Source organism: Protopterus annectens, chromosome 3.part1 (assembly GCF_019279795.1).
Source record: "Protopterus annectens isolate FY-2018-M chromosome 3.part1, PAN1.0, whole genome shotgun sequence".
NCBI classification, from domain to species: domain Eukaryota; kingdom Metazoa; phylum Chordata; order Ceratodontiformes; family Protopteridae; genus Protopterus; species Protopterus annectens.
Window position 1 is genome coordinate 1,168,996,576 of NC_056732.1, and position 72,089 is coordinate 1,169,068,664.

Consider the following 72,089-nt stretch of genomic DNA (forward strand, 5'->3'; position numbering starts at 1 on the left):
CAAGACTATGCTAGAAGACAGGAGATTTTACATGAAACATACTGAGAATGGAATTGAACATGCCTATGTGGTTTGTGAGATAAAATTATGTGATATATACAGTGCTGGGCTAATATCAGAGAACCTGTTTGAATTCCTTACAATGTCATGCTTCCTAGATTATTTGGAATACCCAAGCTACATAAAAGTAAGGATGATCCTCCTTACCGACCTGTGGTTGTTATTGGGAGTTCACTCACTGAAGCCACAGCCATTTACCTGGACTACAATTTAAAGCCACCAGCAGAGAAAAATAGATCATACATCTGATATTCCATGGATTTTATTAGAAAACTCTAGAACATTCTGATAAGTAAGGACAGCTTACTGTTTACTATTAACGTCAAATCTTTGTACACTGTACTACCCCATCAGTACTGAATACATGCAGCTACAGAAGCACTAGTGAAGTACAACAAAGCCTTGCACACTGCCTGTTGTATTTATCTTTTGTTTATTTCATTGTTTTTATATTTTTTATTTTCATAATTTGTATGTTTTGAATTTTTTGATCCAGTTTTCATTTCTCAGTGTCACTCTAGAATTTTAAAAGTATTAACTTACATTAGGAATATTTAGATTTACTTATTTATTTCTGAAGCTAATATAAACAACACGGAGTGAAACTAATAACTAATAACATATATATTCCCTATACAGCTACTGTTAGTAATGGATTTTTGCCTATAGTGAGTTTTCTATATTATGTTTATATATTTATATATATTTCTTTACTTGATTCTCTCCTGAGGATGTCTTACAGTTACACATATAAAACAGTGTAAGAAACTTCTCTGAGTTGAAGATTTTCAGTCCATATATCTCTAGTTAATCACTGTATATTAATCAGATCAGACAATAGTAGTAGAAGTAGCGAACTTACCCCGGGATTCACTAATCTTCCATGCAGGAATAAGTTATTCCTGCATGGAAATGACCAATTAAGGGCAGCATGGCAGTGCGCCATGCATAGTAATAAAGGTGCGCTGCCTCTGCTCCTAAACCGACACGGAGCATGGATGAGTGCATGGGGTTTGTCTGAGAGCACAGCTCTCACAATACACAAGCCCCTGCACTCAGGAAGTGCCACTCGGCAATTACAATGAGTGAGAACACTCACAGGAGGCTGCATACCTCCCAATTGTACAAATCATCACAGAATGTCCAGATTTCTTGCCCATGCAGCACCCCATTTGTCCTGGCAAATCACTGGAATGATCTCAGGATTGAAGTCAATAAATAATGGCATACATGTCAGTGTCAGACTTCATATCCATCAGAAAATGTATATTAAAACAAATCCTGTTACTGTCCCAAGTGTATAAGAGCAATAATGAAAATATGTCCGTAGTTGTACCACAGTTTGTCAAGGAATTCACAGCAATAAGTGAAACCTGTCCCTTCCTAGAGAAAATAGCAGTAGACAATTTGTTTTAGCAAACAGATTAAATTTAACCGTAGGTGCGCAGATTTACCCATTGCTTAGCTACGCATACTGTAGCTTAAATAGCACAATAAGATAATTAGCAAAATACATGCAATTGAGCCAATAGTGTAGTGGCCAGAGCATTCTCTTTGCAAACAGGCATTTCCAGTTCATTTCTCACTATAGTAAATTCCATGTGAAAATCATTTTTAACATTTTTTTTTGCTTTATAACCTACTAAATAACATATATTTGTGTACTGGAGTACTGCATTAAGTGCAGATGTGAAGTGGCATTGTAATAATGTGGTAAAATTCACAGATAAACAAAAGTGCCCCAAACAGTGTATGTACACATGAATCAGGGATACAAAATGAAGGTATAATGTGTAATGAATGATAAATCCATAGAGTGTCCAAATCCACCACTTTCTCAAGAGCCATATTTAATTTCTGTCTAAATTAGTGTGGGGTAAGCAGAAATAAGTAGTTTTAAGCAGTAGTAAATGGGTTTAAACCCATTTGTGTGGAGGTAAGCAATGTGCACCCAGGTTAAGCAATTTTGAGGCTAACTCCCTGTAAGCATATTTAACTGGAAGTTAGCATTGCTTACCGTCATGCAAATCCATGTACAACTGCTTAAAAGTGCCTTAATCACTCTGTATCCAATGGCCCTTGTTCTGCCCAGCAACAAAATAATCAACCTTTGCAATTCTCAAACCCAGGACCCTGCACACCATAGCCAAAGTGATTCTCCACTAAGCCATGTTAGATATACAGCCACTGTTCTGCCCAGCAATATAATAAACAGCCCATGCAGGTCTTGAACACATGACCCTGCACACTATAGTCACAGTACTTAACGAGTAAGCCATCACAGCAGTACATAAAATTGAAGTATCCCCAAACAGATCCTCACTATAGCAAAAATCACAATTTGCATGTGAAAGGAATCTATATACAGTTTTATGTTGTATAATTTACTACATAACATAAATATATGAAATGGAGTACTGCCTTAAGTCCAGATGTGAGATGTCATTGTAATAAAGTGGTGAAATCCCCTAATAAACACAAGGACCCCATGCAGTGTACAAACACATGAATCATGGATACTAAACAAATATATAACATGTAATGAATGATAAAGCAATGCCAAACAGCAAATAGTGTGCAAATTTAAAAATAAGCAATGCTAAGTATTGCACACCCCTGCTTACTAGGTGTAAGCAATGTGTAGGCCAGCTAAATCAATCTGCCCACTGCTATATTCCTTTAAGCAATGCCAACCTTAGGAAAGCAGGTTTACCCATAGCTTAGCATTTTTAAAACCATCTAATCATGGCAAAGTGTGGTAAATCAGCCCTATTTAAACCCCACAGGTGGGAATACATCTTATAACTGGTTGCATCTTCCTCCTGTAGGCACTATGGCTGCTGTGGGAAAAGGATTGCACTTCCCGGCACAGTGCTGGGGCATCCAGGAGCCCAAAGTCATGGCAGGACTCCTCATTAAAGAGCATGAACAGAGACTGCTGCAGGGCCAGTACCAAGGTTCCCAATATAAAGTGGAAGCCTGCGACTGTCTCGCCTGAGACCTCACCAATGCCACTGGCATCCCTTGAACTGGTGAGCAGGTCAGCCTGAAATGGAGGAAGAGAGAGTTCTTGAATCAGTGGATCCAAGAAGCTAGGCAATTGGGTGATGTCCCAGCTGTGTGTAAGTTCCCATCCTACAACCTGTGTAATAATTGCCAGCTTATGTATATTATGGATAGGTATGGCTAAATATTCCTCTTATGTTTTTGACAGCGGCAGATGAGTGGGCTGTGAATCAGGAAGCCCATGCCTGTAGACTGCAGAGGCTGCATTGCAAGGCAGGTTAGTAATAAACTTGCATGTACTGTCATAAGAAATAAATCTAAAAGTAGTAGAAAGTTAATTGCCAGTATAAAACCTGTATTGTGTATGGCATGTACTGAATAAACCAGACAATATGGCAGGAAGAGTCTCATATAGGTTTTATGTAAATAAAAGGGTAACAGCCTGCAATAAAGGTATAACTCCTGGACTGCTTGTGTTTAATCTGGTATCGTATGGTAATGTAGTGTTGCAATCTCTTAATAGTACTGTTGTATTAAGCCCTGTTACCCACACTGTGCTACATAAACAAAATGTGTAGGAATGTCTGTATACAACTGTTGTAATCACAAGGTCATATTGTACAACTGAGAGAGACTTAGATAGTAAACAGTGGAAAAATAGACAACATAATCCAAATAGCGCACTCAACTGAGATGTGATGTGTTGTATTTTTAGCACACACAGCCATGGTTCAAATCCTGGGAGTGGTAGTATGCTGTATGCAGAATCATACCCCACAACTGTACAGATATTGTCAGAAAGTCCAGATAATTGGTGTAATTCCCCTGACTGTCACCCTGTCCCCCTGGCAAATCAGTGGGATGATCCCAGAAGTTTAGGCAGCAAATAATGACATACAACTGATTGTCAGATATCATAACTGTCAGAAATATATCTGTAAGAACAAACCTGTCACTCTAGCAACTCACTAAATTGTTATGAGAGTAATAAGCAAAGTATGTCCCATCTCCACCCCCATGTTGTGAAACTATGACCAGAGTATGTGCAGTAACAGAGTTAGATGTATGTGCATTAATAATAATAATGTGGAATATGGTAATATGTGTAGCAAAATTCAAGTAGTGGTAACAAACATTCACCCCACAAGTCTGTCAGATATGAAAACTGTGCCTAGAGATAAAAGATTGAAATCCTGGACTGGTACTGTTTAGTCTGGTATTGTATGGCAGTGTTAGTGTTGCAGTATCACTGAATAATAAGGTATTACTCATCACTGTCATCCACACAGTGCTACATAATAAAACTGTCTAGGAAACCTTGTATAAGAGTGTTGCAATTACAAGATCAGATTGTAAAACCACAGGAGACTTATAGACAGAAATCAGAGAAGAGATACTCAGCAATATCTATATAGCACACTCAAATGTGATGTACACTGTTTTATTTTTAGCAGACACAGCCATGGTTCGAATCTTGGGAGCGGTAGTAAGCTGTATGCAGAATCACACCCCTCAACTATAGAGATTTGTCCAGAACATCCAGATAATTGGCCCATATCTGCTGCCTGTTACCTTGTCCCCCTGCCATATCAGTGTGATGATCTCTGACATTTAGGCAGCATTTAATGTCATATAACTGACTATCTTGCCTGTAAATATTCGGAAAATGTATATGAAAACAAACCTGTCATTGTAGTAACTCACCAAAGGTTTATGAGGGCAATAGTCAAAATATGTCCCAGTTTCACCTACATGTTGTCAAGAGATGCTCAGAGTGTGTGCAATAAGAGATGGAGAGGTATGTGCATAACATCATCCTGGAATCTAGGAATATGTGTAGAAACAGGCATTGCTAACAAAAAATACTTCCACAGGTATACCAGGTAAGAGGTGTATACTGCAGGTAAAACACAGGTCATGTATATAGTTGTCTACAACCAGACCACTGTCTAAACTAAGGCCATAGGTTAGTGTAATAATGCCTATAAGGTACAGATTACAGCATTGCCTAAGAAAGTGATGAGAACTACAGGGATATACAAGTTGTTAACTGACATCTTTCTCTCCCCCCACCATATCTGCAGCAATAATCTAAATACACAACTCAGTGGGTATGTGTACAATTAAATCTACTGTTGGGACATATGTCCTATTTGATAAATATTTAAATTTGTTTCTATGCATGTGCCATGTTGAAATACTCCCACATTGGTGGCATGCTGCCATCAATGTAACTGCATGCTGTTGTAATGGCCACTGTGGTTCCTTATATGCACGTGTTCTGTTTGCTATGCAACTGTTCCATGTTTGGTGTTTTGGGTTAATGGGAATATCTATGCATGCTGTTATATGTAATCCTGAAATGTGTTAACTATTACTAAAACACATATGTTTTAAAATTGAAACACCATAGCATGTTTGGGAAGGCAGGTCCCACCAGACCCACCTCTCCCACTTCATCTGGCCGTGGCACCTGGCACCAGCACATCTGGGACCCACCCCGGGACCTCTTCATCCACTGGACCTACCACCACATTCAGGTGGAATCGCCTCAGGGGATGGGGCTTGCCCCCCTGGGACCGGGCGCGGACAGGATACTGTCACCCATCTACAGGTCCAGGATCTGGTGCGTAGCGAGCTCCGCATGGAGTTGAGAGATCTACTACACCAGCTTGAGGGGCATGTGATGCATCTAGAGGGTCAGCCTGCCCCTCCTACCCAGCCACCAACACAGCCACCTTTGGGGCCGTGAAGGTGCAGTGGTGACTGCCCATGGGTGGGGACCTCAATCCCACTGTTACCATTTGGTAGCCCATGGGCTTCCGACTTCCAAACACCCCTCCCCATCCAAGGTGTTTATCCACCACATGTGTCAAATTCCGCCCCTGTATGCTGTCTTGTCTGTCTTGTCTGTCACCCTACCCAACCTACCTCCCCAGATATACCTCCCCAAAATCCCACTCTCACCTTAAGAAAAATAAAAAAGGGCAATCTATTCCCCAAAAATAAATGTTGCCCCATATATAGCTGCCCATTTCACAGACATATTCACTGCACACATGCAATCTGGTATAATTAGCTTCACAATATATTATTGTTGCCCTCACCCCTCTCTCATGGTTATGATTGTCCAAATCTACCTCCAAAGCAGTGTATATGCACAGATGTTGCTGTAGAAGAAATGAGCAGCTATGGACCTTCCCTACACCTGTCCTGCACATTCATAGCTACTTTCCCTACTGTCTTTCCCTGTTTGTGCCCCTTTTTCACCACTTTCCTATCAACCCTTTTTATTTTCTTTTAAAGAAATTAGCACGGGGTAAGTGGGACCAAGCACTTATAAGCAGCAGTAAGCGGGTTTAAACCTGTCTGTGCAGGGGTAAGCAATGCCTACACAGGATAAGCAATGTAGAGGCTAACTGACTGTAAACATATTTAACTGGAAGTTAGCATTGCCTACCATCGCACAAACCTGTGCAAACCTGCTTACAACTGTTTAAAAGTACCTTAATCACTCTGTATACAATGGCCCTTGTATTTAAACATGTGGATGTATGTGTGTGTGTGTGTGTGTGTGTGTGTGTGTGTGTGTGTGTGTGTGTGTGTGTGTGTGTGTGTGTGTGTGTGTGTGTGTGTGTGTGTGTGTGTGTGTGTGTGTATGTGTGCGTGTGTGTGTAATATATATATATATATATATATATATATATATATATATATATATATATATATATATATATATATATATATATATATATATATATATAAATATATACATATATATGTATACATCTATAGATATATATGTCTATATATATTTTATATATATATATATATATATATATATATATATATATATATATATATATATATTTATGCATATAAAGATATCTATATATTTATAGATGTAAAAGAGAACACAAGAAATACATATATGACCAGAGGCACCGTTAATGGGGGTGAGGGGGCCCAAGTTAAGTACCTCTTGTAATTATTGATATCATCCCCTCCCCCACAGCCAAACAGATCTGCCTTGCAGCACTATACCAACACTTGCAAGTCCCATACAAAGGAGCCTACATAACATAGCCACAAGAAGTTAACAGTAATCCATCCCACCTGTACAATGTCAGGATGGTATCAATAACATAGCATGCAGTGCAGTCTGGCTACCATAGGGAATGTACAATGTGGAAGCAATAAACATTCCAATGATACATATATACACACACACACACACACACACACACACACACACACACACACACACACACACACACACACACACACACACACACACACACACACACACACACACACACACACACACACACACACACACACACATACATATATTACTACGTATAGATATGTATAGGAAGATACATATTTAGAGGGTGCACAGCATATCGAACAGCCAGTATTCCTACAGTTGACACCTTTTAAAATAGACAGTGTATAATTCACTCATACAAAAGACAATTATTGCATGAAACATATGTCCACAGAGATGTCAAAGGATATGACACCACACAGAGGTTTGCATACATAATAAATGTTTATTTGTGTACTATCACAGTTGTATATTCCATGTCATATAACTGTTTGGTGTTTGAAATACATACTAACTGAGTAATGTAACTCTCAAGCAGATAGTTGTATACAATAATCCGAAAGCATAACATATGCTGCTGTCCAGGCCAAGTCCTTCAAGTAGTACAACAGTAGAAAAAGACTGGGCCAGAGGATAACAATCAATCAACAGTAAATAATACAGATGTAGTTCAGCAGCCTCCAGTTATACTCTCTACTCAAGTGGAGGGGGTTGTTGTATGTAGAATGTGTGTGTGTATGTGTGTGTGTTTGTGTGTGCGTCCATGTATACACATATGCAAGTGTGGGGTTGTTCATACCTCTCAACTTCCCTTTGAATCATACAATACATGGACAGACACATGAGACACTAGGAATACTTTTCTGACATGTAATCTCAGGACAGCTGATAGTATACTAAGGTCTGTAGCATGGAACATGCATTGGGAGGGAAACTAGACATCAGGGATACTGTTATAATTGCAATCAGCAGAAAGGTGAAAGAATACCCACTAATGCAGCACTACACATGCATTGGGGAATTACTAGACAACACCAGAGCGTTTCCAAATATTACTGTAGTCCACATAAAAAGTTAATAGAGCATCAGATCTTGCATCTACTGAACAATAGTTATGTATGACACTCCAGTGCGTGACATTATTAAGTGGCTGTAGTAGCCCCTAACATAAGGGAGCCATGCTCAAGATGTCTGGACAAACCCAGGGTGAACACTGGAGGACATCAGGGTGTCTGAAAAACCAACTCCAATCACATCAAAGAGGTAATGGAGTAACAGGTCATGTTTTGTGATCACTTTTCTAGGCAATTACAAGAATGATGTTAATGAGTGGTATTATTTACTGTAAGTATCCAAGACTGATGCAGGATGGGGAACTTAAGAGAAACAACTATGGACAGTTTGTAAACTCAGGGACAGGTAAGTATTATAGTGGAATGTCAGGGTGTGTGTGTGTGTGTGTGTGTGTGTGTGTGTGTGTGTGTGTGTGTGTGTGTGTGTGTACTGTTAAGCAATGATGTACAGGTCTTAAAGTGCATTTGTTGTTTTCCCCTTACAGGTGGCGAGGTGGGACAGGGTCCTTCCTGCAGGCAATCTGATGTTTGTGTCCATACAGACACTGAAAATGATGACAGGTGTGTTGAAGCACAGGCAGGGTTGTCAGAGTCTGAAGCTGCACCATCATTTGACATCCCACTGTTATCCACCTCATCCCCGCACACAGTCACATTGCATATACATACCCCATCACCAGTGGCTATAGCAGAAGGACAGTTGGTGGTTGGTGGCATGGAACAGGACAGTGTGGTATCTATGGCACGTATGTCTGGACACAGCAGCCATAGCCAGATGTCTGGCAGGGTACCACATAGGCAGATGTACAGGGGTGTTTGTTGGAGGGCTGCTGTTCATCATGCCCCTGGCAGAAGTGCCACATCTGGTACCACCAGACATATGTTTTAGGCTGTGATGGAGGCACAGGCATGTATGGAATGGTACACCAGACAGGCTCTGAGGTTGCAGACGGCTACAAATTCAGCTGTTACTGACAACATCTGTGATATTGCAGGTGCCCTCCGTTATTTTACAGAGGTCATGTGAGGTGAGATGGTGGGACTTCTCGACTGTGGATTGTCTGTGCTCGAGCATGTGGTGGGAGAGGTGCTGCGGCCACATGGACATAGGCCAGTAACATAAACAGCTGGAGGTCAACATGGATGTGCAAGGACACCAAGCCACTCGCATAGTGGCAATACCAGCCCCAGCACTGCAGGGGGGGGGGTGCTGTCCACACCACAAAACAGCAGACCATGTGCAAGTGGCCCTGGTCAGCCTCAGGAGGGACCATATTCTTGCCTGTACCTGGATGTGCCCGTGGAACCCCTGGCAGGCACAGTTTGCATGTCTGTGGCCAGAGGCAGTGAACTGCACACCCTGCCAGGTGTGGCCTGCAGCTGTCCAACAAACACCTGTATAGGGCAGCCACATGGCAGAACTGTGTGCATGCATACTCACACACAATACAAACACAGTTAGGGCAACCCCATACCTACACACAGCACACCACAATGGCCATATCAATACAAAAAACCCTCACTCACACGCATGGTGTCAAGCATATGGCTCAGCCCAGGTCTCTGCCAAACCAACAACACACTCATGGCATATGATGATACCTGTGCCACATCCCTGTCATCCATAACATCGATGCAGAGACAGGCTAATATGGTTCTGGTGTACATGGTGACTGTACTATGGTGTACCAATGTACTGCTGTGTAACATGTTGTCAGCAGTAAAGTTTAATGCTTACATGTCAGGAAGTGCAGCTGTTCAACCATGATGCATTATAGCTGTTGTTAACACTGAGTGATTGTGGACTCCATAATGCAATCAATTTGTGTTGTAGGTGTCCATGTATCAGCAGGAGGATGGTCTGCTGTTTTATCCTACAAGGGGTATGGCACTGTGGTGACAGCTTAGCTGTGCCATATCCTGGGTACAGATGAACACATGTCACAGGTCTGTATAATAATTACTGCATGTGCCACATGGCTGTTAGGTCTGTGGGTGGTGTATACAGGTGAGTGCATGGTGGCTGCTGTTGGACAATGGTAAGTGTACTGGGTGGTACGCACCACATGTTTGTGTATAACACACACAGAGGCTTTGGTGTTGATACAATACACAGAGAATACTGTGCACATTGATGGATGTACCTGTGCAAGGAACACATTGTAGCCTATGTAATTCCACCAAGCCAGAATAGGCACAACAATACACTGGGGAATAAGCAGTAGACTAGTTTAATGTCATTGACAATGGTACTGGCAGGGTATATGTCCCCTTCCCCAATGTAGTGCAATCCTCAACTCAGTAAACATAGGTGTGCTGGTGTGGGTGGCACACCCCTACCTTTTGGAGGGTGAGAGGTGCTGTAGAACCACAGATAGTGTGATAGACAACTACATAACCTGTTAACATGAACTGTATAGTATTACAGCCAGCTAAATGGGGGGATACACTCAACAGTAACTGCAATGATGGTGGCTGTGTCCACAATAGCCACATCCAGCTATATTTACATACCCCAGTATGGCTGCACACCTATAGAGTGGGGAAGAGGGCATTTACACATCTAACACTAGTTGTGAAGGCATGTATGCCCACAGGATGATACCTGTGAAATGTTAGCATATGCCAGGCAGTTCTGAGACAGATGACCTCCTGGGACATGTATATTCTGCAAACTGAAGTAGATTCCTTCATATACACACACTCTTACTTGGTAACACTGGGACTAGACCTATACTTAGGTATGCAGTGCTACTGATATGTGTGGCTTTAATTGCACACACCACACAGCTTGTAGGATGAGGTGTGTTCCAGGATGCATGTTACATGAAGAACATCCCCAGTCATGTACAGTATGATAATGGGGGATATACTGGTTGTTTACAGACAATACATAGTGTGACATACCATCATATACACATTGACGAACACATAACAGTCAAACACACACATGAGAGATCTGGGTTTATCAGTGTTAACTACCTCATCAGTGTGTCCATTGTGTCACAGATATGTAGCACACAGCACATGCACAACTGGGCTGGATAGTGTTATCAGTTACCTGTATGGTTGATGGTGACAATGGTCCCCATACAGTGGAACATGGGACATGTACTGGGGGTATCATGGTGTAAAAAAAGTATAACCAGCACCCACACCCCACTTTGGATATGCATGCACTGAAACCCCTGATAACACTTTGACATACCCACCATCACACATTGACCAGGACTGCAATACAATCCCTTTTCCATCCCAAGAGTTGTACTATAGGGCTATAAATCTAATGCACATGCCACAGGCATAGTAGGGTGATGCATTGTCAAGGCTCTCCTATGGTCAGCAATATCACTATCCCTAATACTGTGTGACAAGGTGTATTGTATTAGGAAAATGTGGCCTCAGAATGCTGTATCCTACATATATATATATATATATATATATATATATATATATATATATATATATGTATATATACATATACACACTTGCACACATAGACACACTTGCCAGAACTCAGAGGGTAACCCATGCCTATCAACCCATTTGTACAACAGTGTTGTGCTGGTACTGCAAGGCCCAGGTAGCACATAGGGTGAAGAGTGTAACAAGGTACATGTAATGTCCGGTACAGCAGCAGCCAGATCTAACTATGGCAATGGGGGGGGGGGTGCAGTGGATGTGAAGGGCCTCAGGGTATTCCCAACTACAGGTCAACAAACACACAGACACTGATATTCTCAATAATGCACATGTACGCATTTGTCAGTACTGGGGTGCATTGGTGCAGGTATTCATAGGTGTGAACCGGGCTATTGCCCATGGAGAGATGGGAAGTGTAGGGGATGTGTGTATAGTGGTATCAGGCCACCTGCCATTTGCCAGCAGGCCATCTATCAACAGATACCACTGGGGTGATCCTCAGGGTGAGAGTGACATGCATCAGCCAATCATCTGGGTGCTTCTTGCAGACGGCCAGTGAAGTTCTCCAGTTGACATGTATGCAACTTGTATTACATAACATGGTCAGTATCCATCATGGAGACATTTACCCAAGCATGTTCTGTTGACTGTGGTGGTGTAGTTGAGGTATCCATGGCATGTGGTGCATACAGAATGTGGATTCCAATCTATGGCATTCATAAAACAGCTGGGCAGACATGTCAGTGTCAGTCAAGCATAGAATGCCTGTAAGTATCCAAGATGGATACCTGATATCTGCACATCTGTACAAAGGACAGACAGACATTGCCTAGCCAAATAGCTATGCTTTAGAATGAAAGTGTTGACAGATAACGTCTGAGGCTAATAGGTATGCCATTACTACATGATAGCAGCCCTTACTGACGTGTGCTATACACACAGTAGCCCATAGTCATTTTTCACATGTCAGATCATTATCCAGTAGGAAATATTTAATGAGACGCAGCTCACACACCAGGAACACAACAGTGAGGACTCAGAGTCTGACTTTGCATGCAGGGGTGTTTGTTTCCAGTACTACAATCTGCAATCTACTCTTTCTTGGGAAAGCACTGTCAACAATAGTAATGTAATGTAATGATACACTACATGCTAGTGTGACTGCATATAACTTGGGATACTACCCATGTATGTAACACATTTAAATGGAAAAGTGTGTTGTACAAGCCATATATACTCAAGTGTCCCAGACAGTAGACTCACACCCCTTGCTACTATAATGACAGCACATAGATGCATGCTATGTACATGGCATTAAATACAATTATTAAAGATGTCATTACCTTTCTATGTTATCATACTGTAATGTGAGCACTGGTTACCAGGCCTGAGTCATGCTTAACAAGTTTCAACATTGCTGCAATATTACAGCTAAGCACATTTGAGCACTGGTAAGCGAAGCCTACACGGTGTAAGCACCTGTACATTTAACTGTACGTTAGCAGTGCTTAACTTCACGCAAACCTGTGCAAACGTGCTTAAAGCTGCTCAAACCTGCATTAATCACACTGTATCCAACAGCTCTTGTTCTGCCCAGCAACGAAAGAAACAGCCCTTGGAGGTTTTGAACCCAGGACTCTGTACACTAAAGTCACAGCAGTGAACCATTAAGCCATGAAAGCTGTGAAAACACTTGTTTTTTACAATATATCTGTCCGTGCACATACTGATTAGTATTAAACAATTTTTGTGACTTCTACAATTGTGTAGTACTTCTTAGTGATATTACTGTTGAATCACTTATGTTGCTATATCTAAATATACACATATCAGATAAGTACGGTGTGATACATCTGGGAAGGTATACACAACAGTAATGTTTACACATAACAAGGATATGGATATATATATATATATATATATATATATATATATATATATATATATATATATATATGTATATATATATATATATATATATATATATATATATATATATATATATATATATATATATATATACATACACATATGTAGATATACGTGTTCATGTACATACACATATATTCATATATATGTATTTATATACATCTGTATATTGCATTATTATATATATATGACCATATATAGATCTCTCTTTATATATATATATATATATATATATATATATATATATATATATATATATATGTATATATGTATATATATATATATATATGTGTGTATATATATATATATATATATATATATATATATATATATATATATATATATATATATATATATATATATATATGGGTCCACTATGTAATCTCAAAATACTGAAATCATAAATTTCAGTATTTCGAAATTGCATAGCCAAAAATACTACTAAAATACAAAATCCCGAAATACCATAACCACAAAATTTAAAATCCTGAACATGCACTACACATACAGCACACCTATACACATACACACAACTTCCCCCCACAATAAAATATATAATCCTACACTACAGATAAGCAGGGAGGCAAGCCACCCTGCTCCACCATCTGGGGGGCTGCACCCCCACACCCCCTACTTAAATATTCTAATTCTGAGATTGCACAAACAGACACACAAAGGAAACTCACACCCACACATTTTACAGTCCCTCACACACACACACACACACACACACACACACACACACACACACACACACACACACACACACACACACACATATCACAGTCACAACACACACTTACACACATTAAAACCCCTAACACACTTACACATACATACCTACCTAAACTTCCACCCATCCATTCAAACACCGCACCACCAGAAGCACTAATTCAACGTCTCTGAGCTTTGGGATTTTGAATTTCGTAATTCTGCAGGTTTCTGAATTTAGTGTTTTTGGCTATGTAATTTTGAAATACTGACATTCGGGATTTCAGTATTTCGGGATTACATAGTGGACCCATATATATACATACATATATATATATATACATATATATATATATATATATATATATATATATATGTAGATGTCCATAACTATATGTGTTTATATATGTGTGTGTATATATATATATATATATATATATATATATATATATATATATATATATATATATATATATATATATATATATATATATATATATATATATATATATATATATATATATATATATATATATGTATATATATATATATATATATATATGTATATATATATATATATAGGCTCATAGGTGTGTATTAGGCTATTGTCCATGGAGAGATGGGAAGTGTAGGGGATGTGTGTATAGTGGTATCAGGCCACCTGCCATGTGCCAGCAGGCTATCTATCAACAGATACCACTGGGGTGATCCTCAGGGTGAGAGTGACATGCATCAGCCAATCATCTGGGTGCCTCTTGCAGACGACCAGTGAAGTGCTCCAGTTGACATGTATGCAACTTGTATTACATAACATGGTCAGTATCCATCATGGAGACATTTACCCAAGCATGTTCTGTTGACTGTGGTGGTGTAGTTGAGGTATCCATGGCATGTGGTGCATACAGAATGTGGATTCCAATCTATGGCATTCATAAAACAGCTGGGCAGACATGTCAGTGTCAGTCAAGCATATAATGCCTGTAAGTATCCAAGATGGATACCTGATATCTGCACATCTGTACAAAGGACAGACAGACATTGCCTAGCCAAATAGCTATGCTTTAGAATGAAAGTGTTGACAGATAACATATGAGGCTAATAGGTATGCCATTACTACATGATAGCAGCCCTTACTGACATGTGCTATAAGCACAGTAGCCCATAGACATTTTACACATGTCAGATCATTATCCAGTAGGAAATATTTAATGAGACGCAGCTCACACACCAGGAACACAACAGTGAGGACTCAGAGTCTGACTTTGCATGCAGGGGTGTTTGTTTCCAGTACTACAATCTGCAATCTACTCTTTCTTGGGAAAGCACTGTCAACAGTAGTAATGTAATGTAATGATACACTACATGCTAGTGTGACTGCATATAACTTGGGATACTACCCATGTATGTAACACATTTAAATGGAAAAGTGTGTTGTACAAGCCATATATACTCAAGTGTCCCAGACAGTAACTCACACCCCTTGCTACTATAATGACAGCACATAGATGCATGCTATGTACATGGCATTAAATACAATTATTAAAGATGTCATTACCTTTCTATGTTATCATACTGTAATGTGAGCACTGGTTACCAGGCCTGAGTCATGCTTAACAAGTTTCAACATTGCTGCAATATTACAGCTAAGCACATTTGAGCACTGGTAAGCGAAGCCTACACGGTGTAAGCGCCTGTACATTTAACTGTACATTAGCAGCGCTTAGCTTCACGCAAACCTGTGCAAACGTGCTTAAAGCTGCTCAAACCTGGATTAATCACTCTGTATCCAACAGCTCTTGTTCTGCCCAGCAACAAAATAAACAGCCCTTGGAGGTTTTGAACCCAGGACCCTGTACACTAAAGTCACAGCAGTGAACCATTAAGCCATGAAAGCTGTGAAAACACTTGTTTTTTACAATATATCTGTCAGTGCACATACTGATTAGTATTAAACAATTTTTGTGACTTCTACAATTGTGTAGTACTTCTTAGTGATATTACTGTTGAATCACTTATGTTGTTATATCTAAATATACACATATCAGATAAGTACGGTGTGATACATCTGGGAAGGTATACACAACAGTAATGTTTACACATAACAAGGATATGGATATATATATATATATATATATATATATATATATATATACATACACATATGTAGATATACGTGTTCATGTACATACACATATATTCATATATATGTATTTATATACATCTGTATATTGCATTATTATATATATATATGACCATATATAGATCTCTTATATATATATATATATATATATATATATATATATATAAATATATATATATATATATATATATATATATATATATATATATATATATATATATATATATATATATATATATCTATGGGTCCACTATGTAATCTCAAAATACTGAAATCATAAATTTCAGTATTTCAAAATTGCATAGCCAAAAATACTACTAAAATACAAAATCCCGAAACCCCATAACCACAAAATTTAAAATCCTGAACATACACTACACATACAGCACACCTATACACATACACACAACTTACCCCCACAATAAAATATATAATCCTACACTACAGATAAGCAGGGAGGCAAGCCACCCTGCTCCACCATCTGGGGGGCTGCACCCCCACACCCCCTACTTAAATATTCTAATTCTGAGATTGCACAAACAGACACACAAAGGAAACTCACACCCACACATTTTACAGACCCTCACACACACACACACACACACATATCACAGTCACAACACACACTTACACACATTAAAACCCCTAACACACTTACACATACATACCTACCTAAACTTCCACCCATCCATTCAAACACCGCACCACCAGAAGCACTAATTCAACATCTCTGAGCTTTGGGATTTTGAATTTCAGATTGCAGGTTTCTGAATTTAGTTTTTTTATTATAAATTTTGAAATACTGACATTCGGGATTTCAGTATTTCGATTACATAGTGGACCCATATATATATATATATATATATATATATATATATATATATATATATATATATATATATATGTATATATATATATATATATATATATATATATATATATATATATATATATATATATATATATATATATATGTAGATGTCCATAACTATATGTGTTTATATATGTGTGTGTATGTATATATATATATATATATATATATATATATATATATATATATATATATATATATATATATATATATATATATATATATATATATATATATATATATATATATATATATATATATATATATATATATATATATATATATATATATATATATATAGGCTCATAGGTGTGTATTAGGCTAATGGCCCTGGAGCCTTTACAAACCTAGCCCATACGATTACCCTGGCATCATGCCAACTGAGCTTAGTTCCCAGTGCCTCTGTCGAGTAGAGCCACTGGAGAGATCTCCATGGTGAATTTTCTATTTCCCATCCACTCATGAAGATTTCTCTTGAAGAGAGCCAGTGAGGTGCTCTGTTTGACATGTACGGGAAGTCTGTTCCATAGCATGACCAGTTTCTGAGTTATGAACCTGTCGTCCAGCACATTCTGTTGATTGTGTTAATGAGGTTGAGGTCTCTTGAGCGTGTAGTACACAAGGATTGGGTTTATTTAGATGTAACATTTATAACAGAGCTGGGTTGGACATGGATTTTTAAGTCAAGTAGATATTGCCTCTATGTAGGTGATATGAGTCAGAGAATAGTTGGAGTTTTTTGGGTCTGTCCATACAGGATGAGTTTTTAAGGCCTAGGATCCTCTTTGTGAGGTACCTTTGCAGCCTCTCCAGTTGTTGCAGGTATCTAGTGAGGTACATACCAAATGGGGCATTGTACTCAATTATTGGCCTAATGAGGGAAGAGTAGAGGGAGACAATGACTTCTTTCTTCCTGGATGCAAAACCCTTAGTAATCAGATGTGCCACATAGAAGGGCTTTCTGACCACAGTGGCAATGTGGTGGTCAAAAGAAAGATTGCTGTCAACCTGTGTTGCCAGATCTCTTATAACGCCTTCTGTGTTCAGTGGACAACCATCAATGTGACAATTCATGGAAAATGGGTTTTTCCCAATGGGGATGACAACACATTTTTTCACAGTGAGCTTATGGACATGGTTCTGACACCAGTCGTTGGTCTCAGTGAGGCCTTTCTGTAGGATGTCACCATCACTTGGGGAGTTAATAATAGCTCCCAACTTGCAATCGTCTGCTAACTTTATCAGTCAGAGTCCTTTCATGTTGGCCTGGACTTCAGAAAAGTAGATACCAAACAGGAGTGGACACAGGACCGAACCCTGTGGGACTCTACTTGTGACTGGTCAGCAGTCTGACTTGGAGTCAGCTACTTTCACACTGTAGGTTCTATCTGTGAGCCAGTTTGCAACCCACCTAGTGATGTAGGGGTTGATGCCTAGCTTAGTGAGTTTTTCTATGATTTATATATATCTGTATTATGTGTAGACACACATATATATATATATATATATATATATATATATATATATATATATATATATATATATATGTATATATATATATATATATATATATATATATATATATATATATATATATATATATATGTGTGTGTGTGTGTGTGTGTGTGTGTGTGTGTGTGTGTGTGTGTGTGTGTGTGTGTGTGTGTGTGTGTGTGTGTGTGTGTGTGTGTATATATATATATATATATATATATATGTACATATATATCCATATATGTATGTAGATATGTAAATGTGTGTGTACATATATATATATATATATACATATATATATATATATATATATATATATATATATATATATACATATATATATATATATATACATATATGTTTAACATATGTCCAGAACATGGAGTAGAGTCATACCTCAGAACCAATAGCCTCAACCTCTTAGTGCAAGGGGATGTCATGTAAGTATTGCAGGTATTCATGTAGACTGTTGCTACTGTAACAGGGTTGTCTTAACAGAAATGTTGTGTGTGTGGGTGGTCACATCTGCTATTGACATGTACGCCATCAGTAACTGACAGACATCCTAAGGTCATCATAGTACAGTACCACAGATATCACAGTAATGGTCCTGTGGAATACAGCGGAGATATGATCATTAAATGTGGACAGTCTGACACACTCTGGTCAGTCCAGAGGTATACACAGAACCCCTTAGTGCAAGACATGTGGACCAAGCCTGACAATGTGGATGTTGACAGTCATGCAAATGGGCATATCACATAAATACTGGAATACATATTCCTACCCATTTTATGCATTCACACACTCCTGTGTCTGTCCAGACACATTATAACTGGTGGTGTAGAGGTCACGTGCCACATACTACCCACTAGTTAGTGACATACATCTGTACAGCATCCAACTGCTTTGTCAGAAATACATGACAGTTATGGTGGCCCAGCAGCAGTACATCTGACAAATATCTGGACATAACATCATACTGTGTAAGTACACTGAGCTGCTAGGCATGTCAGAAAGCAATGTGCAAACTACAGGCAGACTGCCACAACACTGGCCTATATTTCTTATGGGGAATACACATGTACCTGCAAATATAGCAGGCTCTACAGGCATGTCACAGCACAGAGTAACAGACACCTGTGTGAAAGTGCATACCTACAACCAATGCGAACACAGCCACAGCCACATATGGTAAACGTGCTTAATATTACAGTATGTGGACTGTCTGATCAACATCATCCTCATATGTGCCACTCACACACTAACCCTACATATACTGGGCTGATACACAGTGTATTCCAATGCCTGACTGTGGTATGAGACATGTGTGTATTTGACTCTACAAACATGTAAGCCAATAGGGTACCATACACTGGAGCAGCATGCAATGTCAGATAGAACAGGACCAAGAATAATGACATTTACCACAATCTGTACACAGGCCAAGGTACATATTCGCAAAACACACACTGTCAACAATCACCATAAGTACACAGACCTCACTACTGTACACACTACATCAGAATGTCCAGGTTATTTCCTCAAATATACCCCTACTATACATAGCATGTCTAGCAGTCTGATATCTCACTGGCTTGTTATCAAGTATGATGTCAATAAATAATGGTGTACTGAACATATGCACCTCTTACTGCATGACATATGTACAAAGGTTGATGGAGTTGGGGTTGGAGGCACAAACACAGGGCCAGTATTGACATTTTGCTGTGATAACCTCATACATTTACTGGTGTAACAGGGCTTGTTATGACATATGTCCTATGAGGGATATGAAGTCAGTAACTCTCACGGCTGTCGCCATGTACTGACTGCAATCCTCAGACTATGCTTCTGCAGTTCTAAAGATATGTAATCTGTGAGTAACACAACACACATAAGACGTCAAATACTGGCCAGTCTGCAGATAGCCCTACACATGGGAGTTTCCTCAACCACATAACACTGTTATGACAGATATTAAATAATGTAGATCAGCTATATTCACACAAACCCTATTAAACCAACATTACTTCAAATGCAGAAGAGCGAGACTTACATTCTGTAGTCATGTCTGGGACATCCCCCTCCTGTGTGTTGGCCTGTCTCCACAATGTATGTTGTTAGAGGTATATCCCACTACCGTCTGTGATGCTGTTTGCCAAGCACCGACATGAAGTCCTGCTCACAGTGAATGAAAAGGGCCAAAACCCACATGATATTCCTAGTTATAATAGTGTGTTTCCATGCAGTTGGCTATGGGAATGTTACCACAGCTGTTCCACATGCAATCAGCTAGTGTGGGACTTCATTTCGTGCACAGGCCATCAGTTGATCATGAGCATCACTTACAAAAAACAAGCTGCTGCTGCTGCCTAAGCAATGCAGGTGCACTTCTCCACATCCACCAGAGAAGGAGTGAGAGAGACAGACAAAGACAAAGTAAGACAGGGAGGGGGTAGGAGAGTAAAAGCTAAGCATGTTTGTGTCACACACTTACCAGTACAGGGTTTCAAACCCCTGCCTGACTATGCATCCCTTTCTATGCAGTTATTACATGCACCACAGTGCTCACATGTTGGAGAGCTGTCCAAATGTATATTTGATGGTGAGTGACATCAGCAACAGTGATAAAATAGAAGTTATGTACTTACCATAACGTTCCATGTGAGTTGTTTATCTTGCCTTAGGTCTCACTGATGGGTTGGAGCTGATCCTCGGCTCTGACACGGCTGATAGCAAGCTCAAGGTTTGCCAGTAGCTCGAGACCAGCCCCTTATCCCACCATGCACTGCTAGAATTACCTCAGATCTTGTTTGCTGCGAATAATAGCCTATACATATATATACATATATACAACCTATACATACTCTCTTATATATATCTATGAAGAAGAGTACCCAAAGGGAAAGAGAAATATTAAATACCCAGGATGGCACTAGCCTCTAAGTCAACAGTCAGCCAGGAGGGGGAAGGAGGAAGGGACGTGAGAATAAAGGTGAGATAAACAACTCACATGGAACGTTATGGTAAGTACATAACTTCTATATGTGAAGTTGTTAATCTCGACGATTATTCTCACTGATGGGTAGAGTCCCTAGCACCTTCAACCCTGGGTGGCTCATGGGAGTATGTTCTTCAGTACTGTAGAACCAAAGGAAGACCTGTCCCTAGAAGCCTTATCTACTTTGTAATGTGAGATAAAGGTTTGAGGGTTAGACCAAGTGGCTGCAGCGCAAATATCATCAAGGGGCAATTTAGCTTGAAAAGTAGAAGAGGTAGAGACAGCTCTGGTAGAATGAGCTTTTGGTTTGTGCATTAAAGGCATGTTCATATTTTCATAAACAAAGGATATACAATCAGATAACCATTTAGATAAGGTTGTTTTAGCCACTGGATTGCCTTTTCTTGCTTCTGAGAAGGCTACAAAAAGTTGATCTGATTTCCTAATATCCTTAGTTCTGTCAAGATAAAATCTGAGCTGTCTGTGAACATCAAGTTTGTGCAGCATCTATTCTAAGTTGTTAGAGTGGTTGGGGAAGAACACTGGTAGTTCAATGACCTGATTGATGTTTGACTCAGAACAGACTTTAGGTAAAAATGAGGGGTTCATTCTGAGAGATACTCTATCAGCATGGAAGATCATGTAGGGTGGTATGATGGATAATGCTTGAAGTTCTGACACTCTGTGGGAAGACGTAATGGCCACAAGAAAAATTGTTTTCCACGATAAGAATTTTAAAGCACAAGAAAAAGCTGGTTCAAAGGGAGGACGAATAAGTTGAGACAGCATAAGGTTTAAATTCCAGGGAGAAAAGGGAATTTTGGTCGGAGGTCTCATATGAAGAACGCCTTTAAGGAAGGTTTTGGATAATTTATGGTTCATAATATTTGAGCCATCAAGACCAAGGTGAAAATTTGAAATAGCAGCTAACTGAACTCGAACTGTGGCAGCTGCTGCCCCTTCCTTAAAAATTTTTGTCAAAAATTCCAAGATCGAAGATAACGGAGCTTGAAAAGGGTCAATGTTCTGCATGTTGGCCCAAATTGAGAACCTTTTCCATTTGCTGCCATATAATTTCCTGGTAAATGGCTTGTGAGAGGACAAGAGAATCTGTCTTGTATCTTCTGAAATTGAATGAAGCCTGGCAATTGGGGGAAGAGGATTAGCCAAGCAGTCAGTTTCAGGGACTGTAGAAAAGGATGAAGGTCCCCTGATGGGTGTGTCAGAAGGTCCAGAACTGGGTCCAGGATCCATGGATCCTCCAAAAGATGATGGTGAAGAAATGGAAACCAAATCTGCCGAGGCCAGTAGGGGGCTATGAGTATAACCTTCCTTCCCAGTGATTTTGCTTTCGGTAGAAATCTGGGTATTAATGGGAAGGGTGGAAATGCATAAAGGAGACCCGGGGGCCAAGCGTGTAAATGTGCATCTCTCGGGGGATGACCGGGAGGTGATATCAGGGCAAAGTAGCTTCTGCATTTTGAATTGATGTGGCTGGCAAAAAGGTTGCAGCAAGGCTGGCCCCATTTGCGGAAAATCAACTCCGCAACCTGTTGATTGAGAGACCACTTGTGAGGGAGTAATATTGCCCTGCTTAGCTTGTCCGCTATGACATTGGATTTCCCCGGGATGTTCATTGCTAACAGAAAATGCTGGGACGACACAGCCCATTGCCAAACCCTGAGGGCTTCTTGACAAAGGGGTTAAGACTTGGTTCCACCCTGCTTGTTCAAGTACCAGACTATTAACATGTTGTCGGTCTGAATTACAATAGTCCCTAGAGGGAGAGAGTCCTGAAAGTACTGCAATGCCAGAAGTACCACTCTCAGCTCTAGAACATTGATGTGCAGATGTGATTCTTGATCTGTCCATGTGCCTTGGGCAGTCTTTCCCTGAAAATGCCCCCCACACCCTATCAGGGAAGCGTCCGTGGTCACAGTGGCTACTGGGGGGGGGGGGCAAAGGGTCTCCCTACTGTAACATGAAGAGACGTCAACCACCACCAAAGGTGTCTCCTGCAAGAATCCATGATAAGAATCATGTGGTGCATTGGTAGTTTCTGGTAAGACCACTGAATGAAAAGAAGCCATTGAAGGATTTGCATATGCATCCTTGCGAGTGGCATAGCCAGGATTGCTGCCGCCATCAAACCCAGTACTTTCAATACCTCCACTGCTGTAGCTTTGTTCTTTGACACCAGTGAGCTGACGTTTTGGCAAAGAAGGGAGACTCTTTCGATAGGGAGACGTAGAGTGGTGGTTGAGGTATCTAACTCTGCTCCTATAAAAATGGTATGCTGAGATGGTGATAAGGCAGTCTTTTCGAAGTTGATCATAATGCCTAATTGATGGCAGAGTGTCAGAGTGTATTGTGTTGCCTGAGTCAATTGATGCCTGGTGGTAGCGGTGAGGAGCCAATCGTCTAAGTATGGAAACACCTGGAATCCTAGATGCCTCAGGTGAGCCGTGACCACTGCCATGCATTTGCTGAACACTCTGGGGGCTGAAGTGAGACCAAAGGGCAGGGCGCGAAACTGGTAATGATTGGCTCCCAGCCGGAAGCGCAGATGATCTCTGGAGCTTCTGTCCATCTTTATGTGATAGTGCGCGTCCTTGAGATCTATGGAGCACATCCAATCACCTTTCCCTAAAAAGGGAAGAATGGACTGAAGCGTGGCCATTCAGAACTTCTCTTTCTTTACGAACTTGTTGAGTCTTTTGAGGTCCAAGATAGGTCTCCAGTCCCCTGTTTTCATTGGTACCAAAAAGAATCTTGAGTAAGTTCTGAATCCGACTTGGTCTGCTGGGACTGGTTGGATGACTCTTTTTTTCTAGCAATCTGTCAACCTCTATGATTACTTGTTCCCTGAGATTGGGTGGAACATCAGGGATTTTTTTGATAGGAATGGGAGGGATAAAGAATGGTATGAAATATCCTCTGGAAATGATGCTTTGTACCCAAGTATCTGATGTTATGTTTATCCAGGCTTCTGGGTACAAAGACAAGCAACCCACCCCTGACTGCCTCCAGAGCCGAACAGTCGGGTTCCCTTTCAGGAGCGCTGGTAGGACTGACCGGAGAACTGACTTCTGTCACCCTGTTGCTGCAGACCCCCTCTGCCATGGGGGCAGCATCTTCTGTTATAACCCCCTCCTCTGCCTCATGAAAGAATGCTTGAGTTTTTTGGAACCACATCTTTCCCACCCTAGGACCCTTGGGGTAGGGCCGAGTAGCAGTGGAAAAGCGGACCCCAACAGCAGATAAAGTCTTGCCTTCCTGTTCACACCTGGTTAAAATTTCCTTTACTTTGGGCCCAAACAGTGATGAGCCATCACATGGGGTATTAATAAAAGAAGACTTAAAGGGTTCTGCAAAGGAACAGAGATGCATCCAGGCTTGTCTGCGAAGAGCAATGCCTGAACTAGCAGCTCTACTTGAACTATCAGCTGCATAAGATATGAGACGCATGGATGAGTTCACTACTGAGTTAAGGGTAGCGAGCTGGGCTTTGACTTTGTCGGCCACTTTTGCAGCTACTGTACCCTGGAGAGTATCTCCTAGCTCTTTCAGGAGCTATCTCTGTAGTCTTGTAAAATGGGTCAAGTAGTTCAGTGATCGCAGTGAAAAAGTCACTGAACTGAACATGTGCTTCCCATATCTATCCATAACCCTAGAATCTCTGTTAGGGGGATGGATAAAAGATGATGTCTCAGATACTTCCTTTTAGGTGGCTGCAGCCACCCCCATGGCATCCACAGGCACTCCTTTTCTCAAAAAAGGTTTATAGACTGGGGCAGATATGAATTTATTGGGTCTACGAGGGACAGGTTCCATGGCCTCTGGTGACTCACACGCCTTATGAGAGATCAGATCCATGAGCTTGTCATAAGGCAGAGACACCCAAGAAGTGGAAGGTTGAGACCCAAAGCCTTCAAGAGCACAGGCTCATCCTCAGTAGGGGTCTTGGACTGCCAGTCGCCCCTCTGACTAAGGATCTTTAGTATCTCTGCAAAAGAGATATCCTCAGAGAGGGACCGAGGGGACCCTTCTGACTCATCTAAGTCCGTGTCAGATGTCAAAGACTCCTGTGGAGAGTCTAAGTGCCTCTTCTTGCACAGTCTCTTTCTGGGCACCTCCTCAGTGGGGGGGTCTGGGAAGGTCTCAGAAGAGCAGGGGACACCCTATGGGGGTACTTGAGGCTCAGGGTCTCTATGCTTAGAGGGGTTGGTAGATGCAGAAGTAGACACAGGAGCTTGAGGGGAGAGGGAAAGCTGAACCGCTGCTGGTGTCTTTGGAGACAAAACTCTCCTCATAGCATCGAAGGAACCATGGCTCCGATGAGGAGGAGTGAACGGACCCAAGAGTACCGTCCGATCCTCCCACACCAAAACCCTGGGCTCCGAGCCTGAGGTAGGAGCTAAGCTCATCCGAGCCGAAGCCCCGAGAGAGAGAATCAGCACTGACAAGTCGGTGCGACTATCCTCCCCGGACCCGACTGGAGAGCATCAGCTCCTAGAGCCCTCGGTCGGCACTGAGGACATCCGAGTAGATGGAGCCGATAACCCCGGAGCAGATATCGGCTCCAAGGGTCTGACCATCATCGGTTCGACTTCTCTCGGCTCCGAGAGTCCAGTACGGCCCGGAGGAGAAGTAGACAAGTTCGGTTCCATGGTCTTAAGCACTGACAAGCTGGTTGGGGCTGACAACAATTTGGCAAGTCCTGGTACTTGTAAAAGCTTCTGCACTAGCTGATCCATGTCCAAATCCGAAAGGCTAACTGAAGACTTAGCTGAATGCACCGAAGGTGCTGACTGGAGCAGAGGTGGAGAAGGAACTTCGGAGACCAGCTCCAATGCTGAGAGCTGGTTCCAAATCAAAGGTACACTCGGCTCCGATGACTGTGGAACCAATGACCCTCCTTCTGAAATTTTAGGCTTTTTGGATACCTTATCTGAAGACTTGGATTTTGAAGATTTGGAAGACGTACTACACCTTCATGGCTATTCAAAACCTCTGAAAAAGATTGCTGTAGCAATCCTCTGTCTATAAGTTTCCTCCTTCTCTCCAAGAGTACTCTTGAAAAGAAGGAGTGACAAATGCTACAGGTGTCTTGGAGGTTCTTGGCCCCCAAGCAGTAGACACATTGAATATGTCCATCAGTGATGGAAATTTTCTGCCCAAAATCTGGGCATTTTTTTAAACCCGATTTGGGATGGGATTTCTCCCTATCCTCTGACATACTGAGAGAAAAACAGTAAATAGATTCACAAACAACTAAGCCCGACCCGGGCACTATCTACAACAGTAATATATATATATATATATATATATAAAAATATATAAATAAAAATATATAAATAAAAATATAATACAAATACGGGACTAAGAGTCCCACAGAAAAAAAAACTAACTACTAAAGGGATTAATAGTAGGAAAAGGGGCTAAAGGCCCACACAAACTAAAAAGCCAACAAGTCCCTAATTTAAAACAATTTGAACTATCTAAACTGTCTAAACTATCTAAAAATAATGGAACTAACACACACTACATAAATATATGAAAAAGGAAAACTTTTTAAAAACTTGCTGTTAATTCTGTTTCTAAAATGGTCCAAGCTATCTGGATCACTGAGATCTCTCTTGCAGCGGCAAACTAGATCTGGGGTAATTCTAGCATTGCATGGTGGGATAAGGGGCTGGTCTTGAGCTACTGGCAAACCTTGAGCTTGCTATCGGCCGTGTCGGAGCTGAGGATCGGCTCCACCCCATCAATGAGACTAATCGGCGAGATTAACAACTTCACATGGAAGGATAAGGTAGGTGTAGTAGCGTTTATATCACGTTATCGAAACATGAAAATAGCAAACGCTATTTCATCAAACCTAAAATATCTAAACCACATAATATCGAACATTCAGAACAGCAAATATTTTCCTTGGGAAAAAATTTGCTATTCCGAAACACACACACACAACACAAGCACACCTAAAAAACATCAATACACACACATACACTTATAATCCTACAACCAACCCTACACTAAACTATACAGACACTACTATCTATCCACTTACCTTAACCCAAAGCCTAATCCTAAGGTCCGTCAATATCGCACACTCACCTAACCCGTGCCCTAACCCTAACTCACTTAACCCGCACCCTAACCCTAACCCACGTAACACGCCCCTAACCCTAACTCACCAAACCCGCACCCTAATCCTAGCAACCACACAATTGCACACTTACCTGAACCTAACCCGTAAATTTCCACCACAGCACTGAAAATAGCAAAGCCACAGAACCAGACAACCAAGTTCTTTCCCTAGGAAAGAATTCAGTGTTCTGCAGCTTTGCTATATTTAGCATTTGCTCAAAACAGGTCGATGTTAGAACATTCGAAGTTTTAAAACCTCAATGTTCTGATATAGACCCGTGTAGTACATGTGCCTGTCCACAAGAACAGGTGTCAAGGATGACACAGCCGCACTCTCTCAGGGACTCACACACATTATCACAGTTGGCAGCATCAGGATTAGAATTCCTAACTAACTAGTCTGCTACACTACAGTATTATACAGGTATCACATGTACCACAGAGGTTATCAGGCTGATATATGGGCAAATGGTATGTCAAGGTGTCTGACATCAGAAGGCATGCTTCAGTAGGCCAATGTGAGGTGTAGTGAGTGTGAATGGCATCCAGATCATTATACTCCACACACACACACACACACAGACACAGGTTTGCCAGTACTGACATGCATGGGTGCATTGCTCCACAGGTGTGTAGTTGTTCACTGTGCCAGAAGACTGTACAAGGCTAGGTAAAGAGTATACATTGGCATCAAGCCACATGACAATGGTCTTCAGTTTGGCTCAGAGGTGTAGTCTCTGGATTGGCCCACACAGGTGGGTATTGTATTCGCCATCCTCTCATCTGGGTTACTATTGTGGGGGACCAGTGCTGTGCAATGCTTGCCATATATATGTTCTATATTCTGTAACATGGATGTTGTCTGGGATGTGCACATGTCCCACATGCATGTTCTGTGACGTGGATGTATACCTAGGGTGTCTGGGGCATGTTGTGTGGACAGATTGTTATCATCTGATGTGCCATTCATGACCTCATGTGGTGAGAACTGGCAATGGAAACCAGGTTGACCCTGCACCTACATTGACAGCATGATACAGGTATTCACTCGTGTCTGTTGCATCTGTCCATACAGGTCATGTGTATAAGGCATGGTATTTTCTTTGTGGGTTACATTTGTTGACTCTACAGTTGTTGCAAGCATCCAGTAGGGAATATAGCAGAGGACCACTGTATGCAATGATTTGCCTATTGTAGGGATGGGACAGGGTACCATGTCCTCTGCAGTCCATTGCAATCACACCATGGTTTCTATCTGTGGGCAATATGCAGGGAATTGACAACATAGTGGTTGTTGCCTAGCCAAGTGTGTTTGTGTATGAGACATGGGTGGACAGTTTTCTCTGGGTAATACAAGGGTTGCCTATATTGTTCCCCAATCCATGATGTCACATGTAGGGGTATGGATTGTGTACACCAGCCTCTCTATTGTTTGACAGCTGTTGTCCTTGTAAGATGAAGATTGTGACATATAATAGGCCCACCATATAAGAAATTTGCAAAACCAGTCCACAGTGAGTCTTGTTATTACATACTCACAGCTACATCCACACAGGATACTAATGACAAACACACACACACACAGAATCTCACAGTTGCCATGTCTGGGATTAGAACTCCTACCCAACTAGTACATCACACAATTGCATTACACAGTTATCACATGCGCCAGGGAGCTTACTGGGCTACTCTTTCCCCAAAGGTGTATTTCAAAGTGAATGACATCAGTAGGCCAATGGAAGTCGTAGTGACTGTGAATGGCCTCAAAAGCATCAATCCCTACACAGACAAACACACACAGACTTTTATAGTTGCTATGTTGGGGATTAGAACTTCTACCTAACTAATACATTACACTACAATATCATGCAGTTCTAGCGGGTGCCACAGAGCATACTGGGCTTCTCTTTCCCCAAAGGTGTATTTCAAAGTGAATGACATTAGCAGGCCTGCCAAAGTAGGCCAATGGAAGTTGTAGTGATTGTGAATGGCCTAAAAGGTATTGATCCTTACACAGACAAACAAACACACACACACACAGTTTCATAGGTGCTATGTCTGGGATTAGACCTCCTGCCTAACTAGTACTTAAAACTATAGTATTACACAGTTATAGCATGTACCAGGGAGCTTACTGGACTACTCCTCAAAGGTGCATTTCAAAGTGAATGACATCAGCAGGCTTGCCAAGGTAGGGCAATGGAAAGTGTAGTTCATAGGTTCATAGCTTCATAGGTTGGTACTAGGCTATTATCCCTAGGGCCTATACAAGCCTAGCCCTAGCCATGACAATTCCCTGGTAATTTCTTCCATCAATATTTACTTACCTGGACCCCTGTCTAACAGGGCTACTGACGTGATAACCAGGGTGCCTTTCCTATCTCTCATCTAATCGTCAAGGTTCCTTTTGAAGAGGGCCAAAGAGGCACTCTGTTTGACATGTAGGAGCAGTCTATTCCAGAGTCTGGGGAGTCTCTGGGTCAGGAACCCATCCCTCCAGCATGTTTTGTTCATTGTGATGACATGGTCTGGATCTCTGGAGCATGTAGCTCTGAGGGATTTGGATTTCTTTAAGTGTAGCATGTCCAACAGCTCTGGGTTTGACATGGCATTGTATGTTAAGCAGAGATCACCTCTGAGTAGACGATATGCCACAGAGTATAGCTGGATGATTTTCAGACAGTCAGCATAGGGCATCTGCTTTAGGCCTGTGATACTTTTAGTAAGGTATTTCTGCAGCTTTTCTAGTTGTTGCAGATGTCTTGGGAGGTACATACCAAACAGGGCATAGTATTGTATACTGTGTCTACTGAGAGATGACTGCAGTGTGACAATGGCCTCCTTTTTCTGGATAAAAAGCCCTTAGTGATGAGGTGTGCCACATAGGTGGATTTCCTGACTGTTGCGGTGATGTGGTTATCGAAGGTGTGACCACTGTCCACCTGTGTCCCTAAGTCTCTTATCACACTTTTGGTGTTTAGTGTACTGCCACCTATGTGGTACTTCACAAGTACTTATTCCTTCCCAAAGGGGATAACTATACATTTCTTGGCATTGAGCTTGAGCCCATGGCTCTGGCACCAAGAATCTCTTTCTGTAAGGCCCTTTTGTAGAATATCCACATCATTTGAGTATTGTCTCCTAGTTTGCAGTCATCTGTGACATTTGTTAGCCAGAGTCTCTTAGTGTTGGCCTGTACTTCAAAGCAGTAGATGCCAAACAAGAGCTGTCCCAGGGCTGAACCCTGAGGTACTCCAAATGTTACTTTGTCTGGGGCTGGATTTGGAGTCACCTACTTTTACAGTGTGGGTTCTGTTGGCAACCCATTGAGTGACATAGGGATTAATGGCCAGCTTAGTACGTTTATCTATGATTCCAGACTGAGGGATGGTGTCAAAGGCCTTGGTGATGTCTGTATAGGCTGTGTAAACCACCTTACCCTCATCCACAGCTCTGGAGACTGATTGAAAGATGTTAATCTGCCCTTCACAAACCCAACCTGGGTGAGGTACAGGTTGCCAATGTCTTTTTTAAAAGTTCCATAATAATACATTCCATGGCCTTGCAGATCAGGCTCGTCAGGCTGCTGGGTTGGTAGTTCCCAGGATCCAAAGTGGATCCCCCTTGTGGACTGGGATAACTGTAGCTGTGTGCCACTCAGTGGGCACAAAGCCTGGGGTGTGGCTATGATTAAACATGGCACATAGGTGAGGTGCCAGTTCATTTGGTAGTTCATGTAGTACACAATCTGGGATGTTGTCTGGTCCCATGGATGCTGTTTGTTAGCTCTGAGAGTGTGGTTCTTACCTGTTTAGTCATTATTACCGGAATCTGGCAATCTTTTCGTGTTGAGATGGGCAATTTAAGGGGTGGGAGGGGGGTGCAGTTGGCACTGAATCGATCTGCAAGGATATTGACAATATCCGTGGGATCAGTATATTTAATGCCATTCTGTTGTAGCTCAGAGCAGATCAAAGCATTGCTATTTAGATTCCTGACATAGTTATGGAACGGCTTACAGTTATCTTTGAAATCTTTGGCTATATTATGTTTGTAACTAGCGTTGGAGGATTTTATGATGAATCTAAGTTTCTTACTGAGGCTGGTAAGGGAATTTTTTGCATCCTGGGAATTTCCTCTTTTCTGCAACAGTTTCTTCCTTTTGTTTTAAAGTTTGTTTATGGCAGGGGACCACCACATTGGCTTCCTTTTCTTGAAGGGGAGAATCTTGGTTCTATTTGGGATGGCAGGATTGATGCACGAGTGGATGTGCTCAAACAGTGCCTTAGTGTAGAATTCAGCAGTCGACCTTTCAGTTCCCGTCTGCATGGGAGTCATGACGTTTGTCACATCTGGCATGAAGTTGGCTTTGGAGATGTTTTTTATGGCGGTTTCCTTACTGGGGTGTGGGGGAGGGATGTGGATGTTAAGGGTGATTAGCTTATGGGCAGACCTGACCACCAATGGAGTGACCATAGGTGGGGTGCATCGATTTCCCAGGTTGGTAAATGAACAGGTTTAGGATATTAGAGCCCCTTGTGGGACTATGACCTGATCCAGGGCATTGGGAATTATGACTTTCAAGAATGGTTGGGCACATGTGTTGGTACATGAGTAGTTTTCCTAGTTAATGACAGGGTAGTTGAAACCACCGAGCATTAGGGTGTTTGGTTGTATCTTAATATTTTCCAGTATGTGTAGAAAGGTGTAGTGGGAATCTTGGGTCATGGTGGGGGATATGTAGCAAGCTATACAATTTGGATTGCAGTCTTAGTGTTAGTTGCATCTGGAGAATTTTAGATGCATTCTGTTGGGCAAGTAGCCTGGTGGTGTGAATATCCTTGGTGAATATGGATACTCTTCCACCTTTAGTGTGTTGGTCCTAGTTTGGTGGCGGACAGGTGTGGTAAGAGTTGTACCTGGTATTGCAGGGGTGCTCTCTGAAGCCTTGGATCAGATCTCTGTTACTGCACAGATAACGATGTTTTCCATTTTCAGGAGTGCCTAGTGACTGTGAATCACCACAAAAGCATTGATCCCTACACACAAACAACCGAACACACACACACATAACACAGAGCTTCACAGTTGCCATGTCTGGGATTAGATCTCCTACCTAACTAATAAATCACACTAGAGAATTACGCAGTTAGAGGATGCACCATGGAGCTTGTTGGGCTACTTCTTCCCCAAAGGGGTATTTCAAAGTGAATGACATCAGCAGCCCTGCCAAAGCTGGGCAATTGCAATTGTAGTGACTGTGAATGGCCTCAAAAGCATTGATCCCTACACAGACAGACATACATGTCTGGGATTAGAATTCCTACATAACTAGTACATCACACTACAGCATTACGCAGTTATAACATGTGCCATGGAGCTTACAGGGCTTCTCCTTCCCCAAAGGTGTATTTCAAGGTGAATGACAGCAGGCTTGCCAAAGTAGGGCAATGGGGAGTGTAGTGACTGTGAATGGCCACAAAAGCATTCGCCTTTACACACACACGCACACACGCACACACATGCACACACACACACACACACACACACACACACACACACACACACACACACACACACACACACACACACAAAACCAACCACACACACAGTCTTCCAGTATCCATGTCTGGGATTAGAATGCCTACCTAACTAGTACATCACATCTTTGGCCCTCTTCAAAAGGAACCTTAATGATTAGATGAGTGATAGGAAAGTCACCCTGGTTATCACGTTATAGCATTACGCAGTTATAGCATGTGCCATGGAGGTTATAGTACTACTCATTCACCAAAGGTGTATTTCAAGGTGAATTACATGAGCAGGCTTGCCAAAGTAGGGTAAGGAGAGTGCAGTGTGTGTGCATGGGCCATAAACCATTCATCTGGAAGCAGACACACAACACTCAGGCACACACAGGATTAAATTTAACAGGTATGCGTATACAACTGATAGATGAATAATGACTTGTACAGTCATGTTACACAGTTATCACAAGCACCACAGACATTATAGTGCTGAGAGGTACCAGAGGCAAATGTCTACTGTAATTGACATTTGCACATCATGTGGTTTTAGCCAATTGGATGTGTGCTGCGTGGGACAGGCCTCATGATGGGAGGCTCTTTGTCACTGTCTATCACTCTCTTCCACACATCTATGTATGTGTAAGTTTGGCCTTTTATAGTGTGTTGCCCTTGGATATATGTGTGTATTCCTATCCAATGTGTGTGCAAAGCATGACTGGTGTGCAATGTGGATTGTGTGCACAAACATCTGTGACTGTCAGATATGTATAGTCTACTGTTGTTGCCAGACATGGGCTTCATTTCTTTAAGTGTGGGAGCATGCCCAGTATGACCTTTCATTATTTTGTTGTCAGACATGGGCTTCGTTTCTTTCAGTGTGGGAGCATGCCCAGTATGGCCTTCTGTATTGAATGTGTGAATCCATTCCAGGTAGGTTGTACTCCAGTGCAGGCTTTTGTGTTCTACACCTACAGCTAGCAACCTGTTTCTGTAGGATATCTGTAGATTGGTTGACAATATGGGGTCAAAATGGGCAAAGGATAGTGTGTTACTGTAGGTAATTGTGTCTGTGCTGCTTCTGCTGCATGGTGTTGGTGTTAGCAGAGATATTCAGGAATATATACTGTTTTACACTGTGATGTTTTATGTCATCAAGTGCATTCAGATATACATATTTGCTTGCAGTAATGTCCTGGAGAACACAGGGTGAATGAAGCTGTGTCCAGTATTGTGGTCTGCAGCCTACATATTATTGCACAATCATGTCATTCTGGAGGGGAAGCTGCAGACACTTGCTGATGGGTCTGTGTAAATGGTTCAGCACCTTGGTACAGTGGTGGCTGAGGATCCCATGCTTGTACATCAATCAACGTGATAGTATGGCCATATCCTGCTGTGGCCATTCCTCACATCTGTACAGATTCACACAGGTTACCCAGAGGCAGGGCTCATATTTCTGGTCATTACCCCTTCACATTGTGGTTTACAAGCAGGTTTGTAGCCACCCATTCCTGTGTTTGCAGGCAGGGATAGTATGTGCACATGGCTGAGTTTCAGATTTCACACACTCCATTGTGTCCATGCTCCTACCCCCCCCCCCCGTTATTCTATCCTCTTCCAAACATGATCTGATAAGTTCCCTATAGTTATCACTTCATCCCAGCAGTATTTTTGGGTTGGTCCACAGTTCATGCAGTAGGACATGGTGGACATGTTACTGGGATTTGTCGACATGGCCTTGCATTTGGGTTCTGTGGACTGTGTTATGTTGTTCCAAACCATAAAACAAATCACGAACTATGAAGAATGAATCCAGAAGCACAATAGCAAAAATGGACAACTAAAAAGGTATAAAAGTATACCACTGTTTATTATGACAAAAAACAAATAAAATGGTAAGCGCTTTCGGCTGCGTTACTCCAGCCTTCATCAGCGCTTACCATTTTATTTGTTTTTGTCGTAATAAACAGTGGTATACTTTTATACCTTTTTAGTTGTATGTTTTTGCTATTGTGCTTCTGGATTCATTCTTCATGTGTTATGTTGTTATTTGGGAGTCCATGAGATAACATACATTGGCAGTACAGGCGAGACACAGGCCTTTGACAGAGGGCTGTAAGGCATTTGGTAGTGATGCAGGCCATCTGTAGCTGGCCGTTGCATTGTGTCACACATACAGTCCTAGGCTGCAAGCCACTATATTCCCCTAGAGTGATAGGGTAGGCGTGTCAGGTGTTAATGTCAATAGTTTCTGTCATTATTGATCCAGTGGTGAGGATGCTGGCAGGGTGCTGCTTACAGCTAGGTACACACCTGCATGGGACACCTCTTCCACATGTTGCAGTCTGTGGCAATTTCCATACAGAGGTGGGGGTCATATTGTACTCATTCCCAACAGCAGGGATCAGACCTGCGAGGTACTTGTGGCTGGTTGTTGGGTGAGCTGGGTGCATGTGTGCTATGGAAGCTACTTGCAGTTGACTCACAGATATACATGGTACATTCCACTTATGCTGGCTTGTGCAGGGACATCAGCAGTTTATCAATACTTCATACCTGTGACCTTTGTGGTCTGCCAGTGTTTGGCCAGATGACATTGGTATTCCATACTACAAACCCAACTAATGTGCTGCTAACCTGTATGTAGAATTCCAAAGGTGTGTCCATTTGACAGTAACATTTTATTCACTGTCTGTCAAGGGTACTTCCACCTGTGTACTGTTTGTATGTCTGGGCCCCCATTCATGCCATGTCCATCTTTCAGATGGTGACAGATATTACATCCAAACAATTACTATGGCTTACTGCTGCAATGTGTCTTGCTGGGATGCATTGTGTTTGTCAATGCAGTTGTGAGAACTTGGCCCTGTCATTGGCAGTACTAGCCAATGGCCACCAGGGCAAAACCCACCATGCCTACATGCTGACCACTTTCACACAATATACAACACACACTAACCTAACACAGACAGCCCTGCATACTGTGCACCTAAAATTTGATACTCACATCCAGCAAAATATCAAGAAAACCCATATAAAACGTGGCTTGCTATACAGAAACATCCACTTCCTCACACCTTCCACCAGACTAACTCTAGCCAATACCTATCTAGTCCCCTCACTACTGTACGGAGCTCCTCTTCTAACAGACTTATCTGCCTCCCTTTCCTCCAAACTGGAAATCTGTTACAATAACATTTCCAAATTTGCAGCCAAAGCCAAATTCTCCTCCCACCATTGTATTTCCCTACATTTGTTAAACTGGCTTGAACTCTCCAACCACCTTGACCATCTCCAAATCACCACAGCCCACAGACTAATATTTCATCCTTCTAAGTGCCCTGCACTAACCAACATCCTTCAACCGTATACCCCTCACAGAACTCTCAGATCTACTCACCAAAACTTTATCTCTGTCCACAAACCCAACCTCCCTGCAGGTCAGCTTCTGCTATCATTCTCCTTAGCTAAAAAAATGGAATTCTCTTCCTTCTTCTCTAAGAACTTGCAAAAACTTTGAAACCTTTAAAACTTAGCTGCACTCCTATTTTTACTCTAACAGGAAATGCAACTGCACCCTCCCCCCTTACCTAATAAACACTTCTACTATTTTAACACCTGACTACCTCTGTTACCTACTAAACACTTCTACCATTTTAACACCTGACTGCCTCTGTCCTCAAGCTAGCCCATTTCCAATGTATATATTGTAAATAACTAAATTGTACTATGTATCCACAACTGTATGCCTGTTTCTCTTGTATGAAGTGAAATTGTACAGGCTTTTACGTAAAACAAACATTTTTGTATCTAAACTATGTAATGTGGAGCTTATCTTCCCAGGCTTCCACTGAAAATGGGCTCCCTGAGCCCAGTGGACCTCCCCGGTCATCAAACTGGAAATAAATAAATAAATAAATGTGCTACAATCTATCCTGCAATTTTGGCCAGTTCAGGTAGTCTGTGCTCCACTGTTATTATACCTACACATACATGTTATTACATTTCTACATAGGATTGTGGGGGGGGGGAGCACACCTGACAACTGAACACATTTACTATGGCTGTACTGGTATTTCAGGTATTCCATTTCATTCTGTATTCTGATTTATCATGCAGACTAGAGGCATATCAGTGTACTACGCTTCTTAGGTTTTATTGACCTACATTTCAGTTTCAGACTTCTTACCCTTCAGAACTAACATCCCACTGCCTGACCTGCTATAGTCTGTCTGTGTAGGTTTGGAGGGGGGCTGTTCTCCATAACCATCAATCAGAAGCCTTAGCATAGCCTTTCTTTGTGTTTGTCTATGCCTGTCCTGCTGGCTGAGACTGTTGTTGGGTATGTGAGCCTCACTGACTGTCATGTGTGTCCTATGGACACACATTTGGCCCACCACATTTCCTGCATTGGGTTTTGTCACCTTGTCTAGTACTGGCTACTATGGTGACACCAGTATTTGTTACAGATTTCATGCTGCCAATATAGGTGTCTACTATCTGCTGGTATCCCATTCAGCCACCCGATTCCCTTGCATGCTCACATCCATACCATAGATACAAGTAACAAAAAATACTACTCCATTCAGCAGTTGATAGGGAGAGTGACTTACCTTGTGGCTGTGCCAATATTGAGGATGGTGCTAGAGGGATGACTATGTTGGATGTCCATAGTACACTCCCTATACATGGTTAAGCACAGGTAGTGTCATGTTTGGCATCTCTTTTACTGCATGTGTGAGTCAGAGAGAGGTGTCATTCCCTGGGTTCCTACTGTGTCAGAGTATGTGTTATGCGTTGCCTCTTTGCCAAGGCCTGGGCACACCTCCTTCTGCCTACTGGGGCAGGCTCAGGTTGTTTCTCCTTCAAGTCTCTCTGCACCTGTGCAGGCCTTGGCAATGGTGGGGGGCTGTGTGGCCCTGCCCCATGCTGTTCCTGCTGCAGCTGTTTCAGCAGGATCATATTGTGTAGCATGGCACATGCAATGGCAATTTGGGTACATGTAGCTGGTCAGTACTGCAAAGCTCCACCGGATATGTCCAGGCTCAGGTTGTTCCTCCTCCAAGTCACTCTGTGCCTGTGCAGGCCTTGGCAATGGTGGGAGGCTGTGTGGCTCTGCCCCATGCTATTCCTGCTGCAGCTGTTTCCACAGGATCATATTGTGCAGCATGGCACATACCATGACAATTTGGGTACATGTAGCTGGTGAGTACTGTAAGGCTCCACCGGATATGTCCAGGCACCGGAACTGTGACTTGAGCATCCCAAACACACACTCTATTATGATTCTGGTCTGTGCGAGTGCCTCATTATGGAGTTCTTGTTTGGGTGTGTGTGCATTTCTGAAGGGTGTTATCAACCATGGCTCCAGTGCGTAACCAGCATCCCCCACTATGTGGCCATATGAGAGGTCCCCATTGGTAAATCTCTGGTAAAGCTGCATCATATGCCAGATGTGGGAGTCATGATAGCTTCCAGGGCAGCCAGCACAAACACATTCATTAAAATGCCCTGGGCATTGCACATGACCTGGCAGTTGATGGAGGGGAAGCCCTTGCAGTTTATGTAGATCCTACCCCACTCACCGGGTGGTGCTTTGATGTGTATGTACGTGCAGCCTATAGCACCCATTACCTCACGGTATTCTGCTATTTGGTGGAAAAGATGCATATTGCTGGTTAACGCCTCATGGGTGTTGAGGAAATATATGTGCTTACTGGCATGTACCGACATGGCATCCAGAAACTGGTGGAGTGCCCTGGATGCTGATGCCTGTGAGGTCCCCATGATATCCCCAGTTGGCCTTTGGAAGGTACCTGTGGCTAGTATTCTTAGGCATACACATACCTTGGTATCCACTGGGATGGGTTCCCCTCTGTTGGTTCTGTGTGTGAGGCGTGGCAGGCACAGTTCAACAATTTGCTGTAGGAGGTCCCTGTCCACCCTATAGCGCTCCACTATCTCCAGCTCATGTAGCCCCTGGTAGGTTACTCTGGGTCTGTACACTCTTTTCCTTCTCCTCACTGTGGGTTGTTGTCAGTATTCTCATCCTCACCACCCTCAGCCTCTTTTACATGTTGATTTATGAGAGCAAATGCAACCCCTATCATTTTATTGCTTTTGTTAGGTAAATTTCCTCATTCGTGTACACTGGTGGTGTAGAGTTTGTGGGAAAAACCAGAGGGAAAGGTATTTGCATAGTTTATAGTAGTGTGCTGGGCTGGGCTGTGCTGCTGTGTAATTGGCTGATTCTGATACATTTCACCTGCCAGCTATGCTAGTTCTCATTGATTACCTTCCTACTGTTGTTTTCCCTTCCCATTGCCTTCCTGTTTAAACCCCAAGGCACGCCTCACAAACACAGTGTTCAGATGTGCATGAAGCTGCTATTTCATCATTTATTTATTTATTTGTTTTAGTTTAAACCCTTTGCGTTGTGCGCACACCCGTTTTGGCAATGTAAAGTGTGCTTGGCAGCTTCAGACACACCCCCTTCCTTAGCTCTGCTAAGCTAAGGGCAAATCCGAGCCTCAGGGCTCCAGTAACCTTACAGTATTCCTGACACACCCCTCTATGATGTCGGCTAGCTCTTAGTCTTGCACCATAGTCTTCCTGTACCTACACTGCTGGGTGCAGGCTAGCCATGAGGGGAAATCTATGATTCAGTATCATTCCCCTCATTTGCATAGAATTGCCTGCTAATGCCTAGTTACAAGTCCCACATTGAGCCTTCCCCCTTAGCAACCACTATTCACTGGACTTATCTTCTGCCTACCATTGACTATAATGGCAAAATTGTGATTTTGCAGGGAAAGCTTTTTTTCAGGGTTTTTTTTTTATTTTCCGGCTGATCCCATTTGCACACCGCTGCCCTATGCTTAAACGGCCAAAATAGGCCCAAAAAAATAAACATTTTTTTTTATTCTTTGCAACTGTTTTCTGTGCCAATGGCTATATATTTAGCCATTGGCATGCTTTGCACATTATATACACCCTTTATTTGGAGCTGTCATTGCTCTGTTTTGTAGTTTACAGAAGTGTACTCGGTTACTAACCAAGTACATTTCTGCAGGTTACACTAGTTCTGCACAGATGGCTGCCAGTTTCCTGGATCACAAATTCACCTCATTTGCATGGTTTTCAGCTGCAAATGGAGTAATTTGCATACAGGAGTTGTGTCCATGCAGGAATAGTGCAGGAGCACTCGTGCACATCCCGGGAGCTTGTTCCTGGATCTCTCGGCAACCATATTGCCTCATATCAGCTCCTGTACTATTCCTGCACACCATGCAGGGCTTGCTGAATCCTGAGGATAGTGAATTTAAAACTCGCTGCACATATAATATATACTTTTATATATTGATACACACTGGAAACTACACCTCTATATCCCTAGCTTTGGCACATCATGTGTTTTTATATTTTAAACAAATAGGATTTAAATGGGAACATAAGTTACACATTTTTCTGTTTCCTCTGCACAGACTGTCAAGTACACTGTTAAGTATGAAGCTTACATTGTCTAACTACCTAATGCATATAAAACTTAAATAAGACTTAAGTCTTAAACATGGAGTTTTGTGTCAGTTTATTTTCACATTTCCATATTTTTATAATTAATTTGCAAGTCTGCTTAATCTAGGTATTGTTAATACAATTGAGTTAGGCAGACTTTGTGGTAGTTTGAATGAACAGTTGTGTAACATCTTACCATAACCATAGATGTCCTTCTCTTCCATGCTGCAGTATTCATAACATGAGGGAGAATCCTGCCCAGGTGACCAGAACATCAGGCCAGTATACCAATGACTTAAGCTACTGCAAGGTACGTGCAAGGATGCATATAGATAAGAGGGAATAGGAGAATTCAAAGAAGTATCCAAGGAAGATCATGAACCAAGGAGGAAGGAGGGTGGCATACAATACTGCAACATGGAAGAGAAGGACAGCTATGTTTATGATAAGATTTTACACAACAGTTCTATGTCCTTCTATTCCCATGTTGCAGTATTCATAACATAAGGGAGAATACCAAAGCTTGTGAGTGAGAAAGGGGGGTAGGAGCACAAGAAGTCTACACAAAGCCATGCAGAATTACTCTAGCAAATCCTGCTTTGGATCTGGAAATAGAATCCAGCTTGTAGTGTTTTGTAAATGCATGGACAGAGGACTAAGTAGCTGCATCTAGGATAGAAGTAGGGTCCAGGCCTTTAAAGAAGGCTCAAGAGGAAGCCACTACTCTAGCCAAGTGGGCTTTAACAGAGGAAGAATGAGTTTTCCTCTGAGAGAGATAGCAAAAAGAAATTGCCTTTGAAGTCCAAGTAGAAATATCCTGTTTAGACAGGCTTTCCCAGAACCCCGAGGTGAAAGGAAACAAACAATCGCTCAACCTTTCTAATGGATTTGGTCTTATCCAGATAAAATCTGAGTTGTCAGTGTACATCCAAAGTGTGCAGTACCCTTTCAATGGAGTTTTGAAGAGAAGGGAAAATGTGGGGAGAGGAATAGATTGATTGAGGGACAAGTCATTGACCACTTTAGGCATGAAGGAAGGGTTGGTACAAAGGGACACTGTATCATTGTGAAAAATTAGAAAAGGTTGTGAAGCCATTAAAGCTTGGAGTTCTGAAATTCAACTAGCAGAAGTAATAGCTACCAGTAAAAGAGTTTTCCAAGTGCAGAATTTTAGGGAAGAAGAGGCAACAAGCTCAAAGGAGCCTGGGTCAGTCTTTTCAAAACAAAATTTAGGCCCTGGGGGGAGGAGGAGGAATAGATTTCCTGGGAGGTCTAATGTGAAGGACACCTTTTAAGAAGAGTTTAATCACTAATCTGGAAGTTAATGTGGAAGACAAAGCCAGACATGCAGAAATGTCTGACAAACAGGCTTTAACTGAATAATAAGCCAGTCCAGTCTTGAGGAGCTCACACAAGTAAGAAAGGACTAGGGGAATATCTACTGAAAATGCATCTAGTCTCTTATTAAGATAACAGATGGAGAACCTCTTCTATTTGGACAAGCAGGATCTCCTTGTGTTTGGTTTCCTGGCCTCCTGCAGGACACACATCATCTGAAAAAAAGGTGTCTGAAAGGAATCAGAAGCCTATCACCCAAAAGGTCAGTTCAGTGTTGCTAAATGTGGGTGAATAAGATATCCCTTGTCTTGTGTGAGTAGATCTGCCCAGTGAGGTAACTTCAGATAATTGCCCTTGGATAATTGCAGAAGAAGATTGCACCAATGCTGCCTTGGCCAAAAGGGGGTCACCAGCAACATTTTTGGTTTGTCTTTCTGTATCTTCAGTAGGAGTTTCTGAATTAGTGAGAAGGGGGAAAGCATAGAGAAACAGCCCTTTCCATGAGAAAGATAGGGCATCCACCTTCCAAACCAGAGGGTGTGGGACTCTGGCACAGAACTTTGGAAGTTGTCTCTTCATAGGGGAGGCAAAGAAATCTATTTGAGGTGTACCCCGCTGCTGAAGAATGATCAGAAACACATCCCTGTGGATCATCCGTTTGTGGGCTTGTGTCATGGATCTGCTCAGAGTGTCTTCCTGAACATTTTGACCTGCTGAAATATAAACAGTTGTCTAGGTTACCTTTGTTGGAGGATCAATCTCTCAGGCTTGGATTGCTAATCTGCAGTGTAGATAAGACTTTGTTCCCCTTTGCTTGTTCACATACCAGAGAATAGTGTTGTTGTCTGTGAACAGCTTCAAAGGGCCTCATATAAGAGATGACCTGAAGGCTTGAAGGGCCAGGATCAGAGTTCTCATCTCTTTGATGTTGATGTGTTGCTTCCTTAAGGTGGGAGACCACAGGCCTTGGACTTTTAGGTTCCCCAGAGTCTTTCCCCACCCCATATCTGAAGCATCTGTGAACATTTCTTGAATTGGAGGAAGTGGCTGCAGGAGAAGTCCTGGATTCTGAGAAATTTGTTGAATCCACCAAAGCAATTCCTTCTTTAGGTAAGGCAGAAGTGGAATGGCAAATTCTAAGGATGAGCATGCTGGGAGCAGAGTGTTTTCAAGTACCATTGGAATTTTTGTATGTGGAGTCTGGATAGGTGTAGCATTAGTATAACCTAAGCAATGAACCCTAGCATCCTGAGGAATTCCCTGGCAGTCAGAAAGGACAGCAGAAGCAAATGCAGGAAGTAAGTCTGCAATGGTTTCACCTTTTGTGGTGTAGGAAAGCAATCATGAGGTCTATCCTTATCTTGCAGCCTAGTAAAACCTGGTCCTGAGAACTTGCTGTAGTTGAGGGTGAAATCCAGAGTGAGGAGCAAGGAGATGGTGATTTGAAGGCTGTGTTGCAAGGTGACCAGATGTTGTTCTTGAATGAGCAGGTCATACAGGTAAGGGTTGATGAGAATTCCCCAAAGTCTGCAAAAGGCAATGATAGGAGCCAAGCACTTTGTGAATACCCTTAGAGCCATAGAGAGTCCAAAGGGTAAAGCACAGAACTGAAACTGAGAGGAAGCAACAGAAAAACTAAGAATTTCCTGAATAGAAGGTGGATGGGAATGTGAAGATATGCATCTTTTATGTCTAAGGAAGACAGGTAAGCCTAGGGTAGCAAGAGTGGAAACTGAGTTTGCAGGGTAAACATTTTGAAGTTGGGTACTTGAAGGAGTAAATTGAGTTGGGACATGTCTAAATTTGGTTTCCAAGGGTCATCTTTCTTGGGAACTAAGAACATCCTGGAATAGAGCCCTTTTCCTCTTTCCAAAGTGGGGACCTCCTGTATGTTTTCTTGTGCTTGCAAGTCTTGATGAAAAAGGTGGATCTGGTCATTGGGGTTTGTGGAATCCCCATGAAGGGAGGAGTGGTTTTCCAAGTCATGTAGTAACCTCCTTGTACAATAAATGGGAATCATTTTTTTATGGTAATGCTTGTCCATTTTGAAAGGAAATGAGAAAGGCACTGGGAAAGAGGGATTTCTGACAACATTGTCAGGTAGTCAAAGACTACCTAACTTGTCTGGAAAGGGGGCCTTTTGAGCAGAGGATGGCTGAGACCTAGGAGGTGCCTGCCTGCGTGTACCCTTCTTGTGTTGCTGGAAAGATGCATGGGTCTTCCTTCTTACAAAATTAGGCCTAGAAGGATAGTTCATATGGAATGTAGGAACTGGGCAGACAAAAATATGTTTTAGTTCCTGAAGTTCTTTTCCTTTCTCTTGAAGGGATTTGAACAGAGTTGCAGCATTAGAAACAAATAGAGTGGTATTGTCCAGGGGTGCATCTATAAGTTTTGTCATAAAATCCTCAGGCAAAGGCTGCAATCTCAGCCAGGAATATCTCCTGAGGATAGAACCAGATGCTGCTGATCTTGCTGATACCTCTGCTGCATCATAACTGCATTTTATGGGATGTCTGGTAACCCAGGATGAAACTCCCAAGAGGGAAGAAAGCTCTGAGTTTTTGCTGCAGAGTCTGGGAGATCTGTCAGCAATATAGAGGCCATAAAGGCCAGAACATGCTTAGATATGTGTGTCAGATAATTAATGGCCCTAAAAGCTAGAGTGGAGAAGGTGTAGACCTTCTTTCCAATTCTCTCCATCATTTTATTGTCCTTATCTGAGGGTAGGAGGTTGGCAGAGGGCATTCATTTGGTTGTTTTATCAGCAGACAGAGAGATCACAGCTAGGTCTACAAGAGGACATTTGTACAGGTAACAACTGTCCTCAGGAACCTTATAGAGCCTATCTGCCCTTTTGGGAGAAGGAGGTTGAAAATCAGGGTTTTTAGGTGCCGCAAGAAAGGCATCTTGAAAAGCTGGCAAAACAGGTGGGATGGTGAAGGAGCAGAGGAATCTATTTGTAAGAGGTCATAATACCTCTTTTCCACTTTTTACACCTGTGAGCTTTCCCACTTAAAAAGTCCCTCATTCTGGGGATAGATTCTCTAAAAGTGATGTCCTCTTCTGGAGAATCCCCACAGTTGGAATCCACTTCAGGGAAGGCATATTCCAGAGAAAAGTTTATTTGAGTGGAGTAATCCAGGGATTCATCTGAAGAAGATTCATCTTCTTCAGATGTCTCTTGTTCAGCAGATATACTCCTAGGAGGAGGGGAAATAGGAGTTGCTAGAATAGGTGGTTGCAAGGTGGAAGGCCTAAGTGTCTGGAAAGCATTCATAATCCCTTGAGAAAAGGCTTGCCAATCTGGGGAAGGCTGCTGAGTAGGAGACATATGTTTTTGTTTGTGTTTTCTCTTGAGACGAATACCTAACCTAGTCTGGGATGGAAGGGCTGACATAGTTCTGAGTTCCGGATCGGACATTGGAAAAACCTTAATGGAAGGGGCATGAAAGGTACTGCAAGGAACATTAGAAGAAGGAGCATGCCATGGTTCCCCCTTACCATCCAAAATGGATGTCTGTGATACCTCTGCAGATGTGCTGTAGGAAACATCCTTAGTGGCTTCTAGCTCAGTACCCACTGAAAAAGGACCCAACATCATACATACCTCATGGCTTTCACCTGCCTTGAGAGGGATGTCTGGGATCAGAGGTGCAGCCAGAGATTCAGGCTTTATCTTTTTCACCTTTTTCTTTGGGGGCTAACCCAACAGACTTGCAATACCTTTCATACTTAGTGCTAGTCACTTTAGTCCCTGGTTTTCAAGACTTATATTAAGGGAAGACAGATAACTGCAAAGTGTTTTATGGACAAATGCCTGACATATGGCACAGGCCTTGTAATCACGATCAGACCCCAGACAAAAAGACACTGGTTGTGATTGCCTTTATGTGGAATCTGTCTTCCACAGTGGCACTTGCCCTTCTTGGATGACATTAACCTCTAAAAAGCATGCAGTAGCAAAAGTGTAATAATGTTTTTCCCCAACAGGGTCTTAGCTGAATGTTAGAGAAGCTTTTTGTGATCAGACGGACAGCTGGAAGCTGTCATTTGGATTGGCGGCAGAGAAGTTGTGAGGATGGTACGTGCAGACATCAGTTTTATGGCCGATGTCATCTGTACTACATGCAATGTCACATGCACCTTGCAGTAGCTAAGGTCTTTGGTATACTGGCCAGATGTTTAGGTCACCGAGGTGGTGAACTCCCTCATATTATGAATACTGCAACATGGGAGTAGAAGAACATCTGTTTCTTACCTCTGACTGACAATTACATTAAGACGGATGGTAAAACTTGGCATTTCTAGTGTGCACAGACCTGAAGAAGTAGCAAAAATGGTTTTAGTTAAAAGATTTAAGTAAATTAGTATGGTGAAAACCTAATTTTATGTTTTTATAAGGATGCAATAGAGAGACAGAGATTTTAAGGAATGATGAATTGCATGGTATTTTAAGTTTGCTGGGATCTTCTTTATTACATTATTTTAAGGTATGGAGTGGGGATTGTTTTTTTCTACAGCTGGACTGATTTGTATTTACAGTGGAAAGTTTACCACTCCACTTCAACTGCTATTTATGTAAGTGTTCTTAAATGTATTAACTATTATGTCTTATGGATAGCTTGTCTGTGCTTACTAATAAAGAAACAGTGAATTCAGCATATCCTGGATTAGATATTATTTCTTGATTTACTAAGTTTCAGAATTTTTTTTTCAAGTAGACAGCTTTGTTTTTTTAATTAATTTTTTTTTTTTTATAATAGTTAATACCAGTGCTAGGTCAATATTGTTTCAAATCTGAAGACTATTTTTGTATAGTTATTCCACTGAGGACACTGGGGGAAAGTTTCTTACAGTGTTTGGTGTTTTGAGATTTACATTTCATGACTATTACTTGAACCTGAGATGTACTTATGGATATCGACCATCACAGAAATAGCTGAGAGATTCTATAGTGATCATAATGTAGTTTATATTGGAAATGTGCCAGAAATTTTATGGCATGAAGGACTATTACTTATTACTGCTTTCTTCATTTGAGCATATTTAAGTGATGAGCAAGTGAGGGTCTCTGCTTCATTGAGAAAATAATACCTCTGTTGGTTCTCCTTCCTTTGTGCAAACACTCTAAACAGAGAAACACAGCTGTCAGCACTTTGGACAGTATTGAATGTAAGAAAAACAACTGCTGCCTAGCTGTCTCTGTGGCAGCAGGTGTAACAGCAGCAAGTTTTTTTTTTTTTATCACAAACGATACAGGGTTCAAATCCAGTTAAATATATATATTTTAAATATGTATTCAGGGTGGCTTTAATTAATTAAATGTGATAATTTTTGAAATTTGAGAGAGAATGACTACAGTGAATTACTGTATAAAAATGAACACCACTGAAGTTTATTATACCAAGACTACACATATGGATTGGCAGTTTTATATATTGCTCAGTCTAAATAAATAACTATAACAGAAAATATTTAATATTAGTGTCATTACTGTGCTTAAACTGTTGTGTTTACTAAGCACAGTGAGTTTAAGTAGTATTGCATGGAGGTAACCACACTTTTCCATAGGACATGAAGAGCCATTTGCAGTCACTCGGCATTAGTGCACAATGGGACAAAAAGTGAAGAGCTTCATTAGGGATTTATTATTTATGTGTGTGGTGTGTGATTCTATTTTTGACCAGATTAAGGGTGTGAAAATGGGGTAGATAGTAAAGTGGTGAAATGAGGGGCAAGCAGCGGAAGAACAAAATGGATGTAATATAGAAATTTGCAGGAGGGAATTAGGAAATGACCATAGCTATCCACTTCTTCAACAGTGTACAATGAACATGTAAAGAATATTTGTTGAATATGGATTGTGTGACAAAAATGCAAAAATGTTGTATAGCCAATTGGACCGAATCAAGTATGTCAAGAAGACACATGAGGAAATTGGAGAGCTATGTGTGGGATGATAGTTTTTGTGGGACATGTGCCCGATTTTTTTTGATTTTATTTCAGGAAGATAGGGATATTGGATAAGGGACATAGTTATGTCAGGGTCAGATAAGTCAGGTAGGTGATGAAGCAGGTGCAGACACACAGGACAAACATAACAGAGACAGAGATGGTGAGGGACACAAAAGATTGGAGAACACCATGACTGAGGATAGGGAGGGGACACTGGAGTCCCATACGCATCAAACATGGGGACAGTAAGAATCTAGTCCTCAACAGCAGAACTGTTATCACTATTCCCTCCCTCAGCTAACTGTTGGAGTGTTTTTTCAGGCATTAGAGTGAGCATTTTCTCCATCCAGCTCAGGTGTACACTAATGTTTTTTTCTACAACCTCATGCACCATTCCTGGCATCTTCTTGCGGGTGACAAAATCACCACCTCCACCAATACTCCTGGAAGGTAGAACTGTACCATCTGCAGGTGTAAAGCTATCTAATGTTGAGGACCAGGTAGTGCAGGGGACACAAAGGTAGTACTACCAGGTTGCATCCCAGATGTACTGAGCATCAGTGTGGCAGCCATTGGAGGGATGACAGGCTGAGCTACATTGATTGGCCTACCTCCCTGTGCTGGAAATCATTATGCCAGTTGTCAGAAAATTATGACTTCAGAACATTGTGGCAAACACATAAAACTACAAAAAGAGAGATAAGGGGTGGGGTAAGAGACAAAAAAGAAAAAGATAATTATAGCTATCATATGTCATATACAATAAATTGCTATATTATAAATATAAGTTTACTTTTATGTTAACTATACTTTTTAAAAAATAAAAGCTAGGACTGAGAATTGTTCCAAGTAATCCTTGTAATGTGCATATATTGCAGATAAGCTTTGTCAAATAATACAGATTATGTTAACAGCATGGCATTTATGCTAATTTTGTTGAAATTAATAAATTTTTTTTTATTATTTTAGTATGGGTTTTTTACTTGTGGGATATGAACCAACAACATCTGAATATACTATTACAATTGACTCCCAAAATTCCTTTGAGCTATAGAATGAAGCATGCATGCTTGATTTTACAGTTCGATATGCATGCTTAATTTGCTACCAATGTATAAAAGAGCAATGCTTTTAATAAAATAGTAATTATTTTGTGCTGCATACATATCTCTTGCTTCTCTTAGCCTTTCAAATGTTCAGCATGGGCTATCCTGTTCACTGCAATGTCATGGGCTGCTGTAAAATACAGAGGCTAGAAAAAGAGAAGAGCATTATGCATGCCAGTCTTGCCTATCTTCAGCACTGAGTATAATTTAAAGTATCTTTACCTGTATACTTACAGAACTGTGGGACGTCAGGAGTCCTAAACTCATTTAGCCACATGTTGACTTGTGCCTGCTTGTGGCTTTTAGGTCATTGAAGTGGTACCTGCAATGCTCTCTAGTGCGTGGAATGCCAGTCGCACTGGAGACAGCCTTGGCAAGACTATTCCAAGCCTATCATTTATACTGAGACCCAGAATAGTCCCCTAGCAATGGCGTGTGGCTTTGGTACTTTACAAGAAGCCCAATGAATATTCTGAACTCCTCTACACCCCATCTTTGAGCCCTAAATTGGGCACTTTCTTTTCTTGCTCCTGTCATGTCTGCACAGGTCATACAGCAGCATTTAAAGTGTTTTCCCTGAAGTTCATGATATCACATTTAATGGTCAGTGCACAAACCAGCACAACCATGCCAACCACATCTGCACAATGTTAAGTGGAGAGCAACAATGCCAAATAAGAGATGAAGGCAGTTTACGAATTAAGAAGGGTAATGTGACTGTTGGTATTAGTTTATGAGTTGGATGCCAAAGTACCTGTTAGATAAGTTAATTTTTAGAGATGTATTGGAGTGTATACATTTTATGTGCTGACATATTTTTTGGTGGCTTTACACACTAATAAAAGTAATTTGTACAATGTGGGATTCAAACCTATGTAAAATGGACAACATATAATCTTCCACATAGATGTTTTTACCTCCTTGACACAGGGAAAGCACTTGTTCAATGTAGATCCGAGTGTATTTGCTGTGTACTGTGTCTTTAAGATACATGCCAAAGACTGTATGTGCATGTATAAATTCCAGACATGTGCAATCCCTAGTGCCATTTTGAAACAGCAGCCAGAGTATGAGCATGCATGATCACAGTTGTTAGTTTATATATGTTACTTTAGTTAAAGTCAGTAAACTTCTGTAGTGATGTGTTTGTATAAAACAAAGCTAAACAGAACCCACGGAGACTCTTCTATAGTGTCCAGAGTAGGACAATGACATGGTGTCAGAATTGGGATTGCAGAGAATAATATCTGAAGCCATGAGGTGCAGGGATGACGGTGAAGGTAAAAACTAAGAGAAACGAGCATGAAAAGAGCCAGAAAAGAATCAAAGGTAATGAGAAGTAGCACAAACTGTTTATTTGGTAAAAAAAGACAAAACAGGGCATTACAAGGGCACAAACTACATTATTAAGCAAGTGGAAGGCACAAGGTTTATTAAGTAATGTAAATGTTTAAAACAAAGGTATTTGATGAAACCATTAACAGTAAAGCAAAACAAGTGTGTTCAAAGCAAAGCAAGCATGTTTAAAGCAAAGTGAGTGCGTTTAAGGCAAAACAGGCATGTTTAGAGTAAAATGGGCACAATAAAAGTACAATGGGCATGAAAAGGGCTTAAACAAGCAAAATGAATTCAATAAGGGCAAAAAGGGCACATTAAACAAAAATAAGGCAAAGCGATTGCTTGTGTTTTGGCAAAGTGCTGTGTTTTGGCATAACTATGATTTTGTATTCTATCAAGGGCATAACTAAAGTTATTCGAAGTATCTCAAAGTATGTAAAAGTACTTACAGTGTGTGCTTATTACTGGGCATATATTTCAGAGTTTATTGTGTGCAAAATACAACTATTTTGTGAAATGCAATCCAAGTATAGCCATTTCAAAAAGTTTCTTGTGCTGAGTGCGTCTATTCCCAAAGTGCTGCCCTTGCAGAGTGTTTCTTGCACTGTAAAGATTTACCTAGCAAGGTACTACCATTTTGGGGAAGTTTCAGTGTGTTGTGTACAGTTTATTTGCAAAGTGCAATTACTTCAAAATGTTATTGACTTTGGGGCAAGAGAAGCTCAGTTTATTCGCATTGTGCAGTTGATGTCACTTAAAATGATGATAAATTACTTTAGCAATGCAGTAAATTACAAGAGTATTACAGTGCCCAAGAGACTTATTTTGCAAAGTCCAATTATTCTACGGTATTATGAGTCTGTCCATTACCATAATTTTGAGAAGCCCAAAAGGTATAATTTCAGAAGCACAAAGGCATTGGACAAAGTTTCAAATATTGACATAAATTTCTGGCATATGTGCATGTGTGCATGTTCGTGCTTATTTGCAAAACCCTTTACTGTTAAGTGTTAATATTGCAGACAGATTTTGAAAGCCCCTACCTCTTGTATTTGATCAGAATATTGCAGGGAACTGGATAATATTTGAGCAAGAGTATGATATTTTTATACAAACAGCTTATGCAGATAGAGATGCATGCATCAGGGCATTAATTTTGCCAAACCTAGTTGGGTCAGAGTCCATAGAAAGAGAGTGTTCATTTGTGTATGCACCAACAGTAAAAGAAGGAGAAGGTGAAAACCATCATATTCTTGTACAGACTGAGTTAAAGGAAGACTCTGAGTATTTGAAGTGCAAATTCAGAGAAATGTGTAATCCCAGACAAATATTACATTAGAGAGGCATCTGTTTTACGCAAGGGGTCAGAAACCAGTGGAAACTTTTGCAGTTTATATAACTGACCTGACAAACAAAGCTAAAACATGTCAGTTTGGTGACTTAAAAGATAAGCTGATAATGGATAGGCTTGAGCATAGTGTAAATAATGCTGCTTTGAGAAAGATTTTGCTTTATGACAGTGATTTAACATTGAGTAAGGCCATAGAAATTTGTTAAATCCATGAAGCTTCAGAAAAAACACACAAGTATGCTCGCGAGTGACAAGAGCATGGTTTCAGTGGGCTCTAGAGCAAATGTAGATAGCATGCAACAAGTGACAAACAGAAGCAGGCCCAAGCACATGGCAGCTACAGGGTTTCCTGGTAGGACAGGTAGCTTCCCAGTAAGTTCTAAGAAGGAAGCAAGCTCAGTGAGTAAAGCATGAATCAGCAAAACCCAAATCTAGGTTTATTGTTAACTGGCGCAATTGTGGTGCAAATCATGAGTCTAAAAGAGAGAAGTGCTTAGCATTTGATAAGCAATGTCACAAGTGTAAAAAATTGAACCATTTCCAAAAGTTTTGCAAATCAAGTAAACCTCACACAGTTGTAAAGAAAGGTCACAGAAAGAAGAAAGTTGATCAAGTAGAGCTGAAGCAGTCAGCTTTCTATGTGGATGCTGCATCAGTACTTGGTGTAAGAGTTGATGCAGTCAATTTATTAGCAAGAAGTGAAGTGTTTTCTAATGTCCAGATTAATGGAAAATCCACAGAGCTTAAAGTAGACACTCGTTCAAAGTGTAATGTTATGTCAGTAGACACACTTTCTAAAGTGAGAACTAATGAACAACTCAATGTGGCTACTAGTGCAGAACTTGTTGCTTATGGAGGTGAAGAAATTCAAACCGAAGGTTCAGTGATGCTTTCATGTTATTTGGCCAAGAACTGTTACAACTTGTTATTCTATATAGTCTGAAGACCAGTGCAATCTTTATTGGGTCTCAAAGATAGTTTAAGAATTAATCTGTTTACTTTTGCTAAAGAAGTTCATCACATAAGTACATTTCTGAGTTTTAAATTTTCTGAAGCCATTTTCTGAGAATATGCTGATTTTTTTGATGAAAAGTTGGGCAAACTTCCAGTTGTGTATTCCATGAAGTTAGACCCAGAGGTCACCCCAGTATTCAGACCAGCGAGAAGAGTTCCAATAGCTATGCAAGATAAAGTTAAGGCTCAGCTAGATAAAATGGTGCAGCAAGGTGTGACTTCTCCAGTCACAGAGCCAACTGAATCAGTGTTGTCTATGGTAGCAGCTCACAAAAAAGGCTCAGACAAAATCAGAATATGTATTGACCTAAGAGATTTGAACAAAGCATTGAAGAGACTGCATCATCCAATGCGCACAGTCAAAGAGCCGCAGCTCTAATACCGAATTTTACTGTTTTTTCTGTCTTGGATGCAAATAGTTCATTTTGGCAAGTGATGCTTGATCGCAAACCCTCATTTCTAACCACTTTTGGTACTGTTTGGCAGATACAGATTCCTAAGAATGCCATTTGGAATAAATTCTGTAAGTGAAGTCTTTCAGAGTACAAGGGAGCAAATTTTGTTGGATTATCCTTGTGCCATAACAGTAGATGATTTATTGGTTGGAGGCAATAGTGAAGCAGAGCATGACAGAAACCAAAAGAAACCTAAACTTGAAGTTCAAGCCTCTGAAGTGCAAATTCAGACTTCCAGAAGTTACATATGTAGGTCATTTATTTACCAGTACTGGCTTGAGAAATGTCAGCACCAGACAATGTACAAGCTCTACAGTGTTTCCTAGGTATGGTCAACTATTTAGGCAAGTTTATACCTATCTTTAGTGAGTTGGCAGTACCTTTAAGAGAGCTAATGCACAAAAATGTTGCATGATCATGGTTGGAACAGCACCAGAAGGCATTTAAAGACTTTAAACAGAAAATTGCCACCCCACCTACATTAAGATATTATGATGTGAACAAACCAGACACTCTTTCCTGTGATGCTTCAAAATATTGTCTTTGCGCAGTTATACTTCAAGAGGGAAGACCAGTAGCCTATGCATCTAGAACACTTACCCAAACTGAGATGCAGTATGCTCAAACTGAGAAGGATCTTTTGGCAGTAGTATTTGCATGTTCTAAGTTTCATGATTATATTTATGATCGAGCTATTCAGAATGAAACTGACCACCAACCTCTACTTACTATTCTAAAGAAGCCTATGCATTCCACTCCAGCGAGATTACAAAGAATGATGCTCAAATTCCAAAAGTACAACTTCAAAATAGTCTATACAAAAGGCAAATTTCTCTATCTGGCTGATATCTTATCCAGATCTCCCAGAAATATGAAGGAGCAGCTTGCCGCAGAGAATTATGACTTTGACGTGATGGAAGTGCATAATTTTTCTTCCACTAGACTTGATGAGTTAAGAGATCATACAAAGACTGATCTAATTTTGCAAAAGCTCAATCACTACATTGATGTTGGATGGCAGTCAAAGCATTCTAGTATACCATCTGAAAAGCAAACCTATTTTCCTTACAGAGATGAATTGCTGATGGAAGATGGCATTATTTTCAAAGGTCCTAAAATTGTTGTTCCTACTTCCTTACAAGACTATATCCAGATTTTGCATCGTGGTCACCAGGTTCCACATTCATTAAGAGAAGAGCAAGAGAATTAGTATTTTGTCCTTCATTACCAAAATACATTGATAAATTACTTTCTTCTTGTTCATATGCAATAGTACTAGACTGCATTTGCAAAGAGAAACACTTCATTTAAGTCCAGTTCCTGAACTACCTTGGTCAACAGTAGCCACTGATATCTTTGACTGAAGCAATCAACACTACTTGGTTTTGGTTGACTCTTAGAAAAATAAAAGAGCACAGCGTTGCGAGTCCACAATCCTTATTTAATGCTAAAAAAATAGTAAAACAAACAGGTTAAGCGCTTTCATCAATTAGTATGACTTCTTCAGAACAACTGCCATTGTGAATTTTACATTTAAATACAAGTTGCTGGTCTGCCATTGGTTCTAAACCAACCAATTCCATTTATGGGAAATGAACATACTAAAGTATACAAGCAGGAGTTATGTTAAAAAAACAAATAATTTCATCAGAAATGACAATATCCACACAACATAAATAGAAAAGAATACAAGAATACTGTCACAAAAGCACTTAGTTATAGCAAACATTGTTGACACTACTAAACTTGATTTGCCTTTTCTTTGAGAATTGGCATTATAGTAATATGCTCATTAAGCCCAGGTGGATAATCAGCAGCTAATCTTAACTGCCACAATAACTCTTTCTTGTATAATGCATTTTGCCAATCACCACCCCTTGTTTCAACTGTTACAAATTCAAGTATACCAAACTTAAAACATAAATAACCATTACATACAATGCTATGCTTATATAAAGCATTAGTATCTTTTTTATTTTTGATATCATAGAGGTGTTCATATATTCTAGTTTTCAACATTCTCTCTGTTTTACCTACATAAAAGGAGGAACAGGTGTTGCAGATGGCTATATAAACTAACTTGTTAGAACAACAACTACCACTTTTTAAGAAAACATGACTTTTATTTTTATTATCAAGGGAAACAGAAGAATCTTGCAATATATATGAACAATAGGAACACCTCCCACATGGTATTTTTGTATTCTTTTCTATTTATGTTGTGTGGATATTGGGGTGGGGGTAAAAAGGTTTATACTTCTGCTACATTGTCTATTAGGGCTTTGAACTGACAATTTCATATGCTGAAGTATCAGCAATACCTTTTGTCTGTATTTCAACAAAAGATGTCAGCTGTGTCTATTGGTGTGGATAATCAGGAGTTACAGGATTTATTGCATGCTATTGAACAAGTGGGTAAACATACCTTGCATTGTGGTTTTGATTCTTTGGAAGCTTCTTGTAGGGCTGCAATAACTGGCACTGTTATTAGAAGACATGCTTGGTTAAGAGATCAAAGCTTGTCGGATCAGATTAAAGCCAAACTTTTGGATGCCCCTTTGCAGCATGATGTTCTGTTTGGGTCCAAAGCTGAAGAGGTATTGAAGAAAATGGAAGGCAAAGCCAAATCTATGCAGACAGTTAAGGATTTTCTACAAGTGCAACCTTCTAGATTTAGCAGACACTGGCCAACTAAACCTTGGTCCTTTCCGGGCTCGGACAGGTCTCAGAGAGGCAGATTCAGGCGTTCCAGAGGTAGGGGACAGTCACAGTCCCATTTTTGGAATAGGCAGTGGAGTGCCCCCTCTCCCAAGGGAGGTAAAGATAAGTCTCAACCCTACCAAAAACAGTCTTTATGACTCCCCCTTTCTGGTTCCAGGGGCTCCTCTCCTGGAAGCTCCTTTGGGGGGAAGGATTTCTCTTTTTTATCAAAATTGGAGCCACATAACCCGGGACAAATGGGTTCTGGACATAGTCTCAAGAGGTTACCGATTTTATTTCCACACTATGCCAAAACCGAACGGTTGGCCAGACCTGCCAAATCATCAGTGGGCAGAGGCACAATGGCAGGTTCAGTCCCTCCTGGCTATGAGGGCCATAGAATTGGTACCAAATTTAGAAATAGGGCAAGGTTTTTATTCCAGACTTTTCCTAGTTTCCAGGAAGGAACATTCGTGGAGAACAATCCTGGACCTCTCTGTACTAAACACCTTCCTAGATATACCAAAATTCAAGATGCTCACTCTGCAGCAGCTGCTGCCTATGTTGGGCAAGAATGCCTGGATGGTAACTCTGGACTTAAAAGACGCTTACCTGCATATTCCTATAAGGCAAGAGTGCAGAAGGTATCTGCGTTTCAAAGTGGGCTTGAAACATTACCAGTTCTCTGTGCTGCCCTTTGGCTTATCTACTGCTCCCAGGGTCTTTACGAAGTGCCTGGCACCAGTAATGGCGTTTTGTAGACAGACGGGGATTCAAATTTACCCTTATCTGGACGACTGTCTTCTTCAAGCGGACGACAAAGACACTCTACTTCAGCATCTAGCTTTTGTGCAGCATCTTCTTCTGTGCCTCAGTTTCACAGTGAATCTAAAGAAATCAAATCTGGTACCCACACAACAGATTACTTTCCTGGGTGCTCTTCTGAGTACTTCAACCCAGAAAGCTTCCTTGACACCAGACAAAAAAGTGTAACTGGCTTCTTTTTTCCGACACCTGGCTTCAATGAAATAGCTGACTGCAAGAAAAAGTTTGCAGGCTTTGGGTTACATGGCCTCCTGCATTCTGCTCATACCATATGCAAGGCTGCATATGAGGAAACTGCAGTGGTACCTCAAGAGTGTCTGGTCTCAGCATTACCGCAGTTTGGAAACAGTGATCACGATTTTGTCTTGTCTCCAGCGAGAGTTTCTTTGGTGGGCTGAAGCCTGTCTACAGAACAAGGGGAAGCCTTTTTGTCCTCTGCCGACTGACCAAGTTCTGACAACGGATGCTTCAGATTATGCCTGGGGAGCCCACATGCACGGGAGATGTCTTCAGGGTGTTTGGACGAAGGAACAAACGCACCTGCACATAAATTTGAAGGAGATGCTAGCTGTACAGAATGCCCTGATAGCCTTCAGGGACCTTCTTCTGCCAGGACAATTGTTGATACAGACAGACAACACTATAGTGATGTGGTATATCAATGAGCAGGGGGGCTGTCACTCTTACCCCCTGTGCAGATTAGCCATGAATCTCTGGTACACTGCTCTGACATGCAGTGTCGACTTACATGCGCAATTCCTGCCAGGGAAAGACAACTGTCTGGCAGACACCTTGAGCAGATGCATTTCAGATCCACACGAATGGATGTTGGATGTTCGGATATTCAGGATGATTATAAAGGCTTGGGGATGTCCAGACATAGATCTCTTTGCATCCTCTCAGAATCTTCAACTTCCAACATTCTGCACAAGGACCTAGCACAAACTAGCATGGAAAGTGGATGCCCTCTCATTCAGTTGGAAACACCTCTCAGTATATGCTTTTCCTTCCTTTCCTCTTCTACCTCGTGTACTTCTGAAGATAAAACAGGACAGACCGCACATGATTCTACTGGCTCCCAACTGGCCTCAGCAATTCTGGTATTCCACTCTGATGACCTTGGTTCAGGAGCATCCCTGGATTCTGCCTCAAATCCCTCATCTACTGTATCAACGGGATGGCTGGATACTGCACAGTCATGTCAAGACTCAGCATCTAGCTGCCTGGTGGATCCAGGGTCTGTAAACACCTCTGCCCTTTCCAAACAGGTATTGGATGTAATCTTTGAAGCTAGACGGCCCAGCACTAGAAAATCTTATGTGGGAAAATGGAAAAGATCTTACTCCTGGAGTCAAGTCCAGGGTGGTGATTCTTCTGTTCTGAACATTCCTCTGATTTTACAGTATCTGACAGAGTTATTACATGTGGGCCTATCTTTTTCGTCTATTAAGCTTCATGCTTCTGCTATTTCTGCACATTACGATACAGATCCTCCAATTTTTTCTCATCCATTACTTAAACAATTTCTTAGAGGGACTAAGAATATTCGGCCCCCTATAAGGGCTCCTGTTCCCACTTGGGATCTTAACTATGTTTTGGAGAAATTAACTTTGTCTCCTTTTGAACCTGCAGCTTCCACGGATTTAAAATTTTTGTCTTGGAAAACTGCTTTTCTTTTAGCTATTACCTCTGCTAGAAGAATTTCAGAATTGCAAGCACTCATGGCTGTGGAACCCTTCCTTATTTTTCATCAGGACAGGGTATCTCTATGGACTAATCCCACATTTATGCCCAAGGTGGTTTCAGCAGTGGCCTTGAATCAGTCTATTCATTGGCCTACCTTTTATCCTAATCCTCAAAGTGAGGAAGAAAGTCTTTTGCACTCTCTAGATGTGCACGGACAGCTTCGTCTATACCTGGACAGGACCAAGATATTCCGGAAATCTGATCAGTTGTTTGTCGCTTATGCTCCTACTGTTCAGGGGAAAGCAATCACTAAGCAAACTTTTTCCAAGTGGATTGCCCATTGCATCAAGTTCTGTTACTCTTATCATGGCAATCCGGTTCCTGTTAATGTTAGGACTCATTCTACCCAGGCTACTGCTACTTCAGCAGCTTTTCTTTGTGGGGTTCCTACCAAGGATATTTTGGAAGCTGCTACTTGGAGTTCTGTACATACTTTTCTAAGCATTACAACCTCCCTCTCTAGTCTAAATCCAGGGCAGGTTTTGCTTCTGCAGTTTTGCAAGGTTTTGTGACCGCTCCCTCTGTTTCTCCTCCAGCCACCCTTTCTTAGCTTTGGGACTCAACCCTACAGTGATGACTGCAACAGTGAACCACGAAGGACATAGTACAGTTGTGTACTCTTACCATAAATGTAGATGTTCGAGTGTGTTCACTGTTGCAGTCTGGGTTACCCTCCCTCCTATCCCCTCTTTTGTTTTTTCCTTGAGTATTGTCTGTTATGAGTTATTTTGGCTGCTGAGGTTTTGGGCATGGTTTCCTTTTTAGCCTTTTCTTTCTGGGCACTTGACTTCTGGGGCAAGAAAAACTGGGGAAATGGCATCAGCTAAGGTCTTTATACCTTCCGGCGCATTGACGTCAGGATAAATGCGACCTCAGCTGGCGCCCGATCAGGACTTTGGGATTCTGGCCGATCGGGGGCTGCTGCTGGCAGGAAGAACCCTACAGTGATCACTGCAACAGTGAACACACTTGAACATCTACATTTATGGTAAGAGTACACAACTGTACTTTTCATTCATTTATCCTAGCCCTGAGGAACCTGATTCTTTATGATCTGAGGAAGGCTTTTAGCTGAAAGTGCTTATCATATACAAATCAACAAGGGCTTTGTTTTATTGCTTATTGTCTCATTTTAAGTCTTGACAATTAAAGTTTTTATTTTATTCTGAAGAGCATAATTTTTAGTAACCTGTGGTGGTTTGTTTCAGTTTTTACACAGACTTTTGCTTAATGTTTGAAATCACCTTTTTCAGTCACAGAAGAGTTTCTTCTTCTTCCTTCTGGTGCCAGAAATATGGCCTCAAACTGAATGCCAAAAATGTATCATTGTCCCCTTTGGGGAGAGTGACTTCCCCACAAATTATCATGTTAATAACAAGGTCCTAGGCATGCAATCAGTCGTGAAGGACATGGGCACCCAAGTTGATAGCAAACTAACTTTTGACCACTATATTACTGCCTTTGTAAAGAAAGCTTTCTACATGGCCCACCTCATTAGTAAGTGTATCTCATCCAGGGACAAGGAGGTCATAACATCCCTGTATTTTTCCCTTATAAGACCCATTATTGAGTACAATGCCCCTTTCGGCATGTACCTCACAAAGCGCATGCGGCAGCTGGAAAGACCACAGATGTTCCTCACCAGGCAAATCCAGGGCCTCAAACATGTACCCTACACAGACAGGCTAAAAGCCCTGTCACTCTACTCAGTCTCATGCAGACTCCTCAGAGGTGACCTTTGTCTGGCTTACAAAGTAATCTCAGACCCCGCCATGATGGAACTGCTGCATATCTGCAAGTCAAGCTCCACTTGAGTAACCTGCATGCATGACCTCAACATGGTCTGTGACATCAGTAGGTCTTGGTGGTGGGACAGATTTGTGTCCCAGTGACTCACCCTTCTGTGGAATAGACTCCCTCTCCATGTCAAGCAGAGTATGTCATTAACTCTTTTAAGCACAACCTGGATAATTGGATGGAGAACAGAAAATACACCCCTGGGATTCCACCTCTGTCTCTGCTGGACAGGGGCATCGGTTACTGACTTGTCACAACATGGGATAAATTCTTGGATAGGCTTGTAAGAGCCTCAGGGCCACTAGCCTAGTAACTTCCTATGATCCTATAAGTCCATAGTAGTTTTTGTGATGGTCATTTAAAAATTGTACTGCTTTCTTAAATGTTTTTGTAATGTGTGTATCTTAGGTTCATAGGTTCACAGGTGTGTACTAGGCTAATGGCCCTGGAGCCTTTATAAGCCTAGTCCAAAAGATTCCCTGACATCATTATGTCTGACATTAGTTCCCAGTGCCCCTGTCAAGCAAAGCCACCAAAATGATCTCCAGGTTGAATTTTCTATTTCCCATCAACTCATCAAGATTTCCCTTTAAGAGGGCCAGTGAGGTTGTCTGCTTGCTATGTAAGGAAAGTCTGTTCCAGAGCAAGGGCAGTCTCTGGGTTAATAACCTGTCCCTCCAGCAAGTTCTGTTGATTGTGGTAATGAGGTTGAGGTCTCTGGAGCATGTGGCATGGAGGGATTAGTATTTGTTTAGATGTAGCATGTCTAACAGCACTGGGTATGACATGGCTTTGTAGGTCAAGCAGAGAGCACCTCTAAGTAGGTGATATGAGACAGAGAATAGCTTGAGTTTCTTTAGTGTATCCACATATGGCATGTATTTAAGGCCTAGGATCCTCTTAGTGAGGTATTTCTGTGGTCTTTCCAGTTGTTGCATATGTCTAGTGAAGTACATGCCAAATGGGACATTGTACTCAATAATAGGCCTAATGAGGAAAGAGTAGAAAAAGACAATGACCTCTTTCTTCCTGGATGCAAAACCCTTTGTACTGAGATGTGCCACATAGAAGGATTTTCTGACCACAGCGGCAATGTGATTGTCAAAGGAGAGGTTGCTATCAACTCGTGTTCCCAGATCTCTTATAACACATTCGGTGCTCAGTGGACTACCATAGATGTGGTAATTCTTGAGTACCGTGTTCTTCCTAAAGGGAATGACAATGCATTTTTTTGCATTGAGCTTAAGGCCATGGTTATGACACCACTCATTGGTCTCCATAAGGCCTTTCTGTAGAATGTCTACATCATTTGGAGAGCTAATAATGGCTCCCAGTTTGTAATCGTCTGCAAACTTGGTCAGCCAGAGTCCCTTGGTGTTGGCCTGAACTTCAGAAAAGTAGATTTCAAACAGGAGAGGACCCAGGACCAATCCCTGTGGGACTTCACTCATGACTGGTCTGAAGTCTGACTTGTAGTCCCCTACTTTTACAGTGTGGGTTCTATCAGTGAGTCAGTTTGCAACCCACCTTGTGATATAGAGGTTGATGCCTAGTTTAGTGAGTTTATCTGTGATTCCTGAGTGAGGAATGGTATCAAAGGCCTTGGCCAGTTTGAGGTAGGCTGTGTGAACTACTTTTCCTTCATCAACAGCTCTGGTGACAGACTCGAAAAAGTCTACCAGGTTGAGCAGGCATGATCTATCCTTCACAAATCCAAACTGCATGAGGTCCAGAGTTTGGAGATTCCCTATGTCCCTATGTATAAGGTCCATGATGATGTGCTGCATAGCCTTACATATCAGACTTGTCAGGCAAATGGGGCGGTAGTTGCCAGGGTCCATAGTTGCTCCCCTTTTGTGGAGTGGGATGACTGTAGCAGTGCACCATTTGGTGGGGACAAAGCCTGAAGAGTGGCTGTGGTTGAACAGGGCACACAGGTGTGGTGCCAGTTCACTTTGTAATTCATGTAGAACACAGCCAGGGATATTGTCAGGTCCCATGGAGCCTGTATTCTTGGCCTTGGACAGTGTGATTTTAACCTGTGCAGCAGTAATATTGGGTACTTGGCATTCCTCTGGTATTGTGATTGGCAATTTAGGGGGTGAGAAGGGGGGTAATATTGGCACTGAATCTATCGGCCAGTATACTGGCAATGTCTGTTGGCTCAGTACAGGAGTTTTCATTGTGAAGTAGCTCAGAGCAGATCTGAGTCTTGCCATGTAGATTTTTGACATAACTATAGAAGACCTTGTGGTTGTCTTTAGTATCTGCTTCAATTTTGTTTTCGTAGCTAGCTTTAGAGTATTTGATGAGGGATCTCAGCTTTTTGTTGAAGCTAACAAGGGGATTTTTCCAGTCTTGTGACTCTGCCTTTTTCTGCAACAGTTTCTTCCTTTTGTTGTAGAGTTTGTTTATGGCAGGGGACCACCAGATCGGCTTCCATTTTTTTGGAGGAGAGCATCTTGGTTTTGTTGGGTATGACCCATCCCATGCTTTGTGTACATGTTCGTACAGTGCACTGGAGTATGATTCAGCAGTCCTGCACCTATTCTTCATTTGCATGGGTGTTATGAAGTTATCCACCTCTGTTTTTAGAATCCCAAAATTAGCTTTGGATAAGTTTTTCATGGTGGGTACCTTTGCGGGGGTGTGTGGGTGGGATATGGATATCCATGGTAACTAGCTTGTGGTCAGATCTGACCAGGGAGGAGTTGACTATTGGTGTAGAGCAATGATCGCCCATATTAGTAATTACCAGATTGAGGATGTTGCCACCCCTAGTGGGGTTAAGAATGAGCTGCTCCAGTGCACTGGAATTAATGAATTCCAGAAAACATTGAGCAAGTGTGTTGGTACTTCAGTAGTTTTTCCAGTTAATGGAGGGGTAGCTAAAGTCACTCAGTATGAGGGTGTTGGTTGGACCTTAATATTTTCCAGGGTGCTTAGGAATGTGGAGTGGGAGTCTTGGGACATGGTGGGGGATCTATAGTAGACAACAAACTGGATTGCAGTCTTACCCAGTGTTAGTTGTACCTGAAGTATCCATGATGCGTTATGTTGAGCTACTAGCCTGGAGGTGTGCTTATCCTTTATGAATATGGAGACACCACTGCCTTTAGGGCTTCAGTCCACATTTTTGGGCTGAAAGGTGTGTTATGAATTATAGCCTGGTCGCAAAGGGGTGCTTTGTGGTGCCTTGAACCAGGTCCTGTTACTGCACAAATGACGATGTTCTCCATTTTAAGGAGTACTTAAAATGAGTGCATTTTGAGATTTAGGCTTCTAGCACTCAGATTACATTTGCTTGTAGTTGTTATGATTAATAATCAGGCCTGCCAAGTCTCAAACCCAGGACCCTATACACTACAATCACAGCAATGTACCACCTGAGCTGTTTGGTGCATGAGGCCTATTAGTTGATAGTGAACACATTTATTGACATAAGTGTCAGTGCTGTCACATATTGATGTCATTGTTGTAAAAATCAACCACCTTCCACTTAGTTACATTATCAAGTAACATTAAGCAAGATCTGCCATTTATTTGCATTATTAGCCGTTTATTTTCCTATTCCAAGTTCAGTACTTACCTTGATATTCCAGCAGTTACAAGTGTTTTAATTCTGGGCTGACACTGCATGATGCTAGCAGTACACTGCCATTACATGGGTATGTAAAAGTGCGAGTGTTGCCTGGTATCCATTATACTGTAGGTAGGTGCATAGCATGTGTGCTACCCATTGCCTCTTGGCAAGGGTGAGAACATATTGTGCACACCTATGTCTGCCTACTCCCAGAATGGCTGGTGGTTCCCTCTCTGACTCCTCACCATCATGTGGCTGTGGTGACCTTCTCAGTAGTGATGGGATGTGTGCCTTTTCTCCTTGGCGATCCTACTGAAGCTATTTTCTCAGATTAGTATTGTGAAGGATAGTACAGGCAGTGAACATATCAGCACAGGTACAGGGATTGTACTGCAAGGCTCCCCTTGATAGACCTAGGCATCAGAACCATGACTTCAGCAGTCACCCAAACACATGCTTTATGATATTTCTTGTTTGAGCATATGCTTTATTATAGCATCCTTCTGTGGGTAGGTGTGCATTTCTGATGGCAGTCATCAACCCCAGCTTACGTGCATACTTTACACCCCCCCCCCCCCCAGTTAATGACCCTGTGGATTATTTCCCCTAGAAAACCTCTTATACAGTTGAGAGTTGTGCCAGATATGGGAGTCGTGGTAACTGCATGGGTAGCCAGTACACACATTCAGGATGATGCCCCTTAGCATTACACATGACCTAGCAGTTAATGGAGTAGAAGCCCTTTCTGTTTATGTACACCATTCCCTGTTTTCTGGGTAGTGCTTTGATTTTATTGTGAGTGCAATCTATGGCACCCAGCACTTCAGTGAAGTGTGCTACAGTGTAGAAATCCTGCAGTTATATCTCTATCCTCAGGTGTACAGGGACAATTTATGTAGTCACTGGCATGTTGTAGCACAGCATTCAGGAATTGATATAAGATCCTGGATGCTAATGCCTGTGACCCCCCCCCCCCCAGCATATCCCCTGTTGGTCTCTGGAAGGTTCTTGTAGCTAATATTCTAAGTGGTACACGTACCTTAGTCTCAACAAGTATTGGTTCCCCTCAATTTGCCCTTGCTATCAGATGAGGACAACAGAGTCTACAGAGTTCCTGTAGAGTGTCTCTATCCACCCTGTAGCGATCTAAAATTTCCACCTCATGCAGACCGTGAAAAGCTAAACATGGTCTAAACACCCTTCTCCTTCTTGACAGAGGTCTATTAGTGGCAACAGCAGCATAGACATGGGCCGGCTGTATATACACATGAATAAGAGCAACTGCAGCCCCTGACATTGTTTTCATGTGGAATAGTTTCCATGGCTGTATTCCAATAGGTTTTTGAATTCACAGAGAAAACCAGCACTGAGTCTATATGATTGGTTTATAACTTGTTGAATAGCTTCTCCATCTTAGATTGGGTGATTAGCACACAATTCAGCTGTTTATATTGCTATTAGCATGACACGATGATTACCGTGTTGGGTTTTACATGCCATGTTGAGTCACTTACTGAATGGAAAACAGTCTCCTACTGTGTGGGCATTATTGAATCTAACTCTATGTGTAAAGCAGTTGAATATCGTGTAGCATGACATATCTAACAGCAACTGTAGCTACATGGAAAGGCATGTTATACAGTAAGCATTTGTTTTACACTTTACAACAGGGAAGCTTTATTGGGTAATACAAATCTACCTCTAGTGTTTCGCACCAGAATGTCTGGAATGTTAATGCATACCAGGTCTGTGTGGTCCTGGATAGTATTGTGACTAACTTTTAAATTCTTTAAATTGAGGTAATCTCCAGTAGTGCACCAGTGATAGTTTAGAAAATGTATTTAGACTTTGGTGCACTATCTTTGAGAATATCAGGGTCCATCTTAGAACAATTCCCATTGCTGTGCTTATGTGTACATTTTTGTAGTTGCAGAGTATAGGGTCTATATCAGATCATTGAAACGGCTCATTATCAAATGCTGTAACGTCAAACTGCAAAACCCGAACCCTAACAATATTGAAACCTCAAAACAGCGGATTTTTCCCAGGGGAAAAATTTGCTGTTTCGAGAAACACACAACACACCACAAGCACACTAAAAAGCAACAATCCACACACAGACATTTAAAAGTTACATCTAACCCTACACTACATTGCACATACACTACTATCTATCCACTTACCTTAACCCAGACCCTAACCCTAAGGTCCGTCACTATTGCACGCTCACCTCACCTGCGCCCTAACCCTAACCTACTTAACCCACCCCTAACCCCAAATTCTCACTATCACACACTCACCTCATCCGCGCCCTAACCCTAACCCACTTAACCCGCCCCTAACCCCAAATTCTGTCACAATCGCACGCTTACCTGACCCGCACCCTAACCCTAACTCACCCAACTCGCGCCCTAACCTAAACGTCCACACAGTCACACACTTACCTTAACCCGACCCGTAACTTTCCACTGCATCACTGAAAATAGCAAAGCCACAACAACGGCCAACCAAATTCTTTCCCTAGGAAAGAATTCAGTTTTGTACAGCTTTGCTGTTTTCAGCGTTCGCGATATTGGGTTTGATATTAAATCATTCAAAATTCTGCCATTTTGATGATCTAATATAGACTCCAGAGTATATCCTTTCATAATACAATTTTATTTTTGACAGCTAATCCTAAATATTTAATTGGAAACATTATTTCATCTTGCTTATTCTTGATTTATTTATTTATTTTACATTATTTTATTTACATTTATTTTACATTTGTTGATCGGGTTTGTCCAACTAAGCTAAGTAGCCCTTTTTCAGTGGAGGCCTGGGGAGAAAAGATTCACGTGTTCTACAGATTATCATTTACAAAAATAAGTAAACAACAACTGGTTTACAGAAAATATTCAAAGCAGCATATACATGAAAAACAAGGATTTACTACAGTAAAATAATCATTATGTCTATCAGATTTAGAATCCTACATCATTCAGAAAGACTAACAATAGTTTTGTCATCAGATGTAAAATCTTACATTATGCAGATAAGAATGTATGTAATGTGCTTAGGATAGAGAAGTTAATGTAAGACAAGGTCTAGAAAGTAAAAAAAAAATACATAAGTTGGGAGCAGATAGGGGTGTGCAGTTAGGGTTGATAAGCTGCTTAAGGAGGTTGGGTAAAGAGGTAGGTCCATTGGATTAACAGGTATTCTTTAGTGGCTAGCTTGAATTGACTAAGTTGTTTGAGTGACCTGATCTCTAGTGAGAGTTTGTTCCAGGCCTTAGAAGGATTATAGATATAGAGAATGCATCCTTTCTTAGTTTTAAGTTTGTGGATTTGTAGCAGATCTAGGTTAGAGCTCCAGGGGGACCTCACAGGTGAATAGCAGGAGATGAGAGATGATAGGGTAGGACAGTAAGAAGGTTGATAAAGGATAGAGTGGATCATCTGTCATTGAGGGAGAGGAAGCTGGTGAGGTAGTTCTAGCCAGTTAACGTGTTTGAGTGAGAGATGGTGATATGGCTTGTAAGTTTGATGGGAATTACTTTAGCTTCACTGGTGAGAAACTTTTTGTTGCAGTAGAGGAGCCCTAGTTTCTGATGAGTTTTCTTGATACTTTTATTAATGTGTAGATCGAATTTAAGTTGGTCATCAATGTTGACACCAAGGAGTTTAGTGCTAGTTTCCACCTTGAAGTGTGTGTTATTGAGCGACAGAATTGTGAAAGTGGATTTAATGTGGTTGTAGTTTTTAGGAAGAAGCAGTAGCTTAGTTTTTTTTTTTTTTTTTTTGGGGGGGGGGGGCCAAGGATAAACTGCTTATCAGAGAGACAGTTTTCTACTGAGTTAAAGGAAGTCTGTGTTGTAGAGATGAGTTTGGAGGGAGAGTCAACAGTAGTGATGACAGTAGCATCATCAGCATATTGGACCAGTGATGACTGAGGATAGGAAGAATAAAGAAGATTAGTGAAGATGTTGAAAAGTAATGGACCAAGGATGGAACCCTGAGGGACGCCCATTTTAACTGGGAGAGGAGGGAGAGTGCAGACTGACACTTCATTGCTTGAAATCTGTCAGTGAGGTAGCTGGAAAACCATGCAACAGTAGCAGGTGAGATGTTAAGGTTGGTTAGTTTGTGCAGAAGGAGAGGGTGAGAGACGGTGTCAAAAGCTTTAGAGAGATCTAAGAATAGGAAGGAGGCAAGTTTGTTGTTATCTCTGGCAAGGGATATAGTATTAAGGAATGATAGTAGGGCAGTAGTAGTACTATGCTTTGGTCTAAAGCCATGTTGAGTAGGTGTGAGCAGATTTTCAGAGAGTAGGTAGTGCAAAACTTGTTTATGTATGCATTTTTCTAGAACTTTAGAGAGAGAAGAGAGGATGGCATTTGGTCTAAAATTAGTGATGTGTGAGGAGTTGCCTCATTTATATATTGGTAGAGTGAAGAATTGTTTCCATACAGAAGGACTTTGGACTCTGAAATGGGGCAGTTGATTAAGATAGATACAGGGAGAGCAAAAGTGTCAGCAGCTAACTGAAGGAAAAGAGAAGGAATGTTGTCGATAGAAGCTGAGCAAGGTTTGAGTTTAGAGAGTAGGGACTGGATGTAGCTAGTGGGTACAGATTTGGGGGAAAAAGAATTTGATGAAAGTATAGTGGGATTTGATAGAGAGTGGTTTGAAATATTATTAAAGGTAGATGAGTTGGCACTGGGGTTAAATAGTTTGGATATAGAGTCAATGAAATATATGTTAAAGGTGGGGGCAGTATCTTTGGGAGTCTTATCAGGACAAGGATTGGGGAACAGGGACCACCAAGATGTAGTATGTGGTTTAATGAGTTCCAAAATTTTGGGGGGTTAGATTTCAAGGCTGATGGTGGATTATAGTAAAAATCTCTTTTATCTTTATTAATACACTTTTGGATCTGATTTTGAAGTTATTTGTATTTTAGAAAGTCTGCAGGGAGCTTTGTTTTTGTCCATATATTCCATGTGCTGTCTCTATTTTTCATTAGGATGTAGGTGGAATTTGATAGCCATGGAGATATATTAGATTTAATATGGACTGTGCAAAGTGGGGCAAGTGACTCAAGAATACTAAGAAAGGTGGAGTTGAAAGACAGGACAGCATCATCAAGGGGGAGTTGGGTAAGGAAATTACAGCTAACATTAGAGAGAAGAGATTTAAAGGTGTCTAGGTGGTAGTTAAAGCTTGGGGCATGTGATAAATCTATGCTGTTTAGTAAAGTGAGAGATATATCTAAGTACTTTTATTGGGGAGTGATCTCTTAATGTGTTGGGAAGGGTTTCAAGATTGTGATATTTAGAGGAATGAAAGACTAGAATCCAGTCAATAAGGGTTCTGTGTGTATGAGAGTTGTTGGTATGGGTGGCATCAGTGATAAGCTGAGTAAAGCCATACAATTTAATGTGTAAGGAAGAAATTGGGGTACAGAGAATTAACCAATTAATATTGACATCACCAAGAATAATGGTTCCATAAGGAATATGTTGAGGGAAGTATGAGTGTATGTTTTCCAGCAGGGGTAAATTATCACCTGGGAGAATGTAGATTGCTACTATTGTGATGGTGGTATGGGTGTTAAATACAAGGTTGGCTGTCAGTATTTCAGCAGGGGGAAAGGACTGGATAGTTTTATTAGGAGTTGTCAGAGTAAGGTGGTTAGAGTAATCAGTGGCAACTCCACCACCCTTCTTTTTTTGGCAGTCTAGGGGCAGTGTACTATAGCCAGGAGGGAGAAAGTCTTTATTATGGTGTTGGGGTTTTAGCCAAATTTCTGTTAGGGTGATGACATCAGGGGTGTGTCTTGAGATCTAAGCATGAAGTTCACTAACCTTGTTTAATATACTTCTAGTGTTTATTGAGTTTATTGATAACTGAAATTTACTCATTACATCTGAGTGACGCCTTCTGGTGCATCTGCAGTTAACTCCTGCTGACACCTCCAGACGTCAAATATTGCTTATTCATATTTGCATCAATAATTCCAAAACCATGCTATGTACAAGATTTTAAAAGCTTATATCTTAAAGCTTACACAATAGCAAACTCAACTGCATTAATATTTGACCTATGTCTAGTGCAGAAAATCAATATTAACTACTGTTTTTATGATATTAATTTATATAGATATAGTTTTCACATTTTCCTAAATATTTCAACAACCAAGTAAAAAAACTCCTTAGCCTAATATGAAAACTCTCAGCTAGATGAATAAAATACTGTTGACAGTATGTGTGTAACTTGAGTGGTTGCTGAGATATTGTAAGTTGTTTACAAAATATTACAAATGTAATAGTTACTGTGTTTACTGTGACTTATAAAATTCAGTTTAAGACCAAAAACCTAAAGAATACTACCACTATAAAAATAGTTTGTGCTAAAGATTTTGCAATTAATACTTCTTTCATTACCCCTATGGTTCAAGAGATATGAACATTTGTTTGAAATGTGAGGACATAATTTAATTCTGTCAAAAGTTACAGTGAAAACATCCTGAGCTCTTTTGGAATGAAATAGTTAAATTTCTCTGCTTCATCGCTATCAGTTTTCATGCCAAGCATTGGGTTGCTCTCCCAATTAAGCTATTAGATGTCTCTTGTTTGATAAATTCTGCCTCTGCTTGTGTTTTAGAGAATAATTTAGTTTCCATTTTTAGTATCTGACCATTAACTATAAATGAAAATTGTTGTCTGATTGTGAAATGATGTTTTCGAAACCCAGAAATCTGTTTCCTCATCTTATAACATTGTTATTATTTTTCATCTTTGTATATATCTGCCATAATATCAGCCCTTCTCACGGCTTTAGTTCCATCCCACTATTCTACTCCTATCATGGGTAATACTTAGGTTTTTCTTTGTTTTTTTTTTTTTTTATTATATATCACAATTTTCCTTTCTTTTTCAATCCTTCCACTCATAATGGATCTATTTCCTTTCTGACTGAAAGACATTTTCCTCCTTTACATTTATTTAAAAAGGTAATGGGTGGATGGTCCCAACAGAGATAGGGATGCTGAGCTCTGAAAGGACAATCCTAGGAAGAACAAAAGTTAAGCAACCATACCCTGGCATAAACAACACAAAACCAATAAATAAATAAAAATAAGGGAGACAAAGAGAGGGAGCAACTACTGCAGCAGTGATCATTTGAACATGTACTGTTATTTTAAATTTACTTAAACAACTGTACTATTTTCTTTATATTGATCAGTACTACAGTAGTCTTATGGGAATATTACCCTTCACTACTTCATTTGGGAGGCAAAGGAGAAGAGTACAGCAGCTCCCAGAGAATATTTGCAAATTATACAAACACTTTCCAAAAGTGAAAAAAAGAAACACCACAAAAATCAGCTTCGCCACAAGGAACTTAAGCATTTTTAGCTTTATTCTGGTACCTCTGCCTTTCGCCTTCCAGGAATCAAATTAATAGTATTTGCAAAGCCTGATCAAAACCTAGTGAAGGAATCAAGCTTATAGTGGTTTGAAATAATTTACACAGCACCAAATTGCAGCATCTAGAATACATCCTGAATCTAATCCTTTCAATAAAAGCCATACATAAAGCCAAGCCCCTGGTCTCCCTTCACCCTGCCTGGAAAAATGTTGCTGTGGTGAGTATAAAAAATGTAATAGGCTTAGGCAACTATTTGGAAACAGTCAGTATTGACACAGGTTGTTCTTTCCTCTTACCTTCATGAGAAAAGAATAGCAGATTCAAAGATCTAAAGGATCTATTTCTATTAAGATAGTACCCAAGTGGACATCGAAGGTATTCAGTATCCTTTCGCCCTCATTTTTAAGATCAATAAAGAAAATTTGGGAATGGATAGTTTGGCTTA